The sequence below is a fragment of the Miniopterus schreibersii genome (genome assembly GCF_964146895.1).
Source record: "Miniopterus schreibersii genome assembly, chromosome: 1".
Lineage (NCBI taxonomy): Eukaryota > Metazoa > Chordata > Mammalia > Chiroptera > Miniopteridae > Miniopterus > Miniopterus schreibersii.
Window position 1 is genome coordinate 38,883,233 of NC_138101.1, and position 72,089 is coordinate 38,955,321.

Consider the following 72,089-nt stretch of genomic DNA (forward strand, 5'->3'; position numbering starts at 1 on the left):
TCTCAGCACCTCTTTTAACTCATATTCTCATCCTAATGTTGCTGTGCTCTGTTCATTGTCTGTAAGTAAGCTGTTCTGTCGGTGTGAACTGTTTGAGTCCCCCAAATCCCTTCAGCAAGCAAAAACTTAAGGTGATGATTGTGAAATTAGCACAGGCTAATTAGCACAGGAGAGCCGCACCTCTGAATAACACACAGAGAGGAAAATGAAGCAGGAATCAAGCTGCGAGTTCCCACCATGTCCGGATTCTTCCTTTTCAAATTTCACCCCACTAGGGCTAAAACCATGCATTTCACAGTACATTACCCAGCCACTCCACGCTGCTGAGGAAACCACGTCCTGCGCCCTGTGACTGACTTGTATTCAAGTCAAAAGCAAAGAGGTGACTGTGCATTGGTGAGGCCCACACAGAGGGAGGAGCCGCAGGTGGGCTAGACACTAAAGAAGAAGAACATGATTTACATTTAAATTTATAAAGCAACAAACGTGTACTGAGAAAAACTCACATATCAAAGTGAATTCTTACAAAGTATTTGTCAACGAGGTTAATGGAAAGAATATTACTAGGACCTGGGAGCACCCCCTCGTGTTCCCTGTCAAGATCTGTCTCGCCTCGATAAGTACTAGTCTAACTTATTCACCAGGAACTAATTTGTTATAGGTTCTAATAGAGTCTATTTATGGGGTTGTGAACCCTGTTATATTTTGTGTCTGCTTCCTGTCACTCAGGAATATTTATATGAAATTAATCTATGTTGGTTTGTGTGGCAGTTGCTCCTACCTGCCTGTGTGCCTGTATACTATTCCATTCCATTGTCCATTAGAATTGATTTATACAAAATCCTGTTGATTCACATTAGTGTTGATTTTAGTTTAAGAGCTTAAGAATAATACCACTAAGAACATTGGGTATATATATTTAGTGCACATACATATTATTTCTGTTTGCTATATACCTGAGTGGAACCATGAGTCATGAAATATGCAAATGTTTTTCTTGGACAAAGTCTGACACTGGCTTCCAAGGTGCTTGTGCCAGTTGACATTTACATCAGCATTGCTTAGCATTCCTTTGGTTTGCTTTCGCAAATACTTGGTGTAGCAATTTTTTTTCCATTTTAGTCATTCTGATGGTTGTGTCACAATATTATATGGCAGCTTTAATTTGCCTTTTTCTGTTCAGTACCTTTTCATATGTTTATTGGCCAGTAACGTATTTTCTTTTGGTGAAGTGCATATTCAAGTGAATCTATTGCCTACATAATATTCTATCAGTTGTCTTTCTTACTGAAATATGCTCAGTTAAATTTAGGCAAGTTAGAGACTGGGCCCAGATGAAGAGTTAGGCTTGGCCATGCCAGGTTTGTGATATTAATTAGATACACAGGTGTGGAGGCCAAGAAGGCAAGTAGGATGTATGAGTTTGGAGATGAGAAGGAGAAGTCAGTTGGAAGGTATCCATTTAGATGCTCTCAGACTATGGATGGATTGAAGTCATGGAACTAAAAAATATCAGCCATTGTAGGCTAACTCCCAAGGGTATTCCAACACTAAAAGGTTTGAAAAAGGAAATATCAGATGGGAGACTGCAAAGAAGTGGCTAGTGAGTTAAGAGAGAAATTGAGGTTGAAGAGGTTTAGGATTTCAAAAGAAGAGAAGTATGATAGTTCAAGCTTACCAAACAGCACTGAGAGGATGGGTAACATGAACACAATTTATCAAGATGGAAGTTGTCGATGACCTTGGAAAAATAAGTGGTTTCAGTAGGGACAAAAGCTTGATGGAATGACAGCAGGTTGATGAGAGGCTAATATATGAGATCATTGAAATGGCAATATGGATACCTCTATGATAATTGCCAGAGAGTAACCTAAAAAATTGTACTGTTAAAGATGGAATTTTTTCCTTAAATATGGAAGATATGATAGAATAAGATTGGTTTGCACTTGATCCTGAGGTTTTGGAGAACATTGAGGATGCAGGAAAGATGGAAGAATGGCTAGAGATGAATCACTGTGTAAACTGATGTGGATGAACTTGAGTGTACAGTGCAGGAGTTGGTAGAGGAATAATTCACAATGAAACAATTACTGGACAGTCAGAGACAATGAATATCAGAGCTTCCTGTAGGTCTTTGATTCTTGGGCATTACTAGCTGAAGCCACATAACCCAGCTCATTCTGACTGTGGTACTGGCTCTTGCTGCTGTGATATGTGTTAAGCCAGTAACACAGAGCAACAAGGGGCACTTATCATGCACAGTGCAGGGCACTAATCACGTTCAAACTTCAATAAAACCCTTTGAATTGGCTCTTATATAGATGTGGAAATTGAAGCTCCAAAAAATCAAGTAACTTTCAAAGCACGACTTAGCTGTTGTGTTGCAGAGCTGTGAATCAGATTTCATTTTTGAAACTTTTTTATAGAGTGACCATAAAATTTGACACCTGATGCTGGGTACTTTTGAGGGTGAAAAGCATAGGTCTAATGGTTTAACTGGGACTATGGGTACAAAGTCTTTCTATAGAAAACACAGCATATAATTATCTTTTCCCTCTACTTTTTGATATCTTTTAATAGTCGATTCAAAACATTCCATTGTTATTTTTAACAACAGTAATAATCTAGAATTAAGATTAAAGAGATCAATTATGCTGGAAAGATTATAATAAAGACAGGAAAACTCAATATGCATACAATATTAATTTATTGAAATGACTGTTTAGGAAACTAATAATAAGCACAATTCCAGAAACAATTTTAATACATATTATTGATATGGTTATGGTATTTCCAACTCAAAATTGAAATTTGTATGACTTTTTGAATTAGAATTTGGAAAATTGAGGTTAAGAGTCAAATTCAAATTAATATAAATATTATATAATATATAAAATAAATAAGTACATTTTATTTTTTCCAGGTAGAATAATTTAAAAATTGTTAATTTTTTAAAAGCATGATATAAAGGTTGAAAAGATGCAAGAGTTCCAGTCGCAGTCAATTCTATGGAATAGAGAACAAATATAGAATTAGTTATGTTTTATGATATAAGTATACATCTCTCTCCATTTGTAATAAAATTCATTAAAGAAATTTTATTACCAATGCATCATGTTGGGCCTTTCTTGCATATAAAATCTCCAAAAACCAAATAAATTTAACTGGGAATTGTTTTAGTGAAATATCTATTTTATCATAATCACTAAATAATTTGTATCTTAAGAATCTCAAATTTATATTCCTCCCCTTTTTAACTCTCACATGGGACTAAATAATTTTATTTTTACCCTTGATTAGAATACAATATGTATATTTTAAATGTGATAAAACTATTAAATATTATGGAGCCTAAGGTGAAAATGAGAATGCAACTTGATTTTTTAAAAAGCTCAGACATATTCACTTAAAAGTAAAATAAACTTTTCAGTTTTTTTCTAAAAATAATGATACTCAAGCATAAGAACATAGGGATTTGAAAATAAAACATTCAAACCTGTCAATAACACAATTATAATTAATGAAATACAATACATAATTTCAGGTGAGTACATAATACTCAACTGCTTTGATGCCCATGACCCATAGATAATTAATAACGAATTTTGTATATTGATGAAATTTACCACTATCCTGTGCTTATTCAGGACAATGTGTTGTAAAAATGTATTAGCTATGAAAATAATCAATCTAATTTCCAGCTCTCAAAGCTTACCAAAATTGAAAGGCAAACATTATAGTTGAAATCCTCTTAAACCTTAAAGAAAATAATAAAAATAAATATTCACCTTTTGTCAAGAACATTTTTTCTAAAAATTCAATGGTTGAAGGAGTGGATGGATGTGGAAGAGGGTAAGGGGGGATAAATGGTGATGGGAAAAAATAAATTAAAAAATTAAATAATGAATAAAAATTTGGTAAGTAATGAAAAGCATCACAATTGTTTGCACTCACTGTACATATATAACAAACAAGATGTTCATTAATGCATGTAGAGAATAGATGTGCATGAGGAAATCTTTAAAACTGTAGAAAATATTAAAACTTCTCGATTCTACACTCAGACTTCCAAATTTAATTCTGACTTTAGTAGGTTTTCATCTTTTATATCTGCATTCTCAGCAGATCATTTAAATCAGAATCTCTGAAATAATTTCATCTCAATACTCAGTATCCTCTAGATAGAAAACCAGAACAATTATTTCTAAAACTCTGTGAGTAGTTCTAGGCACTGGGATTTTGGGGAACAAGGTTTATAGGTTATTTTATTGTGTAACTAGTGATGAGAATCCCTGATGTAAACTCTGTGCACTAGGATATCCATTCAGTATTCATTTATTCTTTTATCTGGATCTCTCTCTCCTTCTGCTATCATAGACACATCATGCATGAAACAGCGGAGTTAGTAAATTAGGACTTACTTGTTGTAAGTTGTAAACTGGGGAAATAGGTTGAGTCACAGGGGTGAATTCCCAGGCAGGGTCAACCAGAAGCTCCTGGTTCAGCAGCAGGGCTTGCATGGGCATAGCTCTCGGGGGGAAGGGCATAGCTCTCGGGGGGAAGGTCAGCACTTGCTGGGGAAGAGGCAGGGCTTTGGACTGAGGAAGGGAGACCATGGCCTGAGGAGGAAGCATGGGAGTCTGAAGCAGAGACCGGGCAGCTTGGGGCACGAAGGGCTGGAGCAGAGGCAGAGGGAGCTGTGAATTTTTGAGATCAGTGAGATCTGGGATGTGACGCTGAAAAAATGGCACCACTGGAGATTTAGGCAATGGCATCTGCACATTGCGCTTAGGCAAGATGTTCTCAGCGCTGGGGACTTCCATTATTTCCGGCTGAGGGACCGGCACCCCCACAGCAGGCTGAGCAGCAGGCAGGATGCCCTGCGGAAGGACAGCGTAAGGGACGGGCTCAGCGTAAGGGTAGAGAAGGGGCTGTGGCTGGACCAAGGCGTGGATTTTGTCCTGGTGCTCATCCTGGAAAAAAAGAAAAAGAATATCTGTGTCCATGATTCAGCTATCATTGTCATTCATGATGAATTAACCTGCTCTCTAGTGAAGAATCCTGAGTGAAAGAGAAACAGACATTTTTACTTATGCTGGTTGAGAAATTATTTGGGGCCATGTGAAGAAGAGTTAAATACTCTTTGATGGACTCCTCATTAACCCACTCCCTTCATAGGTGCACCCAGATCAAACTGAAATCAGTGTGTGGGGATTGCAAGCCTGTTTCTGCTCTCTGACTTGCCTTCAATAGCTGGGGCTAGCTGTAGAGCTTGGTGTTCAGAGGGCATGAACTTTTCAACATAATGGGATAAAGCAGACCAAATTGTTTCCGTATAATGAAGGCTAATTTTAAAAAGAATTAGAGGAGTATTTCCAAGGTTGACTTCTGTGTGTGTTAATGAAAAGTAAATCTTAATTTGTGCTTTAATTGAAGGAGTTACTGAACACCAGCTGATTTCTTGCATTACTTTCCTTGGTAGATGGTCATTACTGTGTCTTTAAAGAGACATCACTGTGTAAATTCACCTTTACTTAGAAAACTATTTGGTGTAAGTTCCAAACAAACTTAAGCCATTGATAAAACAGGAAGGTGAAATACTACAATTAGATAAATATGTTACCACATGTGTCATTTAAACAAAATATTCTTTCTTTTTTAAGAAAATCTTTATTTTTAAGCAAGCTCTGCCACTGAATAACTGTGATATTGTCACACAGTTGTGTACTCAATTGTTCTGTGTCTCATTTCTTTTATCTCTATAATGAAAATTCTTTTATGAGCTGCATATATGCATAAATGCTAATATAAAACATATAAAATTTTAATGTAAATCATTGTGTATTTGCTGTGTGTCAGTTCATCAACCCTAGGGGATTATGGATATTCTCAGTTTACAGATGAAGAAATCAAAATACAGAGAAACTTTGGCCCAAGGTTATAGAGCTACTCAACGATCAAGTTAGGATCTGTGCCATATTTCCTTCCCATTTGTTTCATCTCCTATCTGTCTTGAGACTAAAAGAGCCTAGTGCCCAACCTGGAAATGTATCACCTAGTGTGTGTTTATGGAAAACAGGTACACCATTAGGAAATAGAGCAAATCAATAATTATTCTAAAGTACTTAGTCTATGCTCTGCAAGTGGATTATGAGCTTAAAAATGCAGTTATAACTTAAAAATATAGTGATAAAGTTTTATTTCTTATGCTGGCAGTATTTTATTACAATTCTTTAGAGTCAATAAACACACCTTTTGTATGTACTATTTTTATAATAATTTTTTAAATATACTCATTGTGAACAAATTACCTCTCTTTGCTGCTGTTTGTCATTTTCAAACTTCTCAGGTATCTGCTAAAAAACAAATAACATGAAAAGAAATTGTATAATCTGTAAAAATTAAATGTAAAAAATTTTAAAAATATGTACATTTCAATATAAGGGTTTTACTCCCCTTTATGTGGGACAAAAAACTGAAACTCATAGGAACACACAATAGTATGGTTGTTATCAGAGCGAAGAGGTTTTGAGGGGTAGTTAAAGATAAATGGAACCAACTATGTGGTGGCGTAAGATGATTTGACTTCGAGTGACAGACACACAATGAAATATACAGATCACGTATAAGAGAAATGTACATTTGAAATCTATCTGATCTTATAAACCAATGTCACTCCAATAAATTTAACAAAAATAAATAAATAGTTTTACCTTATTGATGTGTGAAATGGATTCCTTCAGAAAATAAAAATAAAAGTTGGTTAAATTTTCTTAAAAAAATTTATTTGCCAATATGAACCAGAAAATGAAGGCATTTAATAGGTTAATGTGAACACCGTGCTTGGTAATATTGCTAAAAACATAGGATCATTCCTGAAACTTATGTTTTTTGCACTGTTCTGCACAAGCCTGTTCTATAAAAAAAATACAGATGAATGCAGTCAAGAAAAAAATTTTTACTGCCCAACCAGTGTGGCTCAGCTGTTGAGTATCAACCCGTAATCCAGGAGGTCTCCAGTCAGGGCATATACCTGGGTTTCAGGCTAGATCCCCAGAAGAGGGCATGCAGGAGGCTCTCTCTCATCATTGATGCCTCTATCTCTTTCTCCCTCTCCTTTCCTCTCTTTGAAATCAATAAAAAATCTTTAAAAACATTTAAAAAAAACAACTAGACATAGTACAAAAACAGGCATTTCATAGATGCTAACTTTTCCCTCTCACTATATTCCCTTCTTATGACTACAAATGATCTCTAAGACAACATATGATTCTAAAACAATAAAATGCATTAATAAGAAATTATAATAACTATAAATATATCCTGTTAATTATTCTTAGCTCATTTGCTATATTCTGGTTTCAAATGAATTGTAAGAACTGAATACTTTCCCTAAGGATCTGATAACCTTTGTGAAGAGATAAAGTGCACCCAGGTACCAGTTAGCAGGTAATGACAGGCCCTGAAAAGTGGTGCAAGTGTAAATATCTACCTGACTCTCCCAGGCAGATTTGAGACTAATATGAAGTCTCACTGCCTTTTATTTACTAAAGTGACAATTGTAATCACAAAATATGGCCATTTGCATGTTTGCACCGCTACATTGCCATTCTTTCCTATGGGCATGTGCTTTTCAGTTTGTACCACAGCTCTAGTCAATGCCTGATCCACAGAAGGTGCTGAATAAATGTCAGAACAGTGAATGAGGTCAGGCTGGAGAGTGGTCAAGACACAAAAGAGGACTGTGCAATCCACTTAAAGAAGGGAGTGGGGCACAGTGACAAAGGTTCAAGTAGCAGCTAGTGTGGAAAGTGCTGGGATAGTGAATTCTGCAGACATTTATTTTGTCCTTAAACATATAATGGAAATTTACATCAGAATTTATATATCAGAATGGCTGCATTCACTTAAATACCCTAAAATAACACAATATAAAGAGTGTCCAGCATTTTACTGTTTCAAATGGAAAATTGCCTCAGAATGAACATTGTCTTCTTACCTCACTGCTGGAAATGCTTTCTACAGTCTGTGAAGAAAAAATACAGAATCAACAACTGGATCATCAAAGAATGTTACTTTTTTTTTTTATATATATAATTTTTTTAATTGATTTTAGAGAAAAGGGGAGAGAGGGAGTGGGAGAGAGAGAGAGAGAGAGAGGGGCATTGATGTGGGAGAGAAACATCTATCGGTTGCCTCCTGTCCACTGCTATCAGGGATTGAACTCACAGCTTTTGGTGCATGAGATGACCCTCCAACCAACTGAGCCTCACCAGCTGGGGCAGAATGTTACTATTCATGGTTGGAAAAATTTCCTCTGAATAAAATATCTTACCTCCCTGGATACACTGAATTCTTCCTTCTGTAAAGAAAAACAACAAGAACAAAAGCATTTAGTTTCCATAGCTAACTCATTTCCTACTTACTCTTTCCCTTTCTCATGCAGAGCTATCTCCTTCACAAATTGAAGAAATAAAAAATGTTGTATATTTTTTGAGAGCCTTAAAGGCAATTGTGTTTTATGTCTTTTATATTTGATAACTCTAATGGCATGTTTTTAGTTTACCTGAATGAAGAACAATTTTTGATGGGCACAGAAAAGAAGTTTTTTTTAATTTGTATCAAACACTTTTTATTACGATTACAAATATGTTTATGATTATGATTAATGCCTGATGTTCCACCCTCTGGATGCCTTTGGGTGGACACAGGCAGCACTTGGCCCAATGCCCTATAGTAAGAGGCACCTAAGGCTCATCACCAATGTGTTCATCGATGTTGCGCATGCACACAACTGTCTTTGTGTGATACTACTTTTCTGTTGTTTCTGTATTTGCTTCTTGTTTTGTCTGTTGCTTACTGGTTGTTTTTTCTTTAGCGACTGGCTGCACAGTGGTGTAGAAATCATTTAACCCAGATTTGTGGTCCGATAGGACTCCGTTGAAATACTGGGTGAACGTAAAAGATTTTCTTAGAAGTAAACAAAAAATGCTGTTGAGATTCTGCTTTATTTGTGGGTTTAAAATGTTGCTGATGCTGTTCTCGACACGTGGGATAATATTTCACTACATGTGAATCAGGTAGAGATTGTCTTACCTCCCGCGCAAGAGCGAGGGCCACCAGGCTGGCCAGGATGAGGACCTTCATGGCTCTCGAGTCCTGTGAGTGGGGAAGGAGGAAATGCTGTTGCACTTGTCAACCTAATATATTTTTTATTTAGGTAGGATTACCTTTTTTAAAGAAACCAAAAATAATGTGAAGTTAAAATACCTGCATTTTAAAAAGAATACTAGTAGAAATTTTATCATAAAGCCAAGACAAGATCCACAATGCAACTTAGTCTTACATATCAATTTTATAATTCAAGGCCAGCCCTTCAGACTTTTCCAGCTATGAGCTCTACCCTACCTCACTCTTTTTAATCTCATTTTCAGTGCAGTGTGTTTTTTGAAAGAGAGGAGTTTAAAATATTTATATAAAGCTTTATTAATTGATTCATTTTATTCAAAATGAGTACTGTTTACTTAACACCCTTAAGTGCCCGATTCTCTCTAGGGTCTTGGATTAATGTAATGAAAAAAATATTGAGGTCTCAGTCCTGATGAATCTTCATATCTATTGGGAACAAACTGATTTAAGAAAATGTATACATAGAACATCATAATTTATTTACCTTCCTTTCCTAGGCTAAACAGTTTCATGAATATTTGATTTAATCATGTATTCTTATTTCTAACAACACTGAGATTTTTATTTGAGCGTTTGATTTATTTACTCCATTTATCCAGTTGTTTTCTTGGACTAATTAGTTTGCTTTTTTCTCTATGTGTACCCACTACACAGTGTTAATTCCCACACACCTAATGATGTCTCTTCTCCTTTGTGACATATAACTATAGAGATCATACATGGTGTCCTTTCTTTTTTCTTTCATCTCTCGCTGATTTACCAAAGAATCAGATTCTATTACCCAGTCCCAGTGAAAACCATTCCTTCTTGTAGCATAACATAAAATATTTGTTAACATTTTTTACCAAAATGTACTCAGTGCTTCATTTTGTTCCATCTCTAATTTCTTACAAAAAATAATCTTTGTGCTACCAATACACCTTGACATATAATCTTCAATTACAGATTTATAAACAAAATTTCTGAAATAAAATATTTTATGTAAAAAGTTTCTAATTCATCAGAATATGTTCTTTCTAATATTTTGAGGTTGAAGTATTTCTCTTTTTAAAACAAAAATATGTTTTCTAGATTTTTCTTGGTGGTATATAATTATTTCTTAATTAATTTTATTGTGGGGACTGGTTAAGAAAATTATATGTTTCAAGTGTACAATTCTATAACACATCATTTGTGTGTTACACTGTGTATTTGCCAGCCAATGTCAAATCTCCTCTAATCACCATGTAACATATTTGACTCCCTTTTCTCTTTCCTATATGCCCTCCCATCTCTCTTCCCCTGTGCTAACGACCATACTGTTTGTGCCTAGGAGCTTTTGTTTGTCTTGTTCGTTGATTTGTCCCCTTAAGTTTTATATCCCACATGTGACTGAAATTACATGGTTCTTGAATTTTTCTGTCAGACTTATTTTGCTTAGCATGATATTCTCAAAATCCAACCATGTTCTCACAAATAGCAGTATTAATTCTACTTTGCTTAAGACCTCCATAAGTTTACAAATTATTATTATTGTCTGGTTTGAAAAAAAATATTTTACTGTATTAGAGATGATTATGGTTAGGAAAGACATCATTATGTTTTCCAAATTTTATAATTAGCATTTTATATACCATTTTTAAGCCAGAAATTCATTAAGACTAATATATTCTAAGGTACATTTTCTTTCAAATCTTTCTCTTTTTTTTTTTTTTTTTTGTTTCCAAGTCATTTCTATGTGTTCTAGAATTTTCTTACAGAGTAAAACTTTATTTCTTTTTACCTGAATTCTGTATTTTACATCTCTATTTTAATGTTATATTAAAATATTATAAATTGAATAATAAAGAGGGATGTTGCATGTTGTAAACAAGTTCAATGAGTACACTCTTCTAAAAAAATTATTCATAAGCTTTTCAAGTCATTTAATTCAAATATTTGAAGAAAATAATTTTTTAAAATATAGTCTTTGAAATGAAAGTATTTAAAGTAGCAAGGACTCCCATAATATTTTGACTCAATATGCCACCTCTATAACTACCTAGTGAATAAAGCTTTCCCAATAATTATTCCTATTCCCTTATAATAATTTTAATATGTTTGTTTTTAGTTTTGTGGTATGTTTAATAAACTTGGAAGCCTTACTTAATTCAGAAAATAAATTTTTAAGTTGTTTTTTAAAATTTATTTATCTGAGAGAGAGAGAAACATCAGTTTGTTGCTACATTTATTTATGCATTCATTGGTTGATCCGTTGTTTGTTTGTTTTTTCATTGGTTGATTCTTGTAAGTGTCCTGACATGGGACTGAACCCGCAACCTTGGAGTATCACAACAACACTATAACCAACTGAGCAACCCAGCCAAGGCCAGAAAATAGATCTTTTAGAATAGCCTATTAAATAGCCTTGTACTTAAAACAATATTAATCACCATTAGTACATTTTTTTGAACTTATAAAACTTATGTGGTCATTATAATTTCTACCAAATCTTTATAGGCACTTTTACTATTTTAGCATAAATTTTGGGGGGGGAAAATGCCAATGCTACTTTAAATACTTTCATATCAAAGACTATATTTAAAAAATTATTTTCTTCCTATATTTGAATTAAAACAAAAAAGGGGAAAATTTATACTGAAAGTCTTACCTTTTTTCCAAAGTGGAGGACAAGAAGTGAAGAAAGAGGAAGTGAATGATGGTCTGTCTGTTTCTGTGGCTGTTTATATACTCTGTCTAACGACATACTAATTCTGTGCTTTGAAAAAAATCAATAGTGAGTTTCAATTCCAAGAAATCAGCATGATTAGAAAATGATTTCTGCCGAATTTCTGTCCCCAGAAATGCTGCCGGGGAGCATTTTAACAAGCAAGCAATTCACATCTAATCAAGGAAATCTGTGCAGGAAATGAAATTGTCTAATACCTAAAGAAAATCACTGGAGGACAGGGACATTGTGGCTCAGACCCCAAGTTAAGATGACATAATTCAGTCTCCAGCAGTTGGTGGGTCCTCCAGATCTCAGTTGTGGGAGAATGTTATACGGGCACCAGAGATACACAGGGGCTTCACAAAGGCCATAATTTCATTCTAACCAGAGCAGTTGTTAGTGTATTATGCCACATTGGAGGAAAATGACAAGATAACAGTGCATGGTGGTAGCTCAGTCATGTAAATGGAATTGCTCACTCCCAGGACCACCTGCTTTGGGAAGAATAAACTGTTTACATAAAACCAATATCTTGTACACAAGAGGAATAAACCTCCCTCTTAAAGGAACATTTAGGAAAAGCAATCTGGATGGCTGATACAGGCACAAATACTTGGTAAATATGTTATTAAGGTTGTTTAAATTGTCAAGGAGATGTATTTACCTGAAACATATTGGTTGTCTCTCTCTATTTAAACATAATAACTAAAAAGCTTTATTATTATTATTATTATTTTATTATTATATCACTTTATACCAACCTTATGTCATGCATTGTGCCCTTTACTAACTTATCCTTTATGACCATAACAAAAATATCATAAGATAGCTCTCCTCTCCATATTTTGGATGAAGAAATTTTAAAACCAATAGATTAAGTAACTTGCAAAATCCATATTTTTTGTTAATTGCAAAGATACTATTTAAAACCAGATCTGTCTGAGTAATTATGTTTCTATTGGATTATATGCAATGTCCATGTCTTAACCCTCTAATATTGTGTTGTAAATTTAGCTATCAATGTAGCATTTGGGCTTAAATGTGCATAATTTTTTATGCCTGGATTGGAGGAATGAGCACTTTTGCTGAGTGTGAGCAGGAGGAGTAGGTCATTAAGGGGCTGTTTTTCTGGTTGGAACTTAAAAAGAATGAGTACATTTCTGAGCCGTGATTACATGGCAATACATTATTTTGGCTGAAGGAAATATAGGTGCTTGAACAGCAATAGACCATGTTTGATGGATTCTGTATAGGAAACACAGAGAATATAGAATAAAAGTTATTATTACAGGGGATTGATGGAGTAAGGTCATGGATGCTTTTGAATTTTGATACATACTGTGGTATAACTCACTGGAAATAAGGAATACATTCAAGATTTGAAAGAAAGAAGGATTCCAAAATTTATTGGACAATATGTCTTTATGACAATATCTCAGGCAACCTAGTAAGAGAGGTTATTATAACATGTTGCTATAGTCATTGAGGATAAACATTATGATGACCTCAACTATGGAAATGATGCTGGACATCATAGGCAATGGGCAGCAAATTTCTCATTAAAATAAGAGAAATATGAGTAATCAGGGAAATGAATGAATAGAATATGAAAGGGTAATTGAAAAATTATCCATTTTATAAACTAAAATGGAAACCAACTTGATATTAGAAAGAGGGTACTCAGTTAAATCTTATACGTGGTAAGTTTGAAGGTATCTAAGATGTAAATTAAATAAGATACTAAAAGAAATTATATGTACAGTTGTAGAAATGAAGATTCTCTTGCAAAGGAATAAATAACTGTTCCTATGGAAATAGTAGCAAGTGAAAAGAGAAATTATCTAAGACTAGAACTCAACAATACCCTATTATTCAGAGGCTGATACAGCAAAAGGAAATAGAAAAAAACATACAGAGTATCACGGAGAAGAGAATAGAGGGTCATTGGAACAATGGGAAGAAATAGCTAGAAAAAGACAAGTGGAAGCAGAAGTGAAAATGCTGCAGAGACGTGGAGTAAGGGGCAAACAGAGAAGAGACTTTTGGACATTTGGAGTCATTATCCTGTAATCATTGAGAAACACTCCAAGTGGTTAAGGAGTATATAATGTGTGAGGAATTAAAAGCAACACTACCCTTCTGAGGTTTTAGAAGTAAGGACACCTCTGGAATGGTATCTATGACAATAGGAACAACGACTCACACAAAGGTAATATTAGGATAGAGATTTTTTTGCTTGAAAGAAAGAGGCCAATGGTGAGAAATGCCTGAAACATGTGAGGAGGTGGGGAAATAATTGATGGAGCAAGTCCAGTAGGATCAGAGAGACAGCCAAAAGATTTAGAGATATACAGAATGTACCAGTTTTTCTCAGAATGGAGAAAAGGAGGAGAAGATGAACCAATATAACACATACTTTGAAATACAGGGTAGAAAAGTGAAAATTAAACAGTCGTACTTTTCCAGTTTGGTGCAGGATGCAGTTTTCAGCTGACACTGAGGCAAGTGGATATGAGTTTGAGATATTTAAAAGAGGGAACATTTTTGGTTAATGTGAAAATAAAAATGAATGGAAAGTACCACATCAGTAATACCTAGATGAGAGTAGAAGTCAGCTTGTTTTCTTTACCCAAGTACATTTATGCCAAGGTGGATACAGTATAATATCAATAGATCAAGAGAATTGTTGGGGTAGGGATAGAGAACTGAATGTGTTTGTGCTAAAATGACAATCACGAAGTGTTCTTGAGCTTGGAAGGAGATGGCAAGAGTTGAGTAATAAACCAGAACACCCAAAAGTGCTTGAATGACTAGAGATAGAAAAAGTAAAAAGCAAAAACCAGGCCTAATGAGAGTGAGCAATGTCAAGAAGAACAGATTAGAGTTTTTTACCAGGTGGGATTTCAGCATCAGAAAGAAGAGAATTTCTGGCCCAGGCTGGTGTCACTCAGTGGTGAAGGCCTCAGCTCAACTCACCAAAGGGCCTCAGGTTCAGTTCCCATAAAGGGCATGTCCCCTGCACAGTCAAGGCATGTGCAAGAGGCAACCAATTGATGTGTCTCTCTCTTACATCGATGCTTCTCTCTTTCTCTCTCCCTCCCTTCCACTATATCTAAAATCAGTGGAAAATATCCTTGAGTGAGGATTGACTAAAAAAAAAAAGAAGAGACTTTTTGTGTAATTACTATATCAAAAGAATAGTCATACATGCAGTATATTGAAAATAGATAAACATGAAGGCTATTGAAGGTCAATAGTAAATTATATTCCATATTAAATGTCCATGTTTGCCAGGATTTTGATAGTTGCCAAAAATGCAACAGTAAAAAAGGCAAAATTCTTGTTCCCAAAGACATCAAAGCCTATAGGATAAACTAATATGAAGCCTACTTGTTAAAATACAATAAACATTTTAATAAAGCTATAATAAGGTGCAATAGGCACAAAGGAAATACCTAGTTTATTTTAGCTGACGGATAGGAGAGGCAAAGAGGATCTTCATGAAGACATGAGTCTTGAGTAGGATCTTGAAGGCAAATGAAGGGTTTTGGCCTGAGACAGGGAGAGAAGTATAGGCCAAAAGGAAAGGAAAAATAGGGTTTTGAATATCAGTAACCAGTAACTACAATGAAATCAAGGAGGAAATCAGGGTCATGAAATACAAGGAAGGGAGTAGATGGAGATGAGAACAGAGAAAGAGAAAGAGGTCAGGTAATAAAGAGCAAAGCATGCTGTGCTTCTTAGGAACATGAATTTTATTCTGGAGATGGTGGGAATTTTCTGAAGGGTTTTAGGACAAAGAGTCACATCTAGAAAATAACTGCTTGTAAAAAATAATTGATGATGATCCAAATTTATTAAGTTGAGACTTCTCAGGTTTGAGCTCATATCTTTTGCAGTGAGTCAACGTTTATCAGTTAATATTCATGGAAAGACAGAAGATTATTAAGAATAAAGAAAACTGAAGCCCAAAGAGGAACAGGGTCTTGCCCAAAGTCCACAATAAAGTCTGAAGCAGGCCTCAAAAGTACTTAATGTGTGCCTATTTACAAAAGCAGCCTTTAAATTTCTGTCTCTTCAGTGATAGATGTTCATAAATGTAACTGGCTGATTTTGTTTGACACTGCTCTATTTTACAATGTTCTTTTTTTCTGTTCACTGTGTTTAAAAGATACATTCGGGACTTAAGCATATGTAGATGCTCTTTTAAAGCAAGTAAATAAAGTATTTTTTAATTAATCATTTTTCTTTATAATATAACTTGCATTTTTATCACTTTAGATGTTTGAGAGAGGGGTATACTTCTCATTGTCATATATGTTTTATATTGATTAGAAAACGCAAGTCAATATCTATTGTCTGTTTCAACTATTCAGCTAATACTTATTCTTGGACCATGTTCATACTGAGCAAGGCAGAAGCCATGAAAATAAGTGATGTAATAATCCCAATGTCATACGTCCACTTAGAAAGTGCCATGGCTACTCTGATTTGCCATTATCCCTGCAAAAACTTGAATGAATTCTAAGAAAAGAAATGCAAAGCCACTGGAAAAACTTGAGTGATTTCTAAGAAAAGAAATATAAAACCATTTGTGCCCCACCCATGCACCATTTCATTTTCTCAGCAAAATGCTTTACATATTGCACAATGTATACAGCATTTCTTTATGACACTTTTTCGTCAATTTTGAATTACCTTAATCAGTATACTTATTGACTCTACTGGGTCAGAAAAGCATGAAAAACCTAGATCAGAAAAATCACTAACAACACACTAGAGAAAAAGTTCTGTGCAAGAAAAAGTGGAAAATCCAGAGAGTTAACACCAGTGTTATTGGCCAGGTAAGAAGCATCAGCACACAATGACAAGTAAGTGGCAAATTGCCCTGTAGGCAACCCAAGAATTCCCAATGCATAACTTAGGAGCCATTTTATAAGGTAAAATAAGAATTGTATGCATTGAAATTTTATAGGACAACCCACCGTGAGGAGCAAGAAATAATCAAAACAAGGTGTTCTGGGACTATTTGTCATAAATAGAATATGGTCATCCAAAGCTCTTTCCCATATTGGGTGACAGATCTCAAGTGCTCAGGCATGAGACTTGGGTGAAGCACAAAGGGAAGAGCTGAAGCCATATAAATAACAACCTCAAGAAAGAAACCAGGCTAAAGAGTATAATATAGGGATCAAAAATGTTAAAAAATAAGAATGTTAAGACACACTAAATATCATCCATATGGTGTTTTGAAGACTTTTTAGAGATAAGGACACTGAAGATGTGAGAATTTGCATTATTTGTTCAGGATACTATAGCTGTTTAAAGATAGGGTTAATGCTAAAATCTTGTTTCCTGAGTAATATTTGACATATTGTTTAATAACTTCCAAAACATTTCAGAGAGGAGGGAGAAGGTAAAATGAACATATAGTGTAAATTTGTGTAATGATCCATGTTTTAGTATAGTATAACATATAATTTATTATCTGAGAAATTATTGGATTAAAAATAGAAATTTTTCCATTATTTATAAAAATGGAGTATTTTAATTCTTTCCATGAGATTGTTCAAATATAATAAAAACATATCTAAAATACAGCTATTATATTTTATTAAGGAAGTTAACCATGAGCTGGGCTGGACGTAACTCAGGAGTTGAGCGTCGACCTAGGATCCAGGCTATCGGGGTTTGATTCCCAGTCAGGGCACATGCCTGGTTTGCGTGCTGCAGCCAATCAATGACTTTCTCATCATTGATGTTTCTATATCTCTTTCTCCATCTCCTTTCCTCTCCCTGAAATCAATAAAGAGATATTAAAAAAAAAAAAAAAAAGTTAACCAAGAATCATAGAATAAAAATCCTATGTCAATTTTTTTAAATTTTTGTTTAAAAATTTTATTAAATGTATTTGTTAATAAAGTTATACAGGCATTAATTGTACAATTCTATAACACATCATCAGTATATTGTATTGTGTGTTAGCCACCCAACTCAAGTTTCCTTTTGACACATTTATCCCCCATTTACCTTTCTACCTAACACCGAGCCCTTTTTTTCTGGTGACCATCGTACTCTTGTCGGTGTCTGTGAAGTTGGTTTGTTTTTTACTTAGTCCCCTCACCTTTTTCACTTAGCCCCCAAAACTTTCACCCTGACACTTGCCAGTCTTTTCTCTGTATCTGTGAGTTTATTTATATTTTTTTGTTCATTTATTTATTAGATCCCACATAGACATTTATTTGTAATTAAATTGCTCTTGCTATTGATTTTATTTGGAATTTTGTTCCTTCATGCTCATCTCTGTAATTTATCTTTTCTTAAATGTCAGTCTGTCAGAGAAGATGTTCTGAACTCTCATATGTAAAATGTCTTCTGTGCCTTTGCAGTGACAGCCTTTTACTTCTTTAAAGCACTTATCACCACCTGAGATATATGTGGGGTTTTTTTTATTTCTGGTTTTCCATTCTCAATTATAATGTAAGCTCCATGAGGACAGGGTTTTTGTCTCTTTTGTTCTCTGCTGTGTCTTCAGCAACCAGAGCAGTGCTTGACAGCCAGACACTCAAAAAATAAGTCACTCAATAAATATTTGTTGAATGAAAGTCATTGGGGACACCGGTAATGGAGGGCCTCAGATCATTTACGTTTTTCTGCTTGCCTGTTGCTGTGAAGTGACATTAGAGGTTATCGTCTGACTTCCATGGACTTAGAAGAAATAGGAGGACCCTGGAGAAAGTTGAGAATAGGTGCTGTGGCTAACGGAACCAGGATAAATCAGAGATGTTAAAATAAATAGTTCAAAAGAACTCTGCTGAGGTTATGAATATATATATACATATATATATACACATATTTGTGGACTACATAATTTTAGGATATGACTTATGATGCAATAAATTAGAATTAGTTGACCTCATAGAAACTCTCATATATAGTTGAATCAGTATTACCCAAACTGAAAAAAGGAAGTGGTTAAAGGAATCATTATGTCTTCTTAGGGTATCAATATGAAAAAATGAAATATACACTATATAAAAAAGATTATATTTCAAAATTATTTCTTTGTGATCCAAGATGGTGGCAAGGTAGGTAGAAGCTACACTCACCTTTTTCCAGGACCAAACTGAAATAACAACTAAATTATAGAACAATCATCCTGAATAACCTACTGAAGACTAGCTGAAAAGAAGTCTTATAATCAGGGATTTACAGAAGAAGCCACATCAAGACTGGAAGGAAGTGTGGAGACATGAAAAGAGTTGGCTCCACTCCCATGGGCCGTAGCCAAAGTTCCCGAGAAATATCTCAGCTACAGGGAGTTGGAATGGGGCTTCCCACTGAGAAGTGTGCGGTCTAAACCCTAAGCTGGGTTCTCTAGCCCCGAGCACCAGAGCCATGAAGAGGCATCCACATAACGTATGCCTACATAAAGCTGCAGGGTTTCAGTCCACTAGGGAGAGGTGGGAGTTTGCTAGAGAGAGATACCCTCTTAAAGGGCCAATGCACAAAATTTTGTTTGCAGTCACTCACCTTGGGCTACAGTGGAGGGAGGGTGAAGTCAACTAGAGTCAGATGAGGCATTCTCTCATGCCACAGATGCCAACGATCTTGGGTTGACGTGTTCATGCTTGGGATTGAAGCAATGATACCTTCTTTCCTTTGACCTTACAGAAACCTCCAGCCCCTTGACCTTTCCATGTACTTTTATTTTCTCTGTTTGCTGTACATTTTATTTCTTCTTTTTTTTTTTTAAATCTAAGATATCATGTTTATCACTTAGTACATATTACAATAACTCAAATGACTTCTGTGAAACTCTGGCTTTAAAAATCCTTACTTGTTAAAATCTCAATCTTAGAAATTCCTTAAATTTACTTACATTGTTGTCCTACCAAGGACACTCAATTCTACAGGGGAAAAAAAAAAAAGTTTTATTTATATTTTCTAAACATAGACTGCAATACTGCTTACAAAATCTTTTTCTTGTTTTTAGTCATACACCTCTAATTTTTTCCCTTCAATAAACCATCCAAAAATAGCATTAATTTCTGAAGCATCTAACTCATCACACCCATTAGCCAATTACATAAAAAAATCACCTATTTTGTGGATAAAATTGCACCTATTTGTCACAGCTGCCTTCAGATTCCCATCCTCGCTCTTCTGTAAATTGATTTATGTCTGATCAGATCTCTAACTTTCTCTCTCCAGTCATAAAGGTTCAGATGACACATAATTTCTAAAGATATTTTATTACTGTGGTTTGCTTTTTATTTCATGCATCATCCTGAGTGAATTTATTTAAATTAGGATGCTGTTTCCAGGTAAATTATGATGATACATAAAAATAATGCTTAATGTTTATATTTAAACAATTTGTATCTGAAACGCAATTTATATATCTTCTGTGTTAATCCAGTTCCCACTTTATTATATCTAGTCTAGGTAAGAAAATTATAGTGTAAGGAGATTAAGCAATTTCCAAAGTCATTGTAACTTTTTAAAAAATATATGTTTTTATTGATATCAGAGAGAGGAAGGGAGAGGGAGAGAGAGATAGAAACATCAATGATGAGCGAGAGTCATTGATCGGCTGTTCCCTGCTCACCCCCTACTGGGGATTGAGCCCCAAACCTGTGGATAGGCCCTGACCAGGAACCGAACCATGACCTCTTGGTTCCTGGCTCAACGCTCAACCACTGAGTCACTCTGGCTGGGCTCTAACTTTTGTTCAAGAACGTTAAGCTTCCTTCTTAAAATTTCAACTACTTGGCTTCTGCAGTTCAAAAATTGCCTAGAAATAGTACTCTCTTCTGCTGTTCTTTCCATTATAGGACATTTTCATAAACTTCTCAAATTTTCTTCCATATTTCTTTGTTGTTATCAAAGGGTTCTGTCCTTTGCCCACTTCCATTCTGATTCTACAGCAATATAACACAAATTGGTTTTTTAGCTAAGCAAATAAGTTTCATGAGTTTTGTCGTAGACTGCAGAGCACGCTTTCATTGTAGGAGAAGTAAAAGAGGGAGAGGAAATAAAGGAGGAGAAGGGGGTAGAGAAGGGGGGAGAAAAACAAGATGAGAGGGAGAGAAGGAGAAGGAGACCCAGCATGAATGTCATCATAAGCACCCGTTTAGAGGTTGCATCTTCAGGCCACCAGCTTAATGCCACACCTGAGATAGAGCAGTCACACTTCATTGCTTTTTCCCTTCTATGAAAGACACTGACATTTTCAAACAGTAGGGTGTTAGATTGTAGCATATATGGTACCTCTTTTCTTTAATTATAAAATAACAGGATGAGTTCTGGTCCATTGATATTCTAAAATGACCTACTGTTCCTGGAAGATGAAACCATAAGCATCACACAAAGGCTACTCCTAAGTTTAGAGTCCACTGTGCTGCTATCTTTCTATCACACACAATCCCCATACTTCCTATCACCTTGAAGCAGAAAATGATGTGTGGAATAATGCCTACATTTTGGTGTCCCAACCCCAAATATGGGAGAGTTAAGTTAATAGTAGGTTTTAATTGTGTGTATTAGCATCTATCAATATTTATTACCTGGCAGGTGTTTTTTTCTTTCTGATGTTGTAGCTCAGTAGTGCATTTGGATCACTAGTTCACATTTTGTTCCACAGACTGTGAATATCATAAATCTGTTGAAATAGTGCCTAGTAACATGGCTGGAAAGAAACCACTGCAAAAATAAGTGAGGGAAGAAAGGAAGTAAGGTAAATAAGAGAGAGAGAAAAAAAAAGGCAATGGAAGGAAGAAAATCATTTAACATTCTCAAAATCAATCAGGATCTATTTTTTTAATCATACTTATTTTTATACTTATGGAATCTTGTATAACTTTTTGTCCATTGATAATATACTAGATATTGGATTTGTTTTGCACTGAGAATTGACTGTGTAACTACAAAGTGTAAAAATCAATAAAAAAGAATAAGAATCATTTAAATTGACTTGGCCTTTATTTGTCTTAATTAAACATTAATAACGTTTTGGTTATCACTTAGAGAAAATATCTAATTCAGTTGTTCAAAAATAGCATAGAAGATTTACCTAATATATATTTCCTTAAAACATCTAATAAAAAATGAAACCTTAAATACTCTTTGTAAGTTCAGGTGTATAGGCACATAATGCACTTATGAGTCGATTATATGGGTTTTCAATATTTATGGTACACAAAAAAATCACTTGGAGATATTGATAACATTAAGTTGCCACTGTACCTCCTAGATTCTGATTCAATTAGCCTGGAAAGAGGGCCTATAAATATGCATTTCCAACAAGCTCTCAGGAGATGCTGACTCCTGATGGTCACATGAACCATATTTTGAGTAACAATGGACTCAGACTCAAGATATACCTAATGCTTAAAAATGGTTTTTTGTGTATTTAGTTCTGAGTACATTACATTATCCAACCAGTAGCAGAGTTGAATTTTTACATAAATTTTCCTAGGGACTTAGTGAAAACTATTTTTTCCTCCAATCTAGTACAATCATGTTAAAATATGGTTCCCAGTGAGGAAAATGAGCCCCTAATAACTCCAAGGAAGTAAATTCAATATCAAAACATGTTCATCTAGTGACTATGTGAGACATAGAGGACTGAGCTTCAGTGGTCATAGGACTTTGATACTAAGAATACTTTTATTATCTAATACTCAATGAATCATCTAATAACTCATTTTGGCAACATTTGAATTTACTTTAAGACTTAAGATATTCTAAAGTCAGTAGAATAAAGGTATATTGTAATAATTTGTAGGAGATACATTTGAAATAAATGATGACTCTAATTACATTATCACAGTTACCAACATATATTAGAAAACCAGTAAAATTTTGATAAGATGATATCATTTGGTCATAAAGTTTTTCCATCTTGGACATGCGTTGGTTCAAATAAGGCATACAGTGTCCTACAGAAACACGTTTACCATTTCAATTCATTTCCACACTTACTGTGGCATACTTTTTTCTGGGTCTATTCGTGCATAGCTAGACAAACATTGGGATTAACAAATGATGGCTAAAATTTTTTCCTGGTCACTCTGCTCCACAATCTTCTATTGTAAAATTTAAGTCTATTCTTAGTATCTGTAAGACAGATTTTGGGCATGATTTTCAATTCTATAATATGATTTCACAATTGACATGATTTAAAAATAAATATAAAGGATTTTAGGGTATATAAGCTCTTCAGTTCTCTAGAAAGGCACTTAGGACTTCGCAATTTCAGCTTCTTGAACTCTTGTGTCTCATCTTGGATAAAAGGTAATATATCCATGGACAATCTAATATGATACCTTATTTTGATATTTATTTGCTAGAATAAGTTGTAAACCATTTTTAAAATGTACATTATTTATTGGGAATTTTTCATAAAGAAACAATTTAAGGAAGTGATGATGCTATGTCAGGATTTGAAGTTGAGGAAGGGATCACAATGCCCCTAAATTTACAGCAGACATTATATCGAAATGATGATGTGGAACAAGGCAAAGTTATGCTCATGTTCTCCATAGATGGAATATCCTAGATGTCTTTTTATTTTCTTGTCTCAATATATTATATACCCTGTGTTAATATTTAGTTTTACCTTTACTTTAAATGTCAAGGTTGATTTTTATAAGAAAATGATATCTTGAGTAGCATAACCTCTGTTTTTGCACCTGTGCATTACTTCAAAGGTTTAATTAACCTTCCTCAAAATTACTGTGTTACCATCACTAATTCTTTTTCCATGATCTTTTCATTGTTCTTTTTATCATAAAAATAGTTTCTGATTTTCTGCATATTTATCACTCTATAATAGACTTTTTTGTTTTTTTAATTATTTTATTTAATTTATTTTATTTCATTTATGATTTTGTTTTAATACTATGTCAAACTTTTATCATTGTGTTCTTTAGATAATATTGTTTCAAAAATCCTAATTATCCATATGGGTATCTATCTATCTCTAGAAGTTTCTTTGAATTTCTTTTAATCTTCTACTTTCAATAAAATTTGATATATAAACAACATTAACAGTGCATCCTTGTTTACATTATAAAATGACAAAATGTTTGCTAAGAAGTAGATGATAAAATAAACTACATCAAGAAATATATAATTCTCTCAGTTATTCCAATGTCACAGTCCTGAGTTTAAACCAATGAGGCAAAATCAGCGCTTATGGAAAAAGGGAAATATGATCAATCACAAATTGTGCTTCAGATTTCAGAGATTTAGAGATATTGGGCAGAAGAATAGTTCTTCTATCATCAGGGGGAAAAAAATTACTCTATTTTTCTATCAAATGTGATAGCCAAAAATGATCAGCAGGAACAAAAGTTTTACACACTATTTACCATACACTTTGCAATATGTTTTCACTTAGAATCTGTAAGTGAGAAATAAATAATCAGCTTTATTTTCTATACAATAGCAACAGAACTGAATTCACTTATAAACAATGAATTAAAAAAAAAACTAACAAAGAGTCCCAGGTTAGGGTAATTTCATTGAAAAAGATTTTTTGGATATTAAATCATTTTTAACAATATCATTTCTCAATGTATTTGCAAATATTTTCTCTCAAACTTCTTTTTAATTTCACTTTTCTCTATGCAAGATCATTAATTTTCTAATACTAAGGTTATAACACCTCCACAATTCTTAAGCCAGAAACCTGACTGATTTTTCTACCTCCATTATAAAACCTGTCTCTGTTGCTTGAATTCTAATTCCTAAATATTTCTATAAACCCTACCTGAACCATTACCCCATATGTCATTATGTAAGGCTCTATATTATCAGCACAACCATCTAAATGGTCAGCCAGTGTCCATTTTGGTTCTTCTTACCTGGTGAATTATTTCATTTCCTATATGCTATCTCTCTCTCATGTTTGTTTCTTTGCAGGTTCCCCACACCTCTCTTTATTTATTCTGTTTACTCTAACACAAGATTTACCCTTTTCTTTACTTTAATATTCCCGACACCCATTCTCTAGGCCTGTTTAAGATGTCCTGCTTGAATGATGCTCTATTATTTCTGTGCCACAGCACTTATCTTTACTTGGCAACGTCCCCTCCAGGTCTCTAAGGTCCATGAGGTCGAGCAATGTGTTTTAATACTCTTTGTATTTCTGGTCTGCTTCACAAAGCTGTGGCTCCTGCTCAGGTCAATAAATGATGCGCAAGTGCAGGAATGAATGTGTTTCTCATCTGTCACATGTGCTTTCACAGGACTCAGCAAACATGAGGATCTTTGTCTTTGCCGTTATCATGGCTCTCATGGTTGCCATGATTGTAAGTATATCAGAAAATTGTGAAGAATATTTCCCCGGGAATTATGCAGAGATTGCTTCTTATTTCTTGTGTTCTCGACCACGTTTGCATTGTCCGAACATGGCGTTATAAATTCCAATAATTTTGTATGGACATTTTCCTTGAATTAACCTACTTCAGTACATTAGGACCTAGAATAAATCTCAAGTAGACACACAGAGACACTAAGCACATACAGAGGTGCAAGTGAAAAAAATAAAAATCCAAGAAGATCAGAGAAAAACATAGTCATAGCACCAGAGTGTACATATGCAATCAATATTTAAATGTACATAATTTTCAGCAACCTAAAACATACCTGGTCCTGAGCTAATGCAAATTTTAACTTTTCAATATCTCTCTCCTGGTCACAGTGAAAGATCCTTCCTTATCACACAAAAGAAATTTGAACCCAACTGAATTCATATGGGAATATAGCATATTAATTATAGCCTCGGCCTAGTCTTCATTCCCTCACTAAACATGAAAAGACTAACTTAGTGTATCAGTTACCTGAGACTTTGTCTCCATTTTCTTTAATCATAATTGTGGCAGCCAAGTGGGTATTGACACTCAATCTAGAATTATAAAACTGAGATGGTCATTGTGTTCTTTTCTTTTTTTTCAGAGTGCTGATTCTTCATCTGAAGAGGTAAGATATGTTCATGTACTAAGAAACTTGATAATAAAACTTTGATAACATTTTTAATATGTTCTTTATTTTAACAGAAACATCGTTTCTATAGAAAGAGACACTTTGTAAGTATTCCCCAGATAATGTGGTATAATAAAACACATTTTCTTCTCTGAGTATTTATTCTATCAGAAGAATCAATACTTATTGCTGAAACATATCTATATAGTGAGTGACTAAAGTATACATTGAGTTTATTTATTTATGATATACTGATAAAGGACCCAATGGTTATGTCCTAGTAGCATTTAGATAGAAACTTATAATGCTACCCTGAAGAAGATAATTATTTTCACAGAATGTAAGTATCTTTGTTTGGTAAATAACTGCCTTCATCTAAAGAATTGTTGATATTCTAAATCTATTCAATAAAATATATATGTAATAGAGCATAGAGGCTTCTAATGACACACAAGATGTGGTAAGTTTTCAACCTTTGATTCCTGTGGAGGATGATGAAATCTTTAGGTTAAGTTAAATTGATCTTGTTAAATAAGACAGAAAATTTCATTCATTTAGCATTCTTTAGTGAAATGGAATCTCGTTATCTTATATTATTTTCACATGCCATATCAATATGATAAGTTCTCGAAAATTCTTACTAACATATTAAATAGATGGATTATAATATAGCACCAAATAAAAAGATGAAAGAGGGATGAAAGATATTGAGTTTAAGAGGAGTTTGAAGAGACAGTAAGGTCATTATAGGTCAAGAGTGAGATTTAGCAATTCCACCAAACTTGGAATTAGCAAATTCCTTCCCCCTGGAAAATTCAGGAATGTGCAAAGTATGAGCTTGGAGGTAATATTTTAAGGAGTATTTAAAAATTCTATGAGTGGTTGGCTATAATTGATACCTCCAGCTGTATTATAAAACAATAAAATTGTCAACATATAGGATAACAGTGAATGTTTTCTTATTTTTCTCTTCTTTTAAACATTTTCCTATAAGAGAGAGAACCATTCTAAAAATTTGAAAAATGAAACCTGTAGATGGTCTACAAGTTCCTACCAAATTTAACAACCTAAGTTTGTAATGGGAATTATTGTAAAATATTTACACTGTCATTGTCTCAATTCTCTGCAATTTTATCTTTTCAGGGAGGATATGCACCATATCCACCCAATTATCCATACCCATACCCATACCCATATCCATACCCATACCCATACTCATATGAAGGAAAGTAGTGAGCAGAGGAGATGACAGAGGTAAGCTGCATCTAATGACATTTTTTGTTCTCCAGAAATTTCAGTGGTGAGAGTTAAAACAAGAATCCATAAAACGAAGCCATCAAATCTAAAGCCAAACAGTTTGAGCACTACAGCTCTCCTAAAGTGCATTCATTCATCTAAATGTTTCTAAAAGAAAACTTCTGTGCTGCTGTGGTTAGAGGAGGGCTTTCACGATGGGAACCCTGGAGTTTGTATCCTGTTTGGGACAACCACTTGTTTCATGACCTTGAACTATTTCTAATCTTTTCTAAACTTCAATTTTCTCATGGACAAACAGGTACATAAAAATATGTATGCACTTTATAGAATTGGTGAGACTATTTTAAGACATACTCCATCAATGCTCATGATTAAAGTTGTATATAATTGTGACTACACGATTCCCTGGATTAAATCTGTGCTTGATCTGGTTTAAAACATGTCCTTCTAAAATTTAATCTTTGGATCAGAGGCACAAACACCATCTGGGACTTTGTTAGAAATTGAGAGTCTGAAGCCCCACCCAGACCTACTCAATCAGAATCTGTATATCACTAAGGTCCCTATTTGATTTGTAACACAATAAAGTTTGAGAAATGTTACCTTGGGACTCTGATGAGCAATTAGGATAGGTGATCTAATAAAACTCCAAGAAGATGAGGAAATATTACCAAAATACTTTTAAAAAGTCAATTTTATCTCAAAGTAATACAAATTCAATGAAAATTAAATTTTTCACTACAAAATAAAGCAGTTCGGCAATTCAAAGTTAAAATAATTCCAAGAGATATCAGTTATTTTTAAATGCACATACATAATTTATTTAAATTGAATTCCAACTATTCACAGGGCTAAGAGTTTGAACTTACTCCTTATGCATAAATGCTATTTTTTGTGATACTACTTCAGGAAATAAGGGTGCAGCTGAAATTGGTATTCATTCAGTCACCAGATATTTGTGGACCACATCGCAAGCATGCCTGAGATAGCACTGGAATACCAATACCTTTAAGCAAGAGATAGCTTATTATCTAGTTATAAAGATGGATATAAAAGCTGGCCATTCTCAGAATATAATTTGACAAAGCAGTGATGTGATTGGATGTGTTATTGAGGCCTATGATTCAAGCAGCAGTTGGGCAAGTTGGATGAGGGGCAGTATTGACAGACCATAAACAAGCTCATTGGGAAACTAGCACAGTAATTTCAGGTGGGAAATAAAAGCTAGAGCTAAGAAGGAAGTAGTAGACACAGCAGCAATTCATTCTAAAGTAGAATGTGATTCTATAACTACTTAAGAATAATTTTAGTAAAGCTTTCAAACGTGAATAATTTTAACCAAAGCATGGTTTTTGGTCAAGGAAACTTTGTCATGTCAAGTAAAAACTTATCCAAACTTAGACAGAGAGATACTTTATTTAAAACAAAGACCTTTGCCATGAGCAGAGTGCTCAAGTCTCAGAATCTGCAACTGTCTCAAAATCAAACACAAGGGGGCTTTTTTTTCTCTACAGAAGTGTAGAGAGAGGTAAGCAAAGACTAGGTCTTTTAAATGACCATTGGAAAAGAGAGTCCACTGTGGTCAGCCCACCCTCAGGAGAAGCTGATACAGGGCGCATACTCCGCTTTTTAGTGCATGTTCAAGCTTTGGGACAAGCAGAGCTCAGGAGCCCAGAAAAGCCTGACTGCCATTTGGTGGAGACCAAGCAGGGGGTAACCAAAGTGTACTTGTGAAGAGTTGGTCAGACATAGGAATAGGTAAGAATATCATTCAGAGCAGGAAAGCGTAACAGCATCAGCAATGACTGCAGCTTGGTGAAAGGAATGTTTTCTCTTTTATCTGCAGGCTTGCTGAGAAGCCTTCTGTGCCCTCTCCCCAGGACAAAGCCAACAAGAGGAGAAGCCAATCAAGTAGTGTTACCGGAACAACACACACCCGAGATCAAAGATCAATTGCTGTAACACGGCAGTAATGATATTCCCTGGGCTAGGTGATTGTTCTCTAATTTGTTCTCTCTGTTAAAATATCATAAAAGTAAAAAAAACACACACACACACAAAAAAAAAAAAACCTTTCCATGCACAATAAATTGATCTATGAAGCATATGTCGGATATCCCATTGCATTCATTTCCTAGCACTGCCAAAACAAAGTACCAAAACTGGTGGCTAAGAAACACCAGAGGAGCCTTGCTCTCTGTGACAGCTCTAGGGTACAATTTGGTTTTGCCTCTTCTGAGTTTCTGGCATTTATTGGCAATCCCGGCATTCCTTGGTCTGTAAATGCATCACTGCAATCTCTGTCTCTGTTGTCACAAAGCCGTCTTCTCCCTCTGTCTCTTCCTATAAAGACAACAGTCATATTAAATTAAGGACACACACTTTACTCCTGGAAATCCTTGTCTTAACTAATTACATCTGCAAGTACCCATATTTACAAGTCAGATCAATTTCTGAGGTGTGGGGAGTTAAAAATTCAACATACCCTTGGGGAGGGACACAATTGAACACATGTCACTGGTATTTATTTTTATTCTCATTAACATTGTTTGCAACTATTATATGCCAACACACAATATTTTTCAGTCTGTCAGTATTTTTAACTTAACAACATGCAATGCAATTTTATAATATGCTGGGAGAATGATTATGGAAGAAAGCAGGTCATGACATAGCTGATGGCTATTCAAAGGGCAAGAAAATCATTTAGGCAATCTCATTTTAATTGTGAAATATTCTGTACTAAAAGAAAGTCTAGTTCATGCTTATTCTGTGAAATATTCTGTACTAAAAGGAAAGCTAGTTTACATAAAATCAATAGAACACTAGGCAAAATGTTGTCTTTTAATCATATTTATAAGGAAAGCTAATTCACGTTTAGCAGGTAACTGGAAAGAAAACCTCAGCTATACTATGGTTGTAAATTCTGGCAGCTAAAATCTACAAATTGCAATATATTATAATTTTTAGGAGATTGAAAGATTTATTCACCAAAAGTCATGAACACAGGATGTCTCTTCCAGAGAAAAACAATCCAAATAAAAGCCAATCTCCTTTCCACTGTGGGTTGCACAGAACAGAGAAGGCAACTTTTGGAACCAAAGCCACTGTAAGGGAACAGCAGGAAAGTACCAAGGCTCAGAGGCTGAGGCAAGAAAGTGAGAGGGAAGGAAAGTTGGTAGAATGCTGAGTTCCATGTCCGCGTGCTCTCTCCTGAACCGCCTTTGGGCCCTCCACTTTACACAGGTTGGCGTTTAAAGGGGCTGAAGTTTAACAAATCCAAAATGGAAATCTTTGTTGTGTCTCTCCTTCAGTCTCAGTTAATTTTGCCCTGTATTTCTCAGATTCAAAACCTAAGAATAATCTTTTTTTTTCTCCTCTGAACTTCAGTAGGTTCTGCCTCTAATATTAATAACTATATAGTTGATTCCAAAATAGAATGTATATATGTATATATTTATTAATACTTCAACTCAGTATTTGTGACTACAGTGAGCTTTATTTACAAAGAAGTTCAAATGCTGTGTGGTTTCAAACTACATACGTTTTTAGAAGGCAGAGGTCATGCAGATGTTCCGTTAATCAGTCATCATTAATACAAGGAGGCAGAGACAAATGACTTTGCTTTGTGGTTTTGTTTTGGAAGATGCTCGATGCAAGTGTTAGATGTTAAATATCTGATCAATGCCCTGCTACTCAAGGAGATTTTCTTACATGCATATACTTTTTTCAAATGTTTCAACCTACTCTTTCCCTTTGTGGTGACATGATTCTGGCCTAGTTTCTTAACCCATGTGATCCCCATTTTATCTTATGTGGTGACATCCTACAGGAGTTGCTGGAAGAAAGAAATGCAATATCAAATACAAGGCACCTATAAAATTAATATCCGACATAGAGCAAATGCTTAAACATGGCAACCAGAATGCCTTTCACTTTCTATGCTTAGGGGCTGAAGGCTTTGCCACAACCAATTATTAAATCTTTATACAATCCTGTTGAATCAAGAATTATTACATCCAAATAAAGAATGCAACATCAATCAGAATTAGGTTAGTTATTCCAAATTACATATTAGTAAACTGTAAAAAAAAATCAATATTCAGATTATTAGATTCCAAAGCCTGTACACATTGCCTGTGTTATTATCTATTGGGCTATAACAAAATACTGGACCTAGTAGCAAAAAATTTTAGTAAAAATTTAGAAACATGGTATTGAGGTAAGAGTGAGATAACTATACGCCCAGGAAACTATCACCACCATCAAGGCCACAGACATGTCCATGTTTTCCCAAAGTTTCCTCCCGCCCCCCTGATAATTGTTATCTTTCATATGAATGTACGTAGTAATAACACTGAACATAAAATTGACCCTTTTAGTAGATCTTAAGTATAGAATGCAATATTGTTAGCTATAGGAAATATGTTTTACAGTAGGTCTCTAGAACTTACCTTGCAACCTTTATACCCTCTGACCATCACCATTCCCTTTTCCCCCCACCCTGCTCCTGCAACCTCCATTCTCCTCTCTGTGTCTGTCAGTGTGACAAGTTTAGAATCTACATATAAATGCGACAATAAAATATCTTTCTTTCTATGTCTGGCTTATTTAATTGAAATAAGGCCCATCCATGCTGTTCTAAATGGCACATTTCCACCTTTTTGCAGGTGAATAACATTTTACTTTATGTACATACCACATTTTCTTTATCCTTGCATTCATTAAAGCTCAGTTAAGTTGTGTCTACATCTTAACTAGCGTGAATAACGCTGCAATAAGCATGGGGGTGCAGGTGTCACTTTTCTTTACTAATTCTATCATTTCTGTCAGTTCTGAGTCTGTTTATTTTGACTGACATTTCTCTTCATTGTGAGTCCTGTTTTTCTTTGCTCCATGCCTGGTAGGCCTATTTTTACCTTTTGAGGAACCTCCGTAATGTTCTGCATCATGGCTGCACCAATTGACTTTCTCACAGTACACCAGGGTTTAAATTTCTCCAGAGTCTCACCAACACTTATCTTTTGTTTTGCCTTCTTGCTTTTCTTTTCTGTCTTTTTTGTTCTTTTTTTTCTAATAGTAGCCTTCCCTTTAGGGATTCTCACAATAGCCTCCAGGTTTTCCCCTCCCTCCCTTGTGTTTTTTCTGTCATACATCTTTAACTTTGATTAGATAGCCTACATTGTCAATTTACTGTTTCTAGTGTGCTGGATCTTTTTAAAAATTTCTTTATATATATTTGACTTATGTTGTGGGCCACAATGAAGTTACTTGTAAACAATTTTGCACATCAGAGGCATGCAATCCAGGGTAGACTACTCTTTCATTTAGAGCAAAATTTAACCAACTTGTAATGCGTTGTAACAAACTATGTGGATGACAAGCTTTTTCCACTCTGGCTGTGGTAACATGGTCTGTTCTCAACCCTGTTTGAGATCCAGGGATGATACAACTTACTCCATTTTAATGTTCTGTCTCCAGTCTCATGGGGTTTCCTCACATTATTTGTGGGAAAACAAAACAAAACAAAACTCAGAAGAAGATTAAAGGCAACCCTCTCACCGGAATCCTTCCACTATTAATTTAACACATCAAAATTTCTTTTTCTTTTATGAATATCTTTTAAAATTGTTTAATTAACTACTGCTACTTAAGGTTAGGTAAGTGCCTTTATGCCTAGACATTGAGCAATGGACAGTTTAACTGGAACCTTCTGTTAAGAATATATCGAAAAGGGGACATCTGTAAAACTTTCAACAATAAAGATAAATTTTTTAAAAAGAACATAACATCAAAGAAAAAACACACTTCACTGAATTATTTCAATTTCATTAAAATCATAGTTTGGCTTATGAAATATTTAAAATTTTGCTACAAACATTTTAATTCATAAACCAATTGTCTGTGTATTGGCATGCATGAGGTTTTTTGTAAATATTAATAAAATAAACTATTGAAAATGCCCTCTGTGTATGAGGACATATGCAGTCAGAAATATAGGCACTGAGCAGAAATCTGCATAAGCACAAATGTCCACACTGGTGATCCTAATGTTTTCCTTTCATCTTTTGGTTGCATAGGAAGCTCAGAATCATCACTTCTGCTTGGGAGAGGATGTCTATTTTCAGGAATTTTATTTATAATTTGAGCTACTTTATAAGAACTTTTTTTGGAGCAGTTCCTCTGGAAAAACTCATGGATACTCTTTCCTTTTGAAAATACATAAAGCTTACTTTCCTACTTGTAGTTATTGTTTCTCTACCTCTTAGACTTCAACTGAGAGTACATTTGCTCTACAGTAGATTTAGAGTCATGATGGAGACCTAAGTCAACCCTGAGCCACAGTGAAGTTGCTTTTTATATGATCCCCAACATTTTTCCCTAATATTTTCATTGTAATAGTAAAGTTTCTCCCTTATAAAATTTCATCATTCTCAATTTTTCTATTTTCTCTGTATGTCTAATTGTTTTTGCCAGTTTTATTGAGATATAATCAACATACATTACTGTATAATTTTAAGTTGTACAGTATAATAGTTTGATTTAGCATCACTCTTTCCATATAGATGTGATTAAAATAAAAGAAGCCCTGGCCAGGTGATTCAGTTGGTTGGAGCTTCGTTCTGTACACCAGATGGTTTTGGGTTTGAGTCCCTGTCAGGGCACATACCTAGGTTGCAGGTTCGATCCCTGGTAAGTGTGCCTACCATAAAAGGAAAAAAAATGTGAATGAAAAAATTTTTTCTGATGATAAATTGTGGGAAGATCTACTCTCAGTCTATATCTCCTCATTTAAATTGGAATCTGGCTATCGACTATCAAATATTTAGTTATCAGAAAATACTCTCCCTTTCTCCACCAGAGAGAACATTAAAAACATCCGGCTTAAACATCAACCCCCAAAGCCAACATTTCTGTAACTTGATCTAAATCTGATCACTGACTTTCACTAGGTTGATTCAAATATTTTCTAGTACATATGGATCTTCTAGTTGATAGCCAACTTTTCTTTCTCCTTTTTACTGCCTACCAAAGCTACTCTTTTTGGAATAAGAATGATATGGAGGAAATGGTAGTAATGACTATAACACCTAAAATTAGGTGTTATATCACCTGAGCATCTATCACGAGCAGTGTCATTAATGTGCACTGATTCAACTATCTCTCACAACTGTTGATAACAATGCAGTAGAGGCAATAGAAACTTGCCCACATGGGAATTATTGCCTTTGGTTGTGTTGATTACATCTTACTGGTCAGTAAGTCTCCTTGTAATTGTTTTTCTTGGACCACTTCTATATATTTTGCATTGACTCCATTTTCTCAAACATAACACTGATTTTCTCTATGGTTCTGACCTGAGGCTCATTCTCTTCTGATCATACACCTTTTTCTCCCATCTTGCCATTTAAAATTTTTAATTAGCACCTACAATCTGATGGTCCCGAAATATGTAGACACAAATTTTAATTTCTGTAGTTCAATTTAGACTGACATGCTCAATAATTTCCTGCTTATTTTTCTATTTCACAAATACAAATATTAGCAGGATGAGTGTCTTTTCACTGGAGTCTCTTGTCCATGGAATGTACCTGTGTGAACTTAACATTTTGTTCCAAATTACTCATTTGATCTTTTTTATTATAATAAACTGAAATAATATTATAGTATTTAAAGTAGCTGCTTTTGCAGATAACTTAATAGACATTTAGGATTCATATTCTTGCCTGGAACTCTAGATTCTAACTTTTCTCATGTGTATAGGAAAAAGATTTTTTCTCCAAATTGAAAGAGTTGAAAAAAAAATTAAGTCAGATTCTTGTCAAGATGGCAGCACAGGTAAATGTGGCACTCAAATCCTTCCACAACCACATCAAAATTAAAACCAAACTACAGAATAATCAGCATTCAGAACCACCTGAAATCTCACTGAACAGAAGTCCTAAACTAAGAATATAAAGAAGAAGCCACATCGAGACTGATAGGAGGAGGGAGACACAGAAGAATAGGTTTCACACCAACCTGTGTTGGATAAAAATCAAAGGCATATCTCAGGCATAGGTCTCCCCAGAGGAGAGAAGGGTTCTTGCTCCATACCAGGCCCTGCAGCCCAGCATTCCAGTTCCAGAAATAAAAGTGCCCATAACTTCTGGCTGTAAAAGCCAGCAGGGATTGTGTCTGAGTGAGACGGAGGGCTTCGGGAGTCCCAGGCATTCCTCTTAAAGAGCCTATGCAGAGACTCACTCAGACTCTGAGTTGCAGCACTGGGGAAGAACTGAGTAGCCTGAAATCAGAGGGGAGAGCCTAAAGGGCAGCTTTCTCCCAGAGAGAAATACTGACATAGGCCATTGTTCATTTTCTAGATCCTCAGCTGGTGGGTGCCATATCTGAGTTCCATCAACCTTGCTAACACTGTTAGCCCCACCCTGGTGAATCCATGAGAGTCTGAACCCCCAACTTGGGGGCCCAACTCCAGCTTTGTCATACAAACAACTTGCATTGGCTCATGTGGCTAAACTTCATAAAATCTCTCAAATAAGCAGCATCTGGGCTTAATTCACAGCTTGGCCTCTCCTGGGCATCTCCAAGCCTAGAATAAGCAGCAACCATCTGAAGATTGTTTTGTAGCTAATACCTGGTGGCCCTGGGTAGGGCACAGGTGGCACTTGATCTTAGCACCAGCTCCTTGGAGGCCCCAGAGCCAGTGCACCTCCATTTCCTGAGTAATATGTAAGGTACTGTTTAATAATATCCAAAACATTTCAGAGAGGGGTGGAGAAAGTAAAATGAACATATATTGTGTGAATTTGTATAATGATCCAGGGTTTTGTATAGTATAACATAAAACTGATTATCTCTAACAAATTATTAGATTAAAAATAGATATTTTGCATTATTTGTGTAGATGGAGTCTTTTAATTCTCTCTGTGAGACTGTTCCACTATAATAAAAACATCTAATATCTAAAATGTAGCTATTATAATTTATTAACAAAGTTAATCAAGAATCATAGAATAAGAAACCCATGTCCTTCTCATTATCCTGTCAAATATTATTTTTTATACTCTTGTTTTCTTAAATATATTGATTAATAAATTTATATAGGCTTCAATTATACAGTTCTATGATACACCATCAGTATATTGTATTGTGTGTTCACCACCCAACTCAGGTCTCTTTTTGACACTATTTATCCTCCCTTTTAACTTTTCCTACCTACGCCCATCCCCTTTTTCTCTGGTAATCAACATACTGTGGCCTGTGTCTATGAGGGTTCATTCATTTTTTGCTTAATCCCTTTACCTTTTTCACCAACCACCCAACACCTTCACCCTGACACCTGTCAGTCTTTTTTCTGTATCTGAGTCTATTTCTATTTTGTTTATTTTATTTATTAGTAATTAAGTACATATTTCTTTGTAATAAATTGCTCTTGCTATTTATTCTATTTGGGATTTTGTTCCTTCATACTTTGGGATGTGAGGCTGTTCCCACTGAAAAGTGTGGGGTCAAAACCCCAAGCCGAACTCTTTAGCCCAGAGCACCAGAGCCATGAAGATATGTCTACATAATATCAACCTGTCAAAAGCTGCAGGCTTTCTGTTCAACAGGGAGAAATGGGAATTTGCTTCCTCTAAAGGGCCAATGCACAGGCACACTCTTAGACGGCAAATGCACAAATTGTTTTTGCAGTCACTTACCCTGGCCTACAGTGGAAGGAGGGTAAAGTGGACTAGAGTCACATGAGGAGATTCTGGGGTTTGAGGCTCTGGGGAGAGAGCTGAAGGGACAATTGCCACAGAATCCCTGTGCTGAGCCATTCTCCCATACAGCTGATGCCAACTTCCTTGAGTTGACTTGTTCATGCCTGAAATTGAAGCAATGATACCTCTTTACTTTGATCTTACAGAAACCTCCAACCCCTTGGCCTTTCCATATACTTTTTTATTTTCTATGTTCACTTTACATTTTATTTCATTTTTTAAAATCTAAGAAGTCATGTTTATCACTCAGTACATATTACAATAATTCAAATGACTTCCATGAAACTCTTGCTTTAAGTATACCTACTTGTTAAAATCTCAATCCTAGAAATTTCTTAAATTTACTTACAGTATTAGTCTACCGAGGACACTCAACTATACAAATTTTTAAAAAGTTTTATGTTTTTAAACATAGACTGCAATACTGCTTACAAAATCTTTTTCTTGTTTTTAGTCATACACCTCTAATTATTTCCCTTCAATTAACTAACCAAAAATAGCATTAACTTTTGAATCATCTAACTCATCACACCCATTAGTCAATTACAGAAAAAAAAATCACCTATTTTGTAGAGAAAATTGCACCTATTTTTCTCTCTGAAGGAGCATAACTGCCTTCAGATTCCCACACTCACTCTTCTATAAATTGATTTATGTCTGATCAGATCTCTAACTTTCTCCAGACATAAAGATTCAGTGACACATAATTTTTAAAAATATATTATCACTGTGGTTTGGTTTTTATTTCCTGCATCATCCTGAATGAATTTATTTAAATTAGGATGCTCTTTCCAGGAAAGTTATGGTGATATGTAAAAATAGTACTTAATGTTTACATTTAAACTATTTCTATCTGAAATACAATTTATGTATCTTCTGCTTTATTCCAATTCCCACTTTATGATATTTAGTCAAGATAAGGAAATTGTAGTTTAAGGAAATTAAGCAATTTCCAAGGTCATTGTAACTTTTGTTCATGAACATTAAGCTTCCTTCTTGAACTTTCACATTCTTGGCTTCCACAGTTCACAAATAGTCTGGAAATCGTCCTCCCTTCTGCAGCTCTTTTCATTCTAGGACAGTCTCATGGACTTCTCATTTCCGAGCTATTATCAAAGTTGCCATCTTCTCTTCTGATTCTACAGCAATATAACACAAACTGCTTTTTAGTTAAATAAATTAACTTCATGGGTTTTGTCATAGACTGTAGAGCATACTTTCATTGTAGGAGAAGTAAAAGAGGGAGAGGAAATAAAGGAGGAGAAGGGGGTGGGGAAGGAGGAAGAAAAACGGGACGAGAGGGAGAGAAGGAGGAGACCCGGCATGAATGTCATCATAAGCACCCGTTTAGAGATTGCATCTTCAGGCCACCAGCTTAATGCCACACCTGAGATAGAGCAGTCACACTTCATTGATTTTCCCCTTCTATGAAAGACACTGACATTTTCAAACAGTGTGGTGTTTGGTTGTAGCATATATGGTACCATTTTTCCTTAATTATGAAATAACAGGACGAGTTCTGGCTCATCAATATTCTAAAATGACCTACTGTTCCTGGAAGATGAAACCATAAGCATCACACAAAGGCTACTCCTAAGTTTAGAGTCCACTGTGCTGCTTTCTTTCTATCACACACAATCCCCACACATCCTATCACCTTGAAGCAGAAAATGATGTGTGGAATAATGCCTACATTTTGGTGTCCCAACCCCAAATATGGGAGAGTTAAGTTAATAATAGGTTTTAATTGTGTGTATTAGCATCTGTCAATTTTTATTACCTGGAGGGCATTTCTTTTTCTTTCTGATGTTGTAGCTCAGTAGTGCCTGTGGATCTCTAGTTCACATTTTGTTCAGCAGGCTGTGAATATCATAAATTTATTGGAATAGTGCCTAGTAACATGGCTTAAGAGAAACCACTGCAGAAATAAGTGAGGGAAGAAAGGAAGTAAGGTAAGTAAGAGTGAGAGAGAGAAAAAAGACAATGGAAGGAAGAAAATAATTTGACATTCCCAAAATGAAGAAAGCAGGATTTTTTTTAAAAACAGACTTATTTCAATATTATTGAACCTTGTGTAAGTTATTTTTTCATTGAGAATATACTGGAGATTGGATTTGTTTAACATTGAAAATCAACTATATATACGCAATGCATAGAAATCAATAAAAATGAATAAGAATGATTTATATTGAATTAAACTTCATTGGTCTTAGTAAAACATTTATAATTTTTTTTTACCATCCAAAGAATAAGAATTTCTAATGTTCAAATACAGAAATTTCACCTAATAAATATTTCCTTAAGTCTCCTGATAAAGAATGAAACCTTAAATACTATTTATAAGGTCAGGTCTATAATGCACTTATGAGTCAATTATGTGGTTTCTCAAACTTTATGATACACAAAGAATCACCTGGAGATATTTATAACATTAATTGATAAGTTGCTACTGTACCTCCTAGAATATGACTCAACATGCGTGGAAAGAGGGCCTATGAATTTACATTCCTTTCAAGCTCTCAGGAGATGCTGACTCCTGATGGTCACATGAACCACATTTTGAGTAACAACTGACGTGGACTCAAAATATACCTAAAGCTTAAAGATGACTTTTTGCATGTTCAGTTCTGAGTACACTGTCCAACCAGGAGCAAAGAACTGATTTTTTGTACAAATTTGCCTAGGGACTTAGTGAAAACTATTTTTTCCTCCTATGGAGTGTAATCATTTTAAAACATGGTTTCCAGTAAAGAACATGAGCCCCTAAAGACTTAAAGGTAATAAATTCAATACCAAAACATATGCATCTAATGACTATGTGAGACATTGAGGACAGAGCTTCAGTGGCCATAGGAATTTAATGCTAAGAATTATTTTATTATCTAGTACTCAATGGATTACTTTATTTTGGTAACATTTCAACATACTTTACAACTTAAAAGATTCCAAAGTCAGTAGAATAAAGGCACATTGTAATAACTTATAGGAGACACATGGGAGATAAATGATGACTCCAATTTTATTATGCTGGATGACATTAGAGAACCATTAAAAATTGGATAAGATTGTATCAATCATTTGGGCATAGAGTTTTTCCATCTTGGACAGGGGTGTGTTAAAATAGGGCAGATGGTGTTCTACAGAAAACCTTTAACCATTTAAATTCATTTCTATGCTTACTTTATTCTGGGTCTATTCATGCATAGCCAGACAAACAATGGGATTAACATGTGATGGGTACAACTGTTTCCTGGTCGTTCTGCTTCAAAATTTTCTACTGTAGAATTTAAGTCTATCTGTAGGGACAAATTTGGGGCATTATTTTCAGTTCTATAATATGATCTCACAATTGACATGATTTAGAAAAACAAATTAAAGATTTCAGGGTATATAAGTTCATCAGTTCTCTAGAAACGCACACCATGTCTTAGGGCTTTGCAATTTCAGCTTCTTGAAGTCCTGCCTGTCATCTTGGGTAAAAGGTAATATCTTCATGGACAATCTAATATAATGTCTTATTCTGATTTCTGTTTGCTACAATAAGTTGTAAACCATTTTCTAAATATATACTATTTCTTGATAATTTCTCATAAAAAAAAACCGTTTAAATAAATGATGATTCTATGTCAGGATCTGAAGATGAGTACAGGATTCCAATACCTCTAAATTGACAGCAAGCATTGTACCAAAGTAATTATATGGAACAAGGGGGAGATATGCTCTGTGTTCTCTATTGATGGCATGTCCTAGATGTCTTTATATTTTCTTGACTTGATATATAATATTCACTGCCTTAATAATTAGTTTTACTTCTAACTTAAAGGCTGAGGTTATCTTTTATAAGAAAATGATGTCTCAAGCAGCATAAGCTCTGTTCTTGCACGTGTGTATTAATTCAAAGATTTAATTAACCTTCACCAAAGTTACTGTTACCGTCACTAATTCATTTTCCATTGTCTTTTCATTGTTTTTTTTATCATAGAAGAACAATGGTTTCTGATTTTCTGCATAATTAACACTATACAACAGACTACTTTATTTTCTTAATTCACTATATTTAATGTATTTTTATTTCATGTGTCATTTTGTTGAAAGAAAGTTTTTATACTACATCAAACTTTGATCATGGTGTTCTTTGGATAATATTCTTTCAAAGATCCTAAATTATCCATGTGGGTATCTGCCTATCTGTAGAAGACCAGTTTTTGTGAATTTTTCTTAATCCTCTACTTTCAATAAAATTTGATGTATGAACAACACTAAAGCTGCATCCTTGTTTACATCGTAATATTACTGAATATTTGGTAAGTAATTGATGATTTAAAAAAAAAATCAACCTTCAAAATATATACAATTTTCTCAGTTTGTCCAATTGCACAGTCCTGAGTTTAAGCCAATGAGACAAAATTAGGATATAAAGAGCAAAGGAATACCATCAGTCACAAATTGTGCTTCAGATGTTAGAGAGTTCGAGTTATTAGGCAGAAGAATGGTTTCTTCCATCATCAAGAAAAAGGTGCTTCTCTATTGTTCTACCCAACCTGAGGGGGAAAAATGATCCGGGGGGGGGGGGGGGGAAGAGCTTTCACTCACTATTTACCTTATAGTTTGCAATATTTTTTTATTTAGAAGTCTATAACTGAGAAACAAATAATCTGCTTTATTTCCTATATAACAGCAACAAAACTGAGTTCACTTATATGAACAGAATTCGAAAAACCTATCAAAAAGTCCCAGATTAGGGTCATTTTGTTGAATAAGATTATTTTGAATTAAATCATTATTACCAATTCAGTTTCTCAATATTTCTACAAATATTTTCCCCAAAACTTCTATTCAGTTTGATTTTTCTCTATCCATTATCATTAATTTTCTAATTATAGGGTGACACCGCTGCCGCAGTTCTCAAGCTGGAGACCTGACAGATATTTTCTACCTCCATTATAAAACCTGCCTGTCCCTTTTTCCTTGAAAGTCTGCCTTCTAAACATTTCTTTAAACTCTTCACCATTACCCCATATGTCATTATGTAAGGCCCTATAATATCACAACCATCTAAATGGTCAGCCAGTGTCCATTTTGGTTCTTCTTACCTGGTGAATTATTTCATTTCCTATATGCTATCTCTCTCTCATGTCTGTTTCTTTGCAGGTTCCCCAAAACTCTCTTTATTTATTCTGTTTACTCTAACACAAGCTTTACCCTTTTCTTTACTTTAATATTCCCGACACCCATTCTCTAGGCCTGTTTAAGATGTCCACTCTGTCTGCTTGAATGATGCTCTATTATTTCTGTGCCACAGCACTTATCTTTACTTGGCAACGTCCCCTCCAGGTCTCTAAGGTCCATGAGGTCGGGCAATGTGTTTTAATACTCTTTGTATTTCTGGTCTGCTTCACAAAGCTGTGGCTCCTGCTCAGGTCAATAAATGATGCGCAAGTGCAGGAATGAATGTGTTTCTCATCTGTCACATGTGCTTTCACAGGACTCAGCAAACATGAGGATCTTTGTCTTTGCCGTTATCATGGCTCTCATGGTTGCCCTGATTGTGAGTATATCAGAAAATTGTGAAGAATAGTTCCCCGGGAATTATGCAGAGATTGTCTCTTATTTCTTGTATTCTCAACCACATTTGCATTGTCCGAACATGGCGTTATCAATTCCAATGGTTTTGTATGGACATTTTCCTTGAATTAACCTACTTCAGTACATTAGGACCTAGGATAAATCTCAAGTAGACACACAGAGACACTAAGCACATACAGAGGTGCAAGTGAAAAAAATAAAAACCCAAGAAGATCAGAGAAAAACATAGTCATAGCACCAGACTGTACCTTTATCATTAACATGTCCATGTACAGCAACTGAAAACACTTGAGGCCCTGAGCCAATCCAAATTTTAACTTTTCAATTTCACTCTCTTGGTCACAGTGAAAGATTTTCTTCTTATCACACAAAAGAAATTTGGACCTGAGTGAATTGATATGGGAATGTAGCAAATTAATTATAGCCTCAGCCTAGTCTTCATTCCGTCACTAAACATGAAACAACTAGCTTAGTGTATAAGTTACCTGAGGCTTTGCCTCCACTTTCTTTAATCATAATTGTGGCAGCCAAGTGGGTATTGACACTCAATCTAGAATTATAAAACTGAGATGTCCATTATTTTCTTTTTTTCTCAAGAGTGCTGATTCTTCATCTGATGAGGTAAGACACTTTCATTTACTGAGAAACTTGGTAATTAAACATGGATAACAATTTTAATTTGTTTTTTATTTTAACAGAATCCTTATTACCACGGAAGCATAGATGAAGTAAGTATTCCCCAGATAATATGATATAATAAAATACATTTTCTTGTCTATTTATTACATTAAAAGAATCAATACTTATCTGTGAAACATATCTATATAGTGAATCTTTAAAGTATACATTGAGTTTATTTTTTTTATGATATACTGAAAGCTTATGTCCTGGTGACATTTAGATAGAAATTTATAATGCTACCCTGAAGAAGATAATTATTTTCACAGAATGTAAGTATCTTTGTTTGGTAAATAATTGCCTTGGCCTAAAGAATAGTTGAAATTCTAAATCTATTAAATATAATTTATGCATAATAGAGCATAGAGGCTGCTATTTACACATATGATGTGGTAAGTTTTCACCCCTTGATTCCTGTGGAGGATGATGAAGTCTTTAGGTTAAGTTGACCTTGTTAAATGAGATAGAAAATTTCATTTATTTAGCATTTTTTAATAAAGTAGTCTTGGCATCTCAAATTATTTTCACATCCCATATCAATATGATCTAAAATGTTCTTAGTAATGTATTAAATAAGTGAATTCTTTTATGGCACCAAATAAAAAGATGAAGAAGAAAGGATGAAGGATATTGAATTTAATAGGAGTTTGAAGGGACAGTAAGGTCATTCATTATAGGTCAAGAGTGAGATTTAGCCATTTCACCTAACCTGGAATTAGCAAATTCTTTCTCCCTGGAAAATTCAAAGATGGACAAAGTAGGAGCTTGGAGGTAATATTTTAAAGAATATTTAAAACTTCTGTGAGAGGTTGACTATAATTGATGGCCTTACCTGTATTACAAAACAACAAAATTGTCAACATACAGAATAACTGTAAATGTTTTTTTCTCTTCTTTTAATCATTTTTCTTATTAAAAAGTGAAAAATCTATCTAAAAATTTTTAAAATCAAACATATAGATGATCTGCAAGTTCTTACAAATTTTAACAACCTAAGATTCTAATACGAATTATAGAGAAATATTTACACTGACATTGCCTCAGTTCTCTGCAATTTTATCTTTTCAAGGAGAGTTTTCCCCATATGCACAGTTTCCACCCAGGGCTCCATATCCATACCTGCACCCAGATCAACCATACCAGTAAGCACTGGACAGATGACAGAGGTAGCAGCATCCAATAATATTTTTTGTTGCCCAGAAATTTCATTGGTGAGAGTTAAAACAAGAATAAATAAAAGGAAGCCATCAAACCCTAAAAAGACCAGTAAGAGCAATATAGTTAGGTGTAGCTCCCCTAAAGTGAATTTATTCATCTAAATATTTCTAGAAGAGAAGATCTGTGCCGGTGTGGTTAGAGGTGGGCTTTTAGGATAGGAACCCTGGTGTTTGAATCCTGGTTGGGATAACTACTTGTTTCATGACCTTGAACTAGTTCTAATCTTTTCTAAATTTCAAATTTCTCATAGACAAATGGGTATTATAATAATAGGTAACAACTTCATAGAATTGGTGAGACTAACTTAAAGACATATTTCATCAATGCCAGTAAGCAAATACTCATATAATCTTTTAAGGGGAAAGTAAGCCAGCATTGAGAAATGATCAGTAGAAAACAGTGTCCACTATCGTCAGCCAACTCTCAGGAGAAGCTGATAAAGTGGCGTATTCTAATTTTTAAAGCTTGTTGAAACTTTGGGAAAAGCAGAAATCAGAAACCCAGAGCAGCCTGACTATCATTTGGTGGAGACCAAGGAGGGGGTAGCCAAAGTGCAATTGAGAACAGTTGATCAGGCATAAATGAATAGATCTGGATAGAATTCAAAAACAGGAAAGCATAATGGAGTTAGCAGTGACTTAGTCTACAGTATAATAAAAAATGTTTTTTATCTACAGGCTTGCGGAGAAGTCGTCTTTGCTCTCTCCTCATGATGATTCTTCTTACTCAAAAATCCTTTCACACATCTAGCAACATGTTATCAGCCTCCATGCAATAAATACATCCAAAGTGCCTCAAAAAGCATATTTTAACAAACAGTTCAAAAAGTAGAGTATTCTTCTATCAGACATTACATTGGAATTTAATAACAATTTGACTCATAAATAATGTTTCTGTGTACAAATTTCAGCTTTCAAAAAAAACCAACATAAGGAAAAGCCAATCAAGTAGTGTTACCGGAACAACACACACCCGAGAAAAATTATCAATTGTAACACAGTAGTAATGATATTCTCTGGACTAGGTGATTGTTCTCTAATTTGTTCTCTGTGTTAAAATATCATTAAAGTAAAAAAAAAAAAAACCCACACCCCTTTCTATGCACAATAAATTGGTCTATGAAGCATATGCCGGATATCCCATTGCATTCATTTCCTAGCACTGCCAAAACAAAGCACCAAAACTGGTGGCTAAGAAACACCAGAGGAGCCTTGCTCTCTGTGACAGCTCTAGGGTATACTTTGTTTTTGCCTCTTCTGAGTTTCTGGCATTTATTGGCAATCCCGGCCTTCCTTGGTCTGTAAATGCATCACTGCAATCTCTGTCTCTGTTGTCACAAAGCCGTCTTCTCCCTCTGTCTCTTCTTATAAAGACAACAGTCATATTAAATTAAAGACACACACCTTACACCTGGAAAACCTTGTCTTATCTATTTACACCTGCAATTATCCATATTTACAAGTCAGATCAATTTCTGAGGTATGGGGAGTTAGAACTTCAACATATCTTTCGTGAGGGACACAACTGAATGCATGGCACTTACAGTTATTTGGATTTTCATTAACATTTTTACAACTATCATATGCCAACAGTCACAATATTTTTCAGTCTTTCAATATTATTACAGTGCATTGCAACTTTATGAAACTGAAAGTTATATTCACCATAAGTCATGGACACAGGTTGTCTCTTCTTGAGAAAATCAGTCAAAACTAAAGGCCAGTCTCCCTTCCACAGAGGGGTGCACAGAACAGACAGAGCAACTTTTGGAACCAAAGACACTGGAAGGGAGCAGCAGGAGAGCACCACGGCTCTGAGGCTGGGACAAGAAAGTGAGAGGGAAGGAGAGGTGGTAGAATGCTGAGCTGCATGTCTGCCCGCGCTCTCCTGAACTGCCTTTAGATCCTCCAGTTTACACAGTTTGGCATGTAAAGGGGCTGAAATTTAGCAAATCCAAAATGAAACCCCTTGTTGTGCCCCTCCTCCAGTCTCAGATAATTTTTGCCTTATATTTCTCAGATTCAAAACCTAAAAACAACCATTTGTGTTTTTTTCCTCTGCCTTACAATTAGTTCTGCCTCTAATATTAATAAGTAGATATATTTGATAATTATCTATATTTGATTAACCCCTCAACTATTTGTGACCACAGCAAATATCATTTATAAAGAAGTTCAAGTACAACCTGGTTTCAAACTATGTATGTTTTTAATAGGCAGAAGTCATGTAGATGTTCTGTTAATTAGTCATTATTAATAAAATTAGACCTAACAACTTTGCTTTGTAGCTTTCTTTTGGAAGATGCAGGTTATAGAAAAGACTGCTCGCCCAAATCTCAGAATTTATGGTCATTCAGGCCCTAATCCCAGAGTAACTAGAGTGCAGCTTCCTGGAGTGTCCAAGCATCAAGAGAAGAATGCTAATTGGCTATACTCGGATCAAGGACATCTCCCTTTGGATAAGGGATTGTGGTAGCATGATATTTCTAGACTGCAAAAAATACTCAATTCTTTATCCAAGAGTGATTAAACTTTTCTTCCTACATATTAAGATATATCAAATAATTATAGAAGTTCAAAATTAAATCTTGTGCATCTCCTCCTGATGTTGCTGTGCTCTGTTCATTGTCTGTAAGTAAGCTGTTCTGTCGGTGTGAACTGTTTGAGTCCCCCAAATCCCTTCAGCAAGCAAAAACTTAAGGTGATGATTGTGAAATTAGCACAGGCTAATTAGCACAGGAGAGCCGCACCTCTGAATAACACACAGAGAGGAAAATGAAGCAGGAATCAAGCTGCGAGTTCCCACCATGTCCGGATTCTTCCTTTTCAAATTTCACCCCACTAGGGCTAAAACCATGCATTTCACAGTACATTACCCAGCCACTCCACGCTGCTGAGGAAACCACGTCCTGCGCCCTGTGACTGACTTGTATTCAAGTCAAAAGCAAAGAGGTGACTGTGCATTGGTGAGGCCCACACAGAGGGAGGAGCCGCAGGTGGGCTAGACACTAAAGAAGAAGAACATGATTTACATTTAAATTTATAAAGCAACAAACGTGTACTGAGAAAAACTCACATATCAAAGTGAATTCTTACAAAGTATTTGTCAACGAGGTTAATGGAAAGAATATTACTAGGACCTGGGAGCACCCCCTCGTGTTCCCTGTCAAGATCTGTCTCGCCTCGATAAGTACTAGTCTAACTTATTCACCAGGAACTAATTTGTTATAGGTTCTAATAGAGTCTATTTATGGGGTTGTGAACCCTGTTATATTTTGTGTCTGCTTCCTGTCACTCAGGAATATTTATATGAAATTAATCTATGTTGGTTTGTGTGGCAGTTGCTCCTACCTGCCTGTGTGCCTGTATACTATTCCATTCCATTGTCCATTAGAATTGATTTATACAAAATCCTGTTGATTCACATTAGTGTTGATTTTAGTTTAAGAGCTTAAGAATAATACCACTAAGAACATTGGGTATATATATTTAGTGCACATACATATTATTTCTGTTTGCTATATACCTGAGTGGAACCATGAGTCATGAAATATGCAAATGTTTTTCTTGGACAAAGTCTGACACTGGCTTCCAAGGTGCTTGTGCCAGTTGACATTTACATCAGCATTGCTTAGCATTCCTTTGGTTTGCTTTCGCAAATACTTGGTGTAGCAATTTTTTTTCCATTTTAGTCATTCTGATGGTTGTGTCACAATATTATATGGCAGCTTTAATTTGCCTTTTTCTGTTCAGTACCTTTTCATATGTTTATTGGCCAGTAACGTATTTTCTTTTGGTGAAGTGCATATTCAAGTGAATCTATTGCCTACATAATATTCTATCAGTTGTCTTTCTTACTGAAATATGCTCAGTTAAATTTAGGCAAGTTAGAGACTGGGCCCAGATGAAGAGTTAGGCTTGGCCATGCCAGGTTTGTGATATTAATTAGATACACAGGTGTGGAGGCCAAGAAGGCAAGTAGGATGTATGAGTTTGGAGATGAGAAGGAGAAGTCAGTTGGAAGGTATCCATTTAGATGCTCTCAGACTATGGATGGATTGAAGTCATGGAACTAAAAAATATCAGCCATTGTAGGCTAACTCCCAAGGGTATTCCAACACTAAAAGGTTTGAAAAAGGAAATATCAGATGGGAGACTGCAAAGAAGTGGCTAGTGAGTTAAGAGAGAAATTGAGGTTGAAGAGGTTTAGGATTTCAAAAGAAGAGAAGTATGATAGTTCAAGCTTACCAAACAGCACTGAGAGGATGGGTAACATGAACACAATTTATCAAGATGGAAGTTGTCGATGACCTTGGAAAAATAAGTGGTTTCAGTAGGGACAAAAGCTTGATGGAATGACAGCAGGTTGATGAGAGGCTAATATATGAGATCATTGAAATGGCAATATGGATACCTCTATGATAATTGCCAGAGAGTAACCTAAAAAATTGTACTGTTAAAGATGGAATTTTTTCCTTAAATATGGAAGATATGATAGAATAAGATTGGTTTGCACTTGATCCTGAGGTTTTGGAGAACATTGAGGATGCAGGAAAGATGGAAGAATGGCTAGAGATGAATCACTGTGTAAACTGATGTGGATGAACTTGAGTGTACAGTGCAGGAGTTGGTAGAGGAATAATTCACAATGAAACAATTACTGGACAGTCAGAGACAATGAATATCAGAGCTTCCTGTAGGTCTTTGATTCTTGGGCATTACTAGCTGAAGCCACATAACCCAGCTCATTCTGACTGTGGTACTGGCTCTTGCTGCTGTGATATGTGTTAAGCCAGTAACACAGAGCAACAAGGGGCACTTATCATGCACAGTGCAGGGCACTAATCACGTTCAAACTTCAATAAAACCCTTTGAATTGGCTCTTATATAGATGTGGAAATTGAAGCTCCAAAAAATCAAGTAACTTTCAAAGCACGACTTAGCTGTTGTGTTGCAGAGCTGTGAATCAGATTTCATTTTTGAAACTTTTTTATAGAGTGACCATAAAATTTGACACCTGATGCTGGGTACTTTTGAGGGTGAAAAGCATAGGTCTAATGGTTTAACTGGGACTATGGGTACAAAGTCTTTCTATAGAAAACACAGCATATAATTATCTTTTCCCTCTACTTTTTGATATCTTTTAATAGTCGATTCAAAACATTCCATTGTTATTTTTAACAACAGTAATAATCTAGAATTAAGATTAAAGAGATCAATTATGCTGGAAAGATTATAATAAAGACAGGAAAACTCAATATGCATACAATATTAATTTATTGAAATGACTGTTTAGGAAACTAATAATAAGCACAATTCCAGAAACAATTTTAATACATATTATTGATATGGTTATGGTATTTCCAACTCAAAATTGAAATTTGTATGACTTTTTGAATTAGAATTTGGAAAATTGAGGTTAAGAGTCAAATTCAAATTAATATAAATATTATATAATATATAAAATAAATAAGTACATTTTATTTTTTCCAGGTAGAATAATTTAAAAATTGTTAATTTTTTAAAAGCATGATATAAAGGTTGAAAAGATGCAAGAGTTCCAGTCGCAGTCAATTCTATGGAATAGAGAACAAATATAGAATTAGTTATGTTTTATGATATAAGTATACATCTCTCTCCATTTGTAATAAAATTCATTAAAGAAATTTTATTACCAATGCATCATGTTGGGCCTTTCTTGCATATAAAATCTCCAAAAACCAAATAAATTTAACTGGGAATTGTTTTAGTGAAATATCTATTTTATCATAATCACTAAATAATTTGTATCTTAAGAATCTCAAATTTATATTCCTCCCCTTTTTAACTCTCACATGGGACTAAATAATTTTATTTTTACCCTTGATTAGAATACAATATGTATATTTTAAATGTGATAAAACTATTAAATATTATGGAGCCTAAGGTGAAAATGAGAATGCAACTTGATTTTTTAAAAAGCTCAGACATATTCACTTAAAAGTAAAATAAACTTTTCAGTTTTTTTCTAAAAATAATGATACTCAAGCATAAGAACATAGGGATTTGAAAATAAAACATTCAAACCTGTCAATAACACAATTATAATTAATGAAATACAATACATAATTTCAGGTGAGTACATAATACTCAACTGCTTTGATGCCCATGACCCATAGATAATTAATAACGAATTTTGTATATTGATGAAATTTACCACTATCCTGTGCTTATTCAGGACAATGTGTTGTAAAAATGTATTAGCTATGAAAATAATCAATCTAATTTCCAGCTCTCAAAGCTTACCAAAATTGAAAGGCAAACATTATAGTTGAAATCCTCTTAAACCTTAAAGAAAATAATAAAAATAAATATTCACCTTTTGTCAAGAACATTTTTTCTAAAAATTCAATGGTTGAAGGAGTGGATGGATGTGGAAGAGGGTAAGGGGGGATAAATGGTGATGGGAAAAAATAAATTAAAAAATTAAATAATGAATAAAAATTTGGTAAGTAATGAAAAGCATCACAATTGTTTGCACTCACTGTACATATATAACAAACAAGATGTTCATTAATGCATGTAGAGAATAGATGTGCATGAGGAAATCTTTAAAACTGTAGAAAATATTAAAACTTCTCGATTCTACACTCAGACTTCCAAATTTAATTCTGACTTTAGTAGGTTTTCATCTTTTATATCTGCATTCTCAGCAGATCATTTAAATCAGAATCTCTGAAATAATTTCATCTCAATACTCAGTATCCTCTAGATAGAAAACCAGAACAATTATTTCTAAAACTCTGTGAGTAGTTCTAGGCACTGGGATTTTGGGGAACAAGGTTTATAGGTTATTTTATTGTGTAACTAGTGATGAGAATCCCTGATGTAAACTCTGTGCACTAGGATATCCATTCAGTATTCATTTATTCTTTTATCTGGATCTCTCTCTCCTTCTGCTATCATAGACACATCATGCATGAAACAGCGGAGTTAGTAAATTAGGACTTACTTGTTGTAAGTTGTAAACTGGGGAAATAGGTTGAGTCACAGGGGTGAATTCCCAGGCAGGGTCAACCAGAAGCTCCTGGTTCAGCAGCAGGGCTTGCATGGGCATAGCTCTCGGGGGGAAGGGCATAGCTCTCGGGGGGAAGGTCAGCACTTGCTGGGGAAGAGGCAGGGCTTTGGACTGAGGAAGGGAGACCATGGCCTGAGGAGGAAGCATGGGAGTCTGAAGCAGAGACCGGGCAGCTTGGGGCACGAAGGGCTGGAGCAGAGGCAGAGGGAGCTGTGAATTTTTGAGATCAGTGAGATCTGGGATGTGACGCTGAAAAAATGGCACCACTGGAGATTTAGGCAATGGCATCTGCACATTGCGCTTAGGCAAGATGTTCTCAGCGCTGGGGACTTCCATTATTTCCGGCTGAGGGACCGGCACCCCCACAGCAGGCTGAGCAGCAGGCAGGATGCCCTGCGGAAGGACAGCGTAAGGGACGGGCTCAGCGTAAGGGTAGAGAAGGGGCTGTGGCTGGACCAAGGCGTGGATTTTGTCCTGGTGCTCATCCTGGAAAAAAAGAAAAAGAATATCTGTGTCCATGATTCAGCTATCATTGTCATTCATGATGAATTAACCTGCTCTCTAGTGAAGAATCCTGAGTGAAAGAGAAACAGACATTTTTACTTATGCTGGTTGAGAAATTATTTGGGGCCATGTGAAGAAGAGTTAAATACTCTTTGATGGACTCCTCATTAACCCACTCCCTTCATAGGTGCACCCAGATCAAACTGAAATCAGTGTGTGGGGATTGCAAGCCTGTTTCTGCTCTCTGACTTGCCTTCAATAGCTGGGGCTAGCTGTAGAGCTTGGTGTTCAGAGGGCATGAACTTTTCAACATAATGGGATAAAGCAGACCAAATTGTTTCCGTATAATGAAGGCTAATTTTAAAAAGAATTAGAGGAGTATTTCCAAGGTTGACTTCTGTGTGTGTTAATGAAAAGTAAATCTTAATTTGTGCTTTAATTGAAGGAGTTACTGAACACCAGCTGATTTCTTGCATTACTTTCCTTGGTAGATGGTCATTACTGTGTCTTTAAAGAGACATCACTGTGTAAATTCACCTTTACTTAGAAAACTATTTGGTGTAAGTTCCAAACAAACTTAAGCCATTGATAAAACAGGAAGGTGAAATACTACAATTAGATAAATATGTTACCACATGTGTCATTTAAACAAAATATTCTTTCTTTTTTAAGAAAATCTTTATTTTTAAGCAAGCTCTGCCACTGAATAACTGTGATATTGTCACACAGTTGTGTACTCAATTGTTTTGTGTCTCATTTCTTTTATCTCTATAATGAAAATTCTTTTATGAGCTGCATATATGCATAAATGCTAATATAAAACATATAAAATTTTAATGTAAATCATTGTGTATTTGCTGTGTGTCAGTTCATCAACCCTAGGGGATTATGGATATTCTCAGTTTACAGATGAAGAAATCAAAATACAGAGAAACTTTGGCCCAAGGTTATAGAGCTACTCAACGATCAAGTTAGGATCTGTGCCATATTTCCTTCCCATTTGTTTCATCTCCTATCTGTCTTGAGACTAAAAGAGCCTAGTGCCCAACCTGGAAATGTATCACCTAGTGTGTGTTTATGGAAAACAGGTACACCATTAGGAAATAGAGCAAATCAATAATTATTCTAAAGTACTTAGTCTATGCTCTGCAAGTGGATTATGAGCTTAAAAATGCAGTTATAACTTAAAAATATAGTGATAAAGTTTTATTTCTTATGCTGGCAGTATTTTATTACAATTCTTTAGAGTCAATAAACACACCTTTTGTATGTACTATTTTTATAATAATTTTTTAAATATACTCATTGTGAACAAATTACCTCTCTTTGCTGCTGTTTGTCATTTTCAAACTTCTCAGGTATCTGCTAAAAAACAAATAACATGAAAAGAAATTGTATAATCTGTAAAAATTAAATGTAAAAAATTTTGAAAATATGTACATTTCAATATAAGGGTTTTACTCCCCTTTATGTGGGACAAAAAACTGAAACTCATAGGAAAACACAATAGTATGGTTGTTATCAGAGCGAAGAGGTTTTGAGGGGTAGTTAAAGATAAATGGAACCAACTATGTGGTGGCGTAAGATGATTTGACTTCGAGTGACAGACACACAATGAAATATACAGATCACGTATAAGAGAAATGTACATTTGAAATCTATCTGATCTTATAAACCAATGTCACTCCAATAAATTTAACAAAAATAAATAAATAGTTTTACCTTATTGATGTGTGAAATGGATTCCTTCAGAAAATAAAAATAAAAGTTGGTTAAATTTTCTTAAAAAAATTTATTTGCCAATATGAACCAGAAAATGAAGGCATTTAATAGGTTAATGTGAACACCGTGCTTGGTAATATTGCTAAAAACATAGGATCATTCCTGAAACTTATGTTTTTTGCACTGTTCTGCACAAGCCTGTTCTATAAAAAAAATACAGATGAATGCAGTCAAGAAAAAAATTTTTACTGCCCAACCAGTGTGGCTCAGCTGTTGAGTATCAACCCGTAATCCAGGAGGTCTCCAGTCAGGGCATATACCTGGGTTTCAGGCTAGATCCCCAGAAGAGGGCATGCAGGAGGCTCTCTCTCATCATTGATGCCTCTATCTCTTTCTCCCTCTCCTTTCCTCTCTTTGAAATCAATAAAAAATCTTTAAAAACATTTAAAAAAAACAACTAGACATAGTACAAAAACAGGCATTTCATAGATGCTAACTTTTCCCTCTCACTATATTCCCTTCTTATGACTACAAATGATCTCTAAGACAACATATGATTCTAAAACAATAAAATGCATTAATAAGAAATTATAATAACTATAAATATATCCTGTTAATTATTCTTAGCTCATTTGCTATATTCTGGTTTCAAATGAATTGTAAGAACTGAATACTTTCCCTAAGGATCTGATAACCTTTGTGAAGAGATAAAGTGCACCCAGGTACCAGTTAGCAGGTAATGACAGGCCCTGAAAAGTGGTGCAAGTGTAAATATCTACCTGACTCTCCCAGGCAGATTTGAGACTAATATGAAGTCTAATAAAATATGCCTTTTATTTACTAAAGTGACAATTGTAATCACAAAATATGGCCATTTGCATGTTTGCACCGCTACATTGCCATTCTTTCCTATGGGCATGTGCTTTTCAGTTTATACCACAGCTCTAGTCAATGCCTGATCCACAGAAGGTGCTGAATAAATGTCAGAACAGTGAATGAGGTCAGGCTGGAGAGTGGTCAAGACACAAAAGAGGACTGTGCAATCCACTTAAAGAAGGGAGTGGGGCACAGTGACAAAGGTTCAAGTAGCAGCTAGTGTGGAAAGTGCTGGGATAGTGAATTCTGCAGACATTTATTTTGTCCTTAAACATATAATGGAAATTTACATCAGAATTTATATATCAGAATGGCTGCATTCACTTAAATACCCTAAAATAACACAATATAAAGAGTGTCCAGCATTTTACTGTTTCAAATGGAAAATTGCCTCAGAATGAACATTGTCTTCTTACCTCACTGCTGGAAATGCTTTCTACAGTCTGTGAAGAAAAAATACAGAATCAACAACTGGATCATCAAAGAATGTTACTTTTTTTTTTTTATATATATAATTTTTTTAATTGATTTTAGAGAAAAGGGGAGAGAGGGAGTGGGAGAGAGAGAGAGAGAGAGGGGCATTGATGTGGGAGAGAAACATCTATCGGTTGCCTCCTGTCCACTGCTATCAGGGATTGAACTCACAGCTTTTGGTGCATGAGATGACCCTCCAACCAACTGAGCCTCACCAGCTGGGGCAGAATGTTACTATTCATGGTTGGAAAAATTTCCTCTGAATAAAATATCTTACCTCCCTGGATACACTGAATTCTTCCTTCTGTAAAGAAAAACAACAAGAACAAAAGCATTTAGTTTCCATAGCTAACTCATTTCCTACTTACTCTTTCCCTTTCTCATGCAGAGCTATCTCCTTCACAAATTGAAGAAATAAAAAATGTTGTATATTTTTTGAGAGCCTTAAAGGCAATTGTGTTTTATGTCTTTTATATTTGATAACTCTAATGGCATGTTTTTAGTTTACCTGAATGAAGAACAATTTTTGATGGGCACAGAAAAGAAGTTTTTTTTAATTTGTATCAAACACTTTTTATTACGATTACAAATATGTTTATGATTATGATTAATGCCTGATGTTCCACCCTCTGGATGCCTTTGGGTGGACACAGGCAGCACTTGGCCCAATGCCCTATAGTAAGAGGCACCTAAGGCTCATCACCAATGTGTTCATCGATGTTGCGCATGCACACAACTGTCTTTGTGTGATACTACTTTTCTGTTGTTTCTGTATTTGCTTCTTGTTTTGTCTGTTGCTTACTGGTTGTTTTTTCTTTAGCGACTGGCTGCACAGTGGTGTAGAAATCATTTAACCCAGATTTGTGGTCCGATAGGACTCCGTTGAAATACTGGGTGAACGTAAAAGATTTTCTTAGAAGTAAACAAAAAATGCTGTTGAGATTCTGCTTTATTTGTGGGTTTAAAATGTTGCTGATGCTGTTCTCGACACGTGGGATAATATTTCACTACATGTGAATCAGGTAGAGATTGTCTTACCTCCCGCGCAAGAGCGAGGGCCACCAGGCTGGCCAGGATGAGGACCTTCATGGCTCTCGAGTCCTGTGAGTGGGGAAGGAGGAAATGCTGTTGCACTTGTCAACCTAATATATTTTTTATTTAGGTAGGATTACCTTTTTTAAAGAAACCAAAAATAATGTGAAGTTAAAATACCTGCATTTTAAAAAGAATACTAGTAGAAATTTTATCATAAAGCCAAGACAAGATCCACAATGCAACTTAGTCTTACATATCAATTTTATAATTCAAGGCCAGCCCTTCAGACTTTTCCAGCTATGAGCTCTACCCTACCTCACTCTTTTTAATCTCATTTTCAGTGCAGTGTGTTTTTTGAAAGAGAGGAGTTTAAAATATTTATATAAAGCTTTATTAATTGATTCATTTTATTCAAAATGAGTACTGTTTACTTAACACCCTTAAGTGCCCGATTCTCTCTAGGGTCTTGGATTAATGTAATGAAAAAAATATTGAGGTCTCAGTCCTGATGAATCTTCATATCTATTGGGAACAAACTGATTTAAGAAAATGTATACATAGAACATCATAATTTATTTACCTTCCTTTCCTAGGCTAAACAGTTTCATGAATATTTGATTTAATCATGTATTCTTATTTCTAACAACACTGAGATTTTTATTTGAGCGTTTGATTTATTTGCTCCATTTATCCAGTTGTTTTCTTGGACTAATTAGTTTGCTTTTTTCTCTATGTGTACCCACTACACAGTGTTAATTCCCACACACCTAATGATGTCTCTTCTCCTTTGTGACATATAACTATAGAGATCATACATGGTGTCCTTTCTTTTTTCTTTCATCTCCTGGTGATTTACCAAAGGATCAGATTCTATTGCCCAGTCCCCACAGAAGACTACTCCTTCTTGTAGCATAACATAAAATATTTGTTAACATTTTTGACCAAAATGTACTCAGTGCTTCATTTTGTTCCAGCTCTATACTTTGTTGTAAAAATTAATGTTCATGCTACCAGTACACCTTAACATATAACCTTCAATCACAGATTTATAAACTAAATTTCTGAACTGCAATATTTCATGAAAAAAGTTTCTAATTCATCAAAATATATTCTTTCCAATATTTAGAGGTTGAAATATTTCTCTTTTTAAAATAAAAACATGTTTTCTAGATTTTTCTTGTTGGTGGTATATAATTATTTCTTAATTAATTTTATTGTGGGACTGGTTAAGAAAATTATGTTTCAAGTGTACAATTCTATAACACATCATCTGTGTGTTACACTGTGTATTTGCCAGCCAATGTCAAATCTCCTCCAATCACCACATAACATATTTTACTCCTTTACTCTGTCCTACACCATCCCATCCCTCTTCCCTGTGCTAACCACCACACTGTTGTCTGTGTGTAGGAGTGCTTTTTGTCTTGTTGGTTGATTTGTCCCCTTAAGTTTTATATCCCATATGTGACCGAAATTACATGGTTCTTGAATTTTTCTGTCAGACTTACTTTGCTTAGCATGATATTCTCAAAATCCAACCATGTTCTCACAAATAGCAGTATTAATTCTACTTTGCTAAAAATCTACATAACTTTCCAAATAATTTTTTATTTACAGGTTTCAAAACAAATTATACTGTATTAGAGATTATTATGATTATTACATTTTCCAAATTTTATAATTAGCATTTTATATACCATTTTTTAAGCCAGGACTTTATTATTGACTAATATATTCTAAGGGATTCTTTCTTCCAAATCTCTTCTTTTTATTTTTATCTTTGTTTTCAAGTCATTTCTATGTCTTCTAGAATTTTCTTATAAAGTAAATTTTGTTTCTTTTTAACTGAGTTCTGCATTTTATATGTTTATTGTAATATTATTTTGAAGTATTATAAATTGAATAAGAAAAAGAAATGTTGCATGTTGTAAAAAAAGTTTGATGAATACACTCTTCTAAAAAATTATTCATAAGCATTTAAGTAGTGTTCTCACTTAACCCCATTTAAGCATGTTTTGAAACAACTCCCATAATATCTTGACTCAATATGCCACCACTACCTGGTGAATAAAGTTTTCCTAATAATTATTCATATTCCTTTACAATCATTTAAATATATTTGCTTTTAAGACTGTGGTATGTTTTTAAAAAGTGGAAAATGTATTTAATTCAGATAATAAATGTTTAAGTTGTTTGTGTGTGTTTTTTTAATTTAGTTATTGATCTGAGAGAGAAGAAATCGAGAGAGAAACATCAATTTCTTGCATTTTTTTATGCATTCATTGGTTGATTCTTGTAAGTATCCTGACCTGAGACTGAACCCCCAACCTTGGAGTATCACAACAACACTATAACCAACTGAGCAACCCAGCCAGGGCCAGAAAATAAATCTTTTAGTATAGCCTATTAACTAGCCTTGTACTAAAAACAATATTAATCACCAAAAGTACATTTATTGAACTTATAAAGCTTATGTGGTCATTACAATTTTTACCAAATCTTTATGGGCACTTTTACTATTTTAGCATAAATTTTTTGGGGGAAAAATGCCAATGCTACTTTAAATACTTTCATTTCAGAGACTATATTTAAAAAATTATTTTCTTCCTATATTTGAATTAAAGCAAAAAAGGGGAAAATTTATATCTGAAATTCTTACCTTTTTTCCAAAGTAGGGGACAAGAAGTGAAGAAAGAGCAAGTGAATGATGGTCTGTCTGTTTCTGTGGCTGTTTATATACTCTATCTAATGACATACTAATTATGTGCTTTGAAAAAAATCAATAGTGAGTTTCAATTCCAAGAAATCAGCATGATTAGAAAATGATTTCTGCCGAATTTCTGTCCCCAGAAATGCTGCCGGGGAGCATTTTAACAAGCAAGCAATTCACATCTAATCAAGGAAATCTGTGCAGGAAATGAAATTGTCTAATACCTAAAGAAAATCACTGGAGGACAGGGACATTGTGGCTCAGACCTCAAGTTAAGAGGGCATAATTCAGTCTCCAGCAGTTGGTGGGTCCTCCAGATCTCAGTTGTGGGAGAATGTTATACGGGCACCAGAGATACACAGGGGCTTCACAAAGGCCATAATTTCATTCTAACCAGAGCAGTTGTTAGTGTATTATGCCACATTGGAGGAAAATGACAAGATAACAGTGCATGGTGGTAGCTCAGTCATGTAAATGAAATTGCTCACTCCCAGGACCACCTGCTTTGGGAGCAATAAATTGTTTACATAAAACCAATATCTTGTACACAAAAGGAATAAGCTTCTTTCTGTAAAGAAACATGCAAGAAAAGGAATCTGGATGGCTGGTACAGGCACAAATCCTTGGTAAATCTGTTATAATGGTTGTTTAAATTGCCATAGAGACTTATTTACCTGATCAATATTGTATACCTCTCTCTATCTAATCAACCATAATAACAATAACAGCTTTATTTTTTTACTTAGTACCAACCCTATGACAGGCATTAGGCCCTTTACAGATTTATCTAGTATGATTGTAACAACAACATCATGAGATAGCTCTCCTCTGCATACCTTGGATGAAGAAACTGAGACACCAATAGATTAAGTATTATTTGTTAATTGCAAAGATACCATTTAAAACCAAACTTGTCTGAGTACTTGTGTTTCTATTGGATTATATGCAATGCCTATGTCTTAACCTGTTAAGATTTTATTATAAGATTTAGCTATTAATGTAGCATTTGGGCTTAAATATGCATAATTTATTATGTCTAGATTAGAAGAATGGGCATTTTTGCTGAGTGTGAGCAGGGAGAGTTCATCTTTAAGGAGCTGTTATTTTATTGTAACTTAACAGAAGAGTGCTGTTTTGAGACATGGTTACATGGGAATAAGTTCTTTTGGCTGAAAGAAATATAGGTGTTTAAACAGTAATATACCATGTTTAATGCATACTGTATTTTAGGAAACACAGAGACTGTAGAGTATAAGTTATTGTCACAGGGAGTTGATGGAGTCAGATCATGGATGCTTTTGTATTTCAGCCATGTATTGTAATATAATTCACTGGAAATGAGGAATATATTCAAGATTTGAAAGAAAGAAGGATTCCACAATTTATTGGATAATATGTATTTATGACAATATCTCAGGCAACCTAGTAAGAGAGATTGTTAAAACATGTTACTGTAGTAATCAAGGATAAACATTATGATGACCTCAACTGGGAAAATGGTGCTGGGCATCTGAGGCAACGGGAAGCATACTTCTCATTAAAATAAGAGAAATAAGAGTAATCAGGGAAATGAATGAATAGAATATGCAAGGGTAATTGAAAAGTTATCCATTTTATAAACTAAAATGGAAACCAACTTGATATTAGAAAGGGGGTACTCAGTCAAATCTTACACATGCTAAGTTTGAAGGTGTCTAAGATGTGTTGTAAATTAAATAAGATACTCAAAGAAATCATATGTACAGTTGTAGAAATGAACATTTTCTTGCAAAGGAATAAATAGCTGTTCCTATGGAAATAGTAGCAAGTGAAAAGAGAAATTATCTAAGACTAGAACTCAACAATACCCTATTATTCAGAGGCTGGTACAGCAAAAGGAAATAGAAAAAAATATACAGAGTATCACGGAGAAGAGAATAGAGGGTCATTGGAACAATGGGAAGAAATAGCTAGAAAAAGACAAGTGGAAGCAGAAGTGAAAATGCTGCAGAGACGTGGAGTAAGGGGCAAACAGAGAAGAGACTTTTGGACATTTGGAGTCATTATCCTGTAATCATTGAGAAACACTCCAAGTGGTTAAGGAGTATATAATGTGTGAGGAATTAAAAGCAACACTACCATTCTGAGGTTTTAGAAGTAAGGACACCTCTGGAATGGTATCTATGACAATAGGAACAACGACTCACACAAAGGTAATATTAGGATAGAGATTTTTTTGCTTGAAAGAAAGAGGCCAATGGTGAGAAATGGCTGAAACATGTGAGGAGGTGGGGAAATAATTGATGGAGCAAGTCCAGTAGGATCAGAGAGACAGCCAAAAGATTTAGAGATATACAGAATGTACCAGTTTTTCTCAGAATGGAGAAAAGGAGGAGAAGATGAACCAATATAACACATACTTTGAAATACAGGGTAGAAAAGTGAAAATTAAACAGTCGTACTTTTCCAGTTTGGTGCAGGATGCAGTTTTCAGCTGACACTGAGGCAAGTGGATATGAGTTTGAGATATTTAAAAGAGGGAACATTTTTGGTTAATGTGAAAATAAAAATGAATGGAAAGTACCACATCAGTAATACCTAGATGAGAGTAGAAGTCAGCTTGTTTTCTTTACCCAAGTACATTTATGCCAAGGTGGATACAGTATAATATCAATAGATCAAGAGAATTGTTGGGGTAGGGATAGAGAACTGAATGTGTTTGTGCTAAAATGACAATCACGAAGTATTCTTGAGCTTGGAAGGAGATGGCAAGAGTTGAGTAATAAACCAGAACACCCAAAAGTGCTTGAATGACTAGAGATAGAAAAAGTAAAAAGCAAAAACCAGGCCTAATGAGAGTGAGCAATGTCAAGAAGAACAGATTAGAGTTTTTTACCAGGTGGGATTTCAGCATCAGAAAGAAGAGAATTTCTGGCCCAGGCTGGTGTCACTCAGTGGTGAAGGCCTCAGCTCAACTCACCAAAGGGCCTCAGGTTCAGTTCCCATAAAGGGCATGTCCCCTGCACAGTCAAGGCATGTGCAAGAGGCAACCAATTGATGTGTCTCTCTTACATCGATGCTTCTCTCTTTCTCTCTCCCTCCCTTCCACTATATCTAAAATTAGTGGAAAATATCCTTGAGTGAGGATTGACTAAAAAAAAAAAGAAGAGACTTTTTGTGTAATTACTATATCAAAAGAATAGTCATACATGCAGTATATTGAAAATAGGTAAATATGAAGGCTATTGAAGGTCAATAGTAAAATATATTTCATATTAAATGTCCATGTTTGCCAGGATTTTGATAGTTGCCAAAAATGCAACAGTAAAAAAGGCAAAATTCTTGTCCCCAAGGACATCAAAGACTATAGGATAAACTAGTATGAAGCCTACTTGTTAAAAAATATAATAAACATTTTAATAAAGCCATAATAAGGTGCAATAGGCACAAAGGAAATACCTAGTTTATTTTAGCTGATGGATAGGAGAGGCAAAGAGGATCTTCATGAAGACATGAGTCCTGAGCAGGATCTTGAAGGCGAATGAAGGGTTTTGGCCTGAGACAGGGAGAGAATTATAGGCCAAAAGGAAAGGAAAAATAGGGTTTTGGATATCAGAAACAAGTAACTACAACGAAATCAAGTAGGAAATCAGGGTCATGAAATACAAGGAAGGGAGTAGATGGAGATGAGAACAGAGAAAGAGAAAGAGGTCAGGTAATAAAGAGCAAAGCATGCTGTGCTTCTTAGGAACATGAATTTTATTCTGGAGATGGTGGGAATTTTCTGAAGGGTTTTAGGACAAAGAGTCACATCTAGAAAATAACTGCTTGTAAAAAATAATTGATGATGATCCAAATTTATTAAGTTGAGACTTCTCAGGTTTGAGCTCATATCTTTTGCAGTGAGTCAACGTTTATCAGTTAATATTCATGGAAAGACAGAAGATTATTAAGAATAAAGAAAACTGAAGCCCAAAGAGGAACAGGGTCTTGCCCAAAGTCCACAATAAAGTCTGAAGCAGGCCTCAAAAGTACTTAATGTGTGCCTATTTACAAAAGCAGCCTTTAAATTTCTGTCTCTTCAGTGATAGATGTTCATAAATGTAACTGGCTGATTTTGTTTGACACTGCTCTATTTTACAATGTTCTTTTTTTCTGTTCACTGTGTTTAAAAGATACATTCAGGACTTAAGCATACATAGATGCTCTTTTAAAGCAAATAAAGTATTTTTTAATTAATCATTTTTCTTTATAATATAACTTGCATTTTTATCACCTTAGATGTTTGAGAGAGGGGTATACTTCTCATTGTCATATATGTTTTATATTGATTAGAAAACGCAAGTCAATATCTATTGTCTGTTTCAACTATTCAGTTAATACTTATTTTTGGACCATGTTCATACTGAGCAAGGCAGAAGCCATGAAAATAAGTGATGTAATCACTTATTCCCAATGTCATACGTCCACTTAGAAAGTGCCATGGCTACTCTGATTTGCCATTGTCCCTGGCAAAAACTTTAGTGATTTCTAAGAAAAGAAATACAAAACCATTTGTGCCCCACCCATGCACCATTTCATTTTCTCAGCAAAATGCTTTACATATTGGACAATTTATACAGCATTTCTTTATGACACTTTTTCATCAGTTTTGAATTACCTTAATCAGTATACTTATTGACTCTACTGGGTCAGAAAAGCATGAAAAACCTAGATCAGAAAAATCACTAACAACACACTAGAGAAAAAGTCCTGTCCAAGCAAAAGTGGAAAATCCAGAGAGTTAACACCAGTGTTATTGGCCAGGTAAGAAGCATCAGCACACAATGACAAGTAAGTGGCAAATTGCCCTGTAGGCAACCCAAGAATTCCCAATGCATAACTTAGGAGCCATTTTATAAGGTAAAATAAGAATTGTATGCATTGAAATTTTATAGGACAACCCACTGTGAGGAGCAAGAAATAATCAAAACAAGGTGTTCTGGGACTATTTATCATAAATAGAATATGGTCATCCAAAGCTCTTTCCCATATTGGGTGACAGATCTCAAGTGCTCAGGCATGAGACTTGGGTGAAGCACAAAGGGAAGAGCTGAAGCCATATAAATAACAACCTCAAGAAAGAAACCAGGCTAAAGAGTATAATATAGGGACCAAAAATGTTAAAAAATAAGAATTTTAAGACACACTAAATATCATCCATATGGTGTTTTGAAGACTTTTTAGAGATAAGGGCACTGAAAATGTGAGAATTTACATTATTTGTTCAGGATACTACAGCTGTTTAGAGATAAGGCTGGTACTAGAATTCTCTGTTTCCTGAGTAATATTTGAGATACTGTTTAATAACTTCCAAAACAGTTCAGAGAGTGGGGAGAAAGTAAAATAAATAATGTGAATTTGTATAATGATCTAGGTTTTTGAACAGTATAATGTATAATTGATTACTTCTGACAAATTATTAAACAGAGATATTTTCCACTGTCTCTGAATAAATAAATAAATAAATACATTAAATAAATAAATAAATAAATAAATAAATAAATAAATATAAATAAATAATAAATGGAATGAATATCTCAGGCGAGGATTAACAAAAATAAAAATTTTTAAAAATAAGCCTCAATAAGCACTTCCCCAAAGAGGACATAAGGATGGACAATAGCCATATGAAAAAATGCTCAATGGTACTAATTTTCAGAGAAATACAAATTAAAACCACAATGAGAGTTCACCTCGCACCTGTCAATAATGGCTATATCAATAAATCAACAAACAATAAATGTTGGTGAGGATGTGGGGAAAAGAAAACCCTCAGTGATGGGAATTTAGATTGGTGCAGTCACTGTAGAAAACAGTATGGAGTTTCCTCAAGGAATTAAAAATGCACATGCCATATGACTCAGCTATTCCACTTCTGAGAATATATTTCAAGAAACCCAAAACACTGGTTCGAAAGAATGCATACACCACTATGTTCATGGCAGCATTATGGACACATCGATTATTTGTCTCAGGGCCGGTATCAAACCTGTAACCCAACTACATGCCTTTGAACAGGAATCAAATCTCTGAGCCTTTGGTGTGAGGGCCGATGCTCTAACCATTGAACAACACCCGCCAAGGCCTTCAACCATTTTTTAATTGGGTTGCTTGATTTTTTGGTGTTGAATTGTTTAAGTTCTTTATAAATTTTATATATTAATCCCTTATTAGATATGTCACTGGTGAATATGTTCTTTCATTCAGTGGCTTGTCTTTTCATTTTCTTGTTGGATTCTTGTGCTGTGCAAAAACTTTTTAGTTTGATGTAGTTTTATTTGTTTATTTTTTCTTTTGTTTCTCTTGCCTGAGGCGATATACCGGAAAAAATATTGCTATGAAAAATGTCCAAGATTTTACTATGTTTTCTTCTAAGATTTTTATGATTTTGAGACTTGTTTGTCTTTAATATATTTTCAGCTTATTCTTGTGTATGACGTAAAAGAAGGTGGTCTAGTTTCATTTTTTGTGCCCATCTTTCCAATTTTCCCAACACCATTTATTGAATGGGCTGTCTTTACTCCATTTCTTATGTCCTTTATCAACTATTAAATGATCATAAAGGTGTGGGTTTATTTCTGGGCTCTCCATTCTGTTTCATTCATCCTTATGTCTGTTTTTCTGCCAGTGTCATGCTGTTTTGATTGCTATGGCCTTGTCATGTAGTCTCATATAAGGTAGAATGATTCCTCCATTTTGTTCTTTTTTCTCAATATTGCTGTGGCTATTTGGGGTCTTTCACTGTTCTATATAAATACAAATATTCTAGTTCTGTGAAATACTCCATTGATATCCTAAGTGGAATTGCATTGAATCTGTAGATTGCTAGGGGCTGTGTGGACATTTTAACTACGCTAATTCTCCCTATCCATGAATATGGTATATACTTCCACTTATTTGTATCTTCCTTAATTTCTTTCTTTAGTTAACTTTCTGAGTAAAGGTCTTTTACATCCTTGGTTAAATTTACTCTTATGTGGTTTTTCTTAAATGCAGTTGTGGACAGAATTGTCTTCTTAGTTTCCCTTTCTGATAGTTCATTATTGGTGTATATAGGTGCAACTGATTTCTGAATGTTTATTATGTATCCTGCTACTTTGCTGAATTCATTGGTCAGTTCTAATAGTTTTTGGTGGAATCTTTATGGTCCTCTATATACAGTATCATGTCATCAGCAAATAATGACAGTTTTACTTCTTCCTTTCCAATTTGGATGCCTTCTATTTCCCTTTCATGTCTGATGGCTGTGGCTAGGACTTCCAGTACTATGTTGAATAAGAGTGGTGAAGGCAGACATCTCTGTCTTGTTCCTGGTCTTAAAGGAAACACTTGTAGTTTTTCCCTGTTGAGTATGATATTGGCTATGTGTTTGTCATATGTGGCCATTATTATGCTGATGCTTGTTCCCTGCTTTCTTACAATGCTGACAGTTTTTCTCATTAATAGGTGTTGGATTTTATAAAATAATTTTTCTGCATCTATTAACATGATCATGTGATTTTTATTATTTATTTATTTATTTGCTATATCATGTTTCATAATTTGCACATATTATACCAATCTTGCATCCTCAGAATAAATCCCACTTTATCATTGTTTATGATTCTATAAATTTATTGCTGGATCTTGTTAGCTAATGTTTATTGCAGCTTTTCCATCTATGTGCATCAGGGATATTGGCTATAAATTACTTTCTTTGTACTGTCTTTATCTGGTTTTGGAACTAGTATTTGGCTGGTCATGTAAACTGTGCTTGAGTGTCTTCCATCCTAGTGAATTTTTTGGAATAGTTTGATAAGGATAGGTGTTAGTTCTCTTTGAATGTTTGGTAAAATTCACCTGTAAATCTATCCAGTACAGGACTTCTGTGTGGGGGGGATTTTTTATTACTGTTTCAATTTCACTAGCTGTAATTGGTCTATTCAGAATTTCTGACTCCCTGATTCAGTTTTGGAAGCTTGTTCTGTTTCTAGGAATTTATCCAAGTTTCAGTGACGCATAATTTTTAAAGATGTTTTATCATTGTGGTTTTGTTTTAATTTCCGTCATCATCCTGAGTGAAGTTTTTAAAATTAGGATGCTCTTTCCAATGACCATTATGATGATATATAAAAATAATACTTAATGTTTATATTAAAACAATTTCTCTCTGAAATGTGATTTATATACCTTCTTATTTAATACAGTTCCCACTTTATTGTATATTATATTTATTCTAGATAAGGAAATTGTAGTTTAAGGAGATTAAGCAATCTCCAAGGTCACTGTAACCTTTGTACATGAATATTAAGCTTCCTTCCTGAACTTTCACCTTCTTGGCTTCCACAATTCAAAAATTGCTTGGAAATTATTCTCTTTTATGCTGTTCTTTCCATTCCTTGGCATTCTCATGGTCTTCTCAATTTCTTTTCTACACTCCCTTGCTGTCATCAAAGTTGCCAACTTCTCTTATGATTCTATAGCAATATAACACAAACTGCTTTTTTAGTTAAATAAACCATGGGTTTTGTCATAAACTGTAGAGCATATTTTCATTGTAGGAGAAGTAAAAGAAGGACAAGAGAAAGAGGGGAGAAAAGGGGAAGGGGAGGAGGAAGACAAGGAGAATGGAAATCCACAATAAATGTCATCATAAGCACCCATTTAGAGGTTGCATCTTTAGGCCACCAGCTTAATGCCACACCTGAGATACAGCAGTCACTCTTCATTGCTTTTTCCCTTCTATGAAAGACACTGACATTTTCAAACAGCGTGCTATTTGAAAGGCATATATGATACCTTTTTTCCTTAATTATGAAATAACAGGACAAGTTCTGGCTCATCAATATTCTAAAATGACCTACTGTTCCTGGAAGATGAAACCGTAAGCATCACACAAAGGCTGCTCCTAAGTTTAGAGTCCACTGTTCCTGTTTTCTTCTATCACACACAATCCCCACACTTCCTATCACCTTGAAGCACAAAAGGATGTAAAATACTGCCTACATTTTGGTGTCCCAACCCCAAATATGGGAGAGTTTAGTTAATGGTAGGTTTTAATTGTGTGTATTAGCATCTGTTACTTCTTATTACCTGGCAGGTGTGTCTTTTTCTTTCTTTCTGATGTTGTAGTTCAGTAGTGCCTTTGGATCTCTAGTTCACATTTTGTTCAGTAGGCTGTGAATATCATAAATCTATTGGAATAGTGCCTAGTGACATGACTTAAGAGAAGCCACTGCAGAAATAAATGGGACTAGAAAGGAGCTGAGGTAAGCAAGAGAGAGAGAGAAAAAAAAGAGAAAGGAAGAAAGAAAATCACTTGATATTCCCAAAATATATAAAGCAGGATTTTTTTTAAATCATACTTCATTTCATACTTAATGAGCCTGATGTAACTTTCTCCCATTGAGAATATACTAGACTTTGCATTTGTTTTGCATTGAGAAATCAACTCTATATCTAAAACCTGTAGAAATCAATAAAAAAGAATAAGAATTGTTTAAATTGAATTGGACTTTATTTGGTTTAATAAATCATTAATAATGTTCTGTTTATCACTTATAAAATAACAACATCTAATGCAGTTGTTCAAATAGAGCATGGAAGGTTCACTTAACAAATATTTCCTTATAACACCTGATAAAGAATGAAACCTTAAATTCTATTTATAGGGTCACACCTATAGACACATAATTCACTTATGAGTCAACTATGTGGATTCTCTAAGTTTACTGTAAACAAAGAATCACCTGGAGATATTGATAACATTAAGTTGCTATTGCATCTCCTAGATTCTGATTCAACATTCCTGGAAAGAGGGCCTATGAATTTGCATTTCCATCAAGCTCTCAGGTGATGCTGAATCTTGATGGTCACATGAACAACATTTTGAGTAACAATGCACTCGGACACAAAATATACCTAAAGCTTAAATATGGCTTTTTGCATATCCAGCTCTGAGTACGTTACATTATCCAACCAGTAGCAAAGAGTTCAATTTTTACACAAATTTGCCTAGGGACTTAGTGAAAAATAATTGCTCCTCCTATGTGGTTGAATCATGTCAAAACATGGTTCCCAGTAAGGAACATGAGCCCATAAAAACTCAAAGGTACAGCATTCTTTATCTCTTTTTTCCTGCACAGCAAAAGAAAACAGCCTCAAAATACAAAGGAAACCCACAGTCTGGGAAAACAGATTTGCCAAGGATATATCTGATCAGAGGCTAATTTCCAAAGTGTACAAAGAACTCATATTACTCAGCAAGAGGAAGACAAACAACCCAATTAAGAAATGGGCAAAGGACCGGAATAGACACTTCTCCAAAGAGGACATACAGATGGCCAAGAGATACATTAGAAAATGCTCAAAGTCGCTCATCATCAGAGACATGCAAATTAAAACCACAATGAGGTATCACTTTACACCTGTCAGAAAGGCTACCATCAACAAATCAACAAACGACATGTGCTGGCGAGGGTGTGGGGAAAGGGGAACCTAGTACACTGCTGGTGGGGATGCAGACTGGGGCAGCCACTATGGAACACAGTGTGGAGGTTCCTCAAAACATTGAAAATGGAGCTGCCTTTTGACCCAGGGATTTCACTCCTAGGAATGTATCCTAAGAATCCTGAAACACTAATCAGAAAGAATATATGCACCCCGATGTTCATAGCAGCACAGTTTGCAATAGCTAAGATCTGGAAACAGCCCAAGTGCCCATCAGTAGCTGAGTGGATAAAAAAGCTATGGGACATCTACACCATGGTATACTATGCAGCTGGAAAGAAGAAGAAGCTTGTACCCTTTGGGACAGTGTGGATGGACCTGGAGAAAATTATGCTGAGTGAAATAAGCCAGGCAGAGAAAGACAAATATCACATGATCTCGCTTACACGTGGAATCTAAAGAACTTAATAAACGGATGAACAGAATAGATTCAATGACATGGAAGCATGGATCAGACTGATGAATATCAGAGGGATGGAGGAGGGCAGGTGGGTGGAGGGGGAGAGAGTCACCAAAAAATTTATATGCATATATGCACAACCCAAGGACACGGACAATGGTGGGGAGAGGGGCTGGGGAGGGGGGTGGGACTGGGTGGAACGGGTCATTGGGGAGAAAAAGGGACATCTGTAATATTTTAAACAAAAATAAAATTTAAAAATTAAAAAAAAAGACTCAAAGGAAGTAAATTCAATACCAAAAGATAAGTATCCATTTACTATGTGAGACATAGAGGACTGAGCTACTGTGCTCATCAGACTTTAATACTAAAAACCGTTTTATTATCTAATGTTCAATAGATTACTGCATTTTGGCAACATTTGAATATACTTTAAGACTTGAAATATTCTCAAGTCAGTAGAATAAAGGTACATTGTAATCATTTATACGTGACACATTGGAAATAAATGATTACTCCAATTGCATTATAACATTTGCCACCATATATTACAGAACCAGTAAAGTTTTGATAAGATGGTATCATTTGGGCCAAGGGTTTTTCCATCTTGGACATACGTTTGTTCAAATAGGGCAGATGGTGTTCTACAGAAACACTTCTACCACTTCAATTCATTTCTATGCTTACTTTTCCCTAGCATACTTTTCTCTGGGTCTATTCGTGCATAGCTAGACAAACACTGGGATGAACACGTGATGGGTACAATTGTTTCCTGGTCACTCTGCTTCACAATCTTCTGTTGTAAAATTTAAGTCTCTCTGTGCGGACAGATTTTGGGCATTATTTTTAGTTATATAACATGATCTCATAATTGACATGACTTAGAAAAACAAATAGAAGATTTCAGGGTATATAAGTACATCAGTCCTCTAGAAAGGCACATAGACCTTCGCAATTTCAATTTCTCGAACTCTTGCATCTCATCTTGGGTAAAAGGTAATATATTCATGGACAATCTAATATGGCACCTTGCTCCGATATTTCTTTGCTAGAATAAGTTATAAACCATTTTTAAAATGTACATTATCTATTGTAAGTTTTGCATAAAGAAACAATTTAAAGAAGTGATGAGTCTATGTTCGGATTTGAAGTTGAGGATGGGATCACAATGCCCCTAAATTTACAACAGGCACTATAGAGAAATAAGGATTTGGAACAAGGGGGAGTTATGTTCATGTTCTCCATAAATGGGATATCCTAGATATCCTTTTATTTTCTTGACTCAATATATAATAGCCACCGTGTTAATATTTAACTTTAACTTAAAGGGCAAGGTTATCTTTTATAGGAAAAACATGTCTTGAGTAGCATAACATCTATTTTTGAAAATATTTGTATTACTTCAAAGGTTTAATTAATCTTCATCAACATTACTGTATTACCACCACTAATTCATTTTCCACTATCTTTTATTGTTCTTTTTATCATAAAAATAGTTTCTGATTTTCTGCATAATTAGTAATGTATAATAGGCTATTTTGTTTTATTAATTTTCTTCAATATACTTTTATTTCACCTGTGGTTTGGTTGGAGACAGTGTTTATAGCATATCAAGCTTTTGTTATTATGTCTTTCGGATAATATTCTTTCAAAGATACTAAACTATCCACCTGGGTATCTATCTATCTGTCGAAGACCAGTTTCTGTGAATTTCCCTTAATCCTGTACTCTCAATGAAATTTGAAATATGAACAACACTAAGCTGCATCCTTGCTTATATCATAACATGACTGAATGTTTGGTAAGTAGTAGAGGGTATCAAAGTCTTCATCAAGAAATATATAATTTTCTCAGTTTTTACAAAACACAGTCCTGGGTTTAAACCAATGAGGCAAAATCAGCAGATAAGCAACAAGGGAAATACAATCAGTCACAACATGTACTTCACATGTTAGAGATTTAGTTATTGGCAGAAGAATCTTTTTTTTTATCACCAGGAAAAGGTGCTACTCTACTGTTTCATCAAAACTGAGGGGCAAAATCGATCAGGGGAAAAAAGCTTTCACTCACTATTTACCTTACAGTTTGCATTATGTTTTTACTTAGAAGTCTATAACTGAGAAATAATCTGCTTTATTTTCTATACAACAGCAAAAAAACTGAGTTCATGTGTATGTACTGAATTACAAAAACCTCTCAGAGTCCCCGATTAGGGTCATTTCCTTGAAAAAGATTATTTTGAGATTAAATAATTTTTACTAATTCAATTTCTCAATGTATCTGAAAATATTTCCCCTGAAGCTTCCTTAATTTGAATTTTCTCTACCCATTATCATTAATTTTCTAATACTAGGGCTACAACACCTCCACAAATCTCAAGCCAGAAACCTGACTGATTTTTCTACCTCCATTATAAAACCTGTCTCTGTT

The 72,089-nt window shown here is 34.8% G+C and overlaps 1 protein-coding gene across 1 annotated transcript; it reads right to left on the reverse strand.

Moving 5' to 3' along the window:
• Positions 1-29,377: 29,377 nt before the first annotated feature.
• On the reverse strand, positions 29,378-56,094 carry CSN2 (casein beta; the record flags this gene model as incomplete). Its single annotated transcript, XM_081151072.1, has 6 exons — positions 29,378-29,470; positions 51,364-51,915; positions 53,254-53,298; positions 54,948-54,974; positions 55,283-55,309; positions 56,044-56,094. 6 exons carry the CDS (start codon positions 56,092-56,094, stop codon positions 29,378-29,380), a joined length of 795 nt encoding a protein of 264 aa, XP_081007198.1.
• Positions 56,095-72,089: the final 15,995 nt, after the last annotated feature.